The sequence below is a fragment of the Bidens hawaiensis genome, unplaced genomic scaffold (assembly GCF_021521415.1).
Source record: "Bidens hawaiensis isolate Kalapana, Puna unplaced genomic scaffold, B.hawaiensis_p1.1 tig00018483_1, whole genome shotgun sequence".
Classification (NCBI taxonomy): Eukaryota; Viridiplantae; Streptophyta; class Magnoliopsida; order Asterales; family Asteraceae; genus Bidens; species Bidens hawaiensis.
In genome coordinates this window covers 392,572-452,371 of record NW_027492791.1, presented here as the reverse complement: position 1 = coordinate 452,371, position 59,800 = coordinate 392,572, and the positions used below count along the sequence as shown (strand labels likewise).

Genomic DNA, 59,800 nt, shown 5'->3' with positions numbered 1-59,800 from the left:
GGACTCCCGTCATGTCTTCTGGGGTCCAAGCAAAGATATTGATGTTTTTGAGTAATAAGGTTTTAAGGCGCCTCGAGCGCTCCTTCTGAGATGTTTGGGCCAATGGTTATGCTTTGCTCTAGGAATTTCTTGTAGAGCACCCATCTTTCCCGCTTCTCTAATTTTGTTCGTTTTTTGCACTTTTGGCGCTTTCTTCTCCGCCATGTTGCATTCTTTGTTTGCGTGGATCATCGCTATCCCGGTCTGGGTTGGTACTCCCGACTATCCCATGTCCTGTTGACGGGGTGGCGTTGAAGTCACCAATGGCTTCTCTTCCCAAGATTATATCATATTATGGGTGAGAAGTTTCCATTACTAGGAAAATCAACCTCTTCTGTTCGGGAGTGGAGCCCATCGCTTAGCTCGACTGGGAATGTCAGCTGTCCTAGCGGGTATGCGATACTTTGGTTGAACCCTGTGATTGGGGCGTTCACTGCCGTCAACCGTCGTTTGTCTTCTTCATCTACCAGGTCGAAACACTGGCAGTACATGATACTGGACGTTGCCCTTGTGTCAACAAAGAAGCGGGGCGTCCTGTAATTACTAAGGGTGCCTTTTTGTTCGCACCTCCACTGACTCTTGGAAAGATGACTTGTACTTCCTTCCATGGCGCCCATTCGTCCTCCTTTTCTTGTTCTGAACGTTGCTCGAGATCATATTGGCGTGTAGATCTTTGATCTTCTTTTCTAGTCTTCCGCCATCTCTTGGAGGTGGGCGTCTGTACTTTCCTTGTATGTTTCTGAAAAGGTGATCCAGTTTGCCATTTTTAACACATTCCTCGATCGCTTCTTTTCAAGTTGATACACTGATTTGTCGTGTGGCCATGTTGCTCTTGAAAGTCGCAATAATTTTTCATATCTGTGCTTGGCTCTTTTTTGACTGGTGCCCGGTTTCTTCAGCTGGATCCCTTTGTTGTACATTATGTGGGTTGGGCTTCTTGTCAGCGGAGTCCACTGGGTTGTGTTCGTTTGGGGTGTACTTGGTTGGCCTCTTTGTCTTGTTCTGGATGGATCGGACATGGATTCTCTTTCGCTGTTCAACCTTGACCATACGGAAAGACATTCTTTTTCCCTGGCGAGCCCTATTAATGTCATTTCTGGCGTCATTTTTTGCCAGTTCTTTCCCTAAGCTTTTTTTCCATTCGCGCATACCTTTTGGCCGCAGTCATAACATCGTCCCATCACTGCGGCATGCCATCTTTGCCCGTGAGGTTACGTATAAGATCGTCACACTTTTACGTTTTGGCGAAAGGCTGCCCGCAGAAGTTCTTCACTTACACCGCCGATGTTTAGCCCTTCTTTGTTAAATCTTGTGATGAAGTCTTCGAGTGTCTCGTTATCTTTTCTAACGATATTCAAAATGTCCGCCGGGTCATTGATGTGTCGCCGTTGTTGGCTAAATTGTTGTGTGAAATTTTTTGTTAGATCTTCCCAGCTTGTGATTTGGCCATCTGGTAACCTTTCAAACCATGCTCTAGCGGCTCCCACGAGGGTTAGCGTAAAGATGTGGCACCATAACGGCATAGTCCATCCAGACACAAAACCCGCAGCCGTGAAGGTTTTGCGAGTGATCGTCTGGATATGAGATACCATCATATTGGCCCACCGTTGGTGGGATTTTTGGGTTTTCTGGTTGCTTCGGCTATTCTTGCTACGAACATTGATTTTCCCCGCCGATGTTGTTGGTCGGTACGGCTTGGAAAAATCAACGGCCGCTTCTGGGTGGTATTTTACCAATTTTTTGACGTCTGGCTCTTTCCAGCTCTCTTCATAGTCTGGGTCATCTAAACGTGAGTCTGCTTTTAGATTTGACCGTTGTGACTTGTCTTCTGCTTTGCTGGTTTGCTTAGCAGGAGATGTTTTAGCGAAAGGTGTTTTCCGCACGAGCTGGTGTTGAGTTCTCCTCAGATTCGTCATCTTCGTTGCTATTAGAAGCTGTATCAAACAGTGATCTAGGTTTCACAACGGATGCCATTTTTTCTTGTACTTTGTCTCTTAGTTTTTGTTGTTCAGCCTCAAGCCACGCCATGATGTCTGGCGGCATGGTTGTTTGGAACGTATCTTTGTTTTTTGTTTATCCGTGACAGTAGGGTGAATGGTGGAGGTATTCAAGAGACCTCCTCCCACCTCCTCTACGTCCAGATTTTCTATGTTTCCTTCTAGGTTGGCTTTTTGGCCAACCTCCTTCGGTGTTGTCTTGCCACTCATCTGAGTCAAGAACGGAGTAAGTTACAGTTCTAGCTATATGCACGGATGGCGTCAATGAAGAAGCACTAAACCACCCCTCAAGGTCTAACACGTTAGTCTGAGGGTTATGGTCACGTATTCTACACGGGGGATTATAAAACATTCTTGGCGCAGACAAGTGTAACCTGCAAAACAGAACACCGTGAGCTCGTTACGAGGAATGGGGGGGGGGGGAGGGAATTCTCTCGTAACCACCCTCCGGCGTGAAAATCAGTACTTGATGGTCTGAAATAGTCTAATTTGACAGTGATAGAAGGAGAAAGTGTATCCTTTACCACTTGGAGGTTCATTAGTATTTATAGCCGGAAGAGAGAGAGTGTGACCAACCACCTTGTCAGGTTCTCCACCAATAATATTCTCCATTCGTGTGATTGTGGTAGTCGGTGGAAGTTGGTGGGCATCATGGCCTTTTGACAAGAATGTGATTGTACTGTTTCTACCATCATTTATGTGTTGTCCAATCCCCATTGGTTTGGTGTTTATCCCTAAGTGGGTTACCATCTTTTTGTCCCATGCTTGTGGGACCTTTTCATTACTATTCCCGAGGTGTCAGGGAAAGTTACTTTGGACTTCTATTCTTGGCGTCATGCACTACGCCTCGCGTTAGTAGCATGCTGGCGCGCATTGTTCCTTTATACTTAGCCAAATGGTGGGTTTTCATACCCTACCTCTACACTATTCATATTAAAAGACGCAAGGACGTCTTAGATCTTGTACAGGACTCGGTCACCATCTAGGGTATGGTCTTGATAAAAGCATAAATTTTTTATTAAAATAATTATATATGAACTAAACTGAAAATGGTTGATAACAAACACTAATAAGTGTCTAAAAATCTGAACAAGTTCATCAAACATTAAACAATCTAATAAAATGTTATTGGGTCTAAGCTTAGTAATGAAGCAAATTAGTAACAGACAAATCAGTTTTATAAAAAAAATTATTAAAGGGTCATTTATTCGTCTTGGACAACTGAAATCTTGGAGACAGAAGATTCAGAATATCAGTTGATCACATATCATAGAATAAAGTAATTTAATTTTTTTGATCAATATACATGAATAAGACACTTGATCATATGTTATATCAACATAATCGAGCCAATGATTACGAAAACAAAAGTATTTGCCTCACTAGCTAGGGAGAGAGAGAGAGTGAGGGAGAGGGAGAGAGAGAGAGAGAGGTTTCGGTTGTGTAGGTCGGTTACATATTTACATGTAAAAAGTATTGATTCGCATTCATAACAAGCAGTGACCATCCATGACGCATCTTTTTGATTTCTCTACAAGTCAGGTGTTCGTTTGAGAGTTAATTGTTGGTGATAAAAGATTTAGAGAATAATCACATATAAATAAAGTGTTGTAGAACTCGCTAAACGCTACTTACGCGGTGGGTAGGGACTAGCAATTAACTAGATCGGAATTTTTATGTGAATTTTCAAATAAACATATAAATGCCAAATTTCATATATAAACTTTTCAATTTTAACCGGTTTTGACCAAACAACGATTAATCGGTGGGATATCGACTAGCGGAGATTAATGGCACATAGGCAAGATTTTTCAACCATTATACGATAGGTATCGTATGTCCCTATCATTAAAATAAAATATGCATTAATAACATGGGAGAATAATATTTATCGGTTTGGTATTCCTGGAAAATGGTAAGCGACAAGACAACTTTTTAAACGTATCCAGTAAAATTTCACCGGCTACTAGCAACGTCTGAATAGCATTTTTATATTAAAGACAACTAGGCTACCAACATCTTAAAGATGAACTAAATGTAACATCTTCAAGTGCTACTCAAACATTAAACACAAACAACAAAAATAGCCAAACACATAGTTAATAAAACAAGTAAAGAGAAGCTTAAACATGACATCTCATTTTGATATGCAGCATAAGATGTAGGCATCACACAATTATCACCATCTGAAAAAAGATGTAAAAAAAACGTTATTCGATCGAAATTACAACTTCAACATATATAGGTTATCGGTTTTCAGACAAACACACAAACTGTTTTAAAACAATAACAAGAACTTACTTCACTCCACTTTCTAAGCGAGTAAATGGTGTTTCGATCGACATCCACATGTACATGTTTTACATGGTACAATCGTCCCGTTGTGGAAAGATTTGAGAGATGAACAACAAGCAGGAGGCTTCCCAGCCAGACGTTGCGAATATGTACATATAACATCCCATGTCACTGCAAAAAAAAAAGTTTTGAGTTTAATAGTTAAATAGTGATGTGGGCCCAAGTTTAGAAGAGCGGGCCATGGTATTTCTGGAGGCCCAATATCACGTTTCAAAAGGGACTGCACGAACATGGGCATAACTTGGGCTACGGGCCTCTGTTTCAAGCGTGTTACCAGTCAAAACGACCGTTGGAACGTGGGCCACGTTGTGGTAACATGCCATAGGTGAGTTATCCCGTTTATTTTCCCGAAATAAGGCTTCTAGATACACTTTTGGGCCACTTTTGTGTTTTTCGTCTAGTTTTCGGTTTTTGTTTTGGGCTGTTGTTGGGCCTTTGGTTGTTTGTGTTGGCCCAAACCTATTTTAGATGTTCTATTAATATGTTATGAATGCTTGTGACTAATCATTGATCAATTATTGAATAAAAAACGTTTGCTTTTCAAATTCCTGACTTTTGGGTCGAATTTGGGGGTTTGGAGAAGGATCATCACGCGTATTCGTTGAATCAACGTGATTTACCTTCGTTCTCTATTAGTACGATGCATCAAATAGTGAGTTTAATATTAAGTATACTTTAATACTTACTCATAGCTTGAGTGACTCTTCTTCCATCTGGAGTAACAAACTTTGTTGATGGTTTACGTAGAGCGGGTCCACAAGTATAGCCAGGACCGGGTGCGAGTAATTTAACGTTTCTAGGAAGCTTGACCGTGCTGTTGGTGGTTCCAGCTGAACCAACACTAAGTTGAAATGAGCTAGCATAGTTTTTGGGGTCTAGGCCGCGTACGCTGATAACACCTCCTTTACAACAATTTGCAACTTGTTGGTTGTAAGGTGTTCCTGGCAATAAATCAACAATATTTGGAGTTTTCATGCAAGAATGCGGTACTGCACCTTTGAATCTTGAACAGTCTCCTTGCTCGGTGGCTTGAGCGCCGAGCATGGACCATATTATCTCTTTCTTGGACCATGTCCAAGTTAAGGTCCATCCGGGGGGTGCAATGAAGCGGTATCGTTGGAAGTTGTATATTGTAACAACGGTCTATCGATAAAATGCAGTTTGTATGATGTTATGAATAGATATTGTGGACTTAAAGGTGTTACAAAACCCTTTAAACCGGAAGGGGGGGGGGGGGATGGCCAAAATGTCCATTTGACCAGTCAAAATAAACGTTTTGTCCATAGAATCCGCCCGAGGAGGGGCTTGCGTCTGATTAACTAGTTGGTGAGGTAATAGCTTACCGAGGCGCAAAAATGTCCACCCCAAAATCCAGTCAACCTGTTTACTTAATAATCATCACTCGACTAGATTTTTCAACCAACCAAGTCACGTCACATATCAATATGCCGTCGAAACACCCTGATTCAATAATATAAAAAAACCCGTCGAACAACGAGATTTTTTAGACATCTTGACAGGATTTTTATGTGTCCCGACGATATTTGTTTGGCTCCCGACAAGATTTTGTCGTTTTTCGACGATAATTATCTCATCTTCCGACGGAATTTCATTTTAGGTTCCGCCGAAATTTTCTTGACGCGTGGCAAAATCTTGTTGGTTGAAAATCTTGAAATGTCGATTTTCATTGATGATTATTAACTAAAAGCAGGTCGATTGAATTTGGGGTGGACATTTTGAAGAAAAACTGGTCAAACGGACATTTTGTTTACTTTGCTTAATTTGACCGGTAAATGGACATTTTGATCATTTTCAAAAAAAATGAAAAAAATAATAATAATAATAATAATAATAATAATAATAATAATACAGCTAGTTAATTACCACATAACCATCAGGGGTCCAACTAATAACATCCCACTTGATTGTGATGTTTCCATGAGGATCTTGTGCATCATAGGCTTCTACAAATTAACAAACAAAAGAGTTGCTATGAACATTTATTCATTCACAAATTTATGCTATGAACATCTCATTACTAAGTCAAACTTTTATTAATGTAGACATGCTATGAACATTATGACCAAGTCAACCTTGATCAACAAAGATCTAATCTTTCTAATGTAAACAAGACATTAAACAAGATTTAAACCTGTGCAAGTGAAGCTGAATGAAGAAAGCAAGATTGCTACAAAAATGGTGGAAATTAAAAGTCTAGTGAGTGATCCAAAGCAGTAATCCATGACTTGTTCTTAAGATCTGTAGCAACTACTGCAGCTAGTGTTCTTGAGCATGTATATAATGTGAAGCTAACACAAAAGTCAAAATGTCAAATAATTAATATGGCGAAACTAGGATGAGTAACTACAGCCACAGGATCAGTCAACGATGATCCAATATTCAACATTCAACATATCTTGCCAATTATTCATGAGGAATATATTTTTTAAGTCATTTTTTGGTTTGAATCATTTATGTTAGTTTTTTAATATATATTTTAAGTTTTTTTTGTTTGAATCATTTTATGTTAGTTTTTTGGGCTTACTAATGTATATATACAATTTAGAGCCGATATTGTCGATTAAATTCGCGTCAATTCGTCACCGGAAAACGCAGATTTCTTTTTGTTGGTTTGTTGTGTTTTATTTCTTTTTGTTTAAATATTTGGGGCTAAACGAATTTATTTTTTTGTTTAATTTCTGTGTTGTAACCCAATATTGGCCAAATTCGTGACCGTTCACAGCCACACCACACAAGGGCATTTTTTTTAATATGTTAATTTGTTGTATTTGGACATTGACATGTAATTCTTTTGGTTTAGTTCTGGTATCCCGCGGATTTTACCGACAGCACATCATTTTAAATATGTTTTTTATCATAAGTTACACGGATGTCAGTAATATTCAGTGTGTTTGTTTTACCGGGTTAATTTTCGTTATCGTTACAGACCTACCCGATACCAACCAAACTCGCTAGATGAACCATCGTAACGCGGTGGTTTTTTGTTACCTAGGTAATTATTATACTACTATTAAAAATATAATATGTACTTTACAAATATAATTTAGCAAGAATTAAAACAAAACACAATCAGTGAAATTGAGTTATTTTGATTTTTTTTGGTTTGTTTACTCACTTATCTAAAGTAAACAAAATCTTATATGAGCGTTTATAGATTCTATTTCACTATATTTAGATTTGGACCTGAACGGATCGGTTGATCAGACAATGAACCACCTACATAACTGGTCAGGTTGAGTCCATTCGACGCGCTTTTAGTTGAAGTGGCCGGTTAGTTAACAGATAAACGTTACGCGATAATTAAGCAACTTTTTCTCACAATATCCACAACATAATCAAGAACTTTACTTCAAAGAATTAACCAACATTTTAAAGATGAATCAAACATGTTAACAAAACATCAAACGAAAACAAAGAAAACAGTCAAGCACATCGTTAACAAAGCAAATATAGAGAAGCCTAAACGCGATGTCACGTTTGGAAGATATTGATTTGGAGCATAAGCTTGAATTGGAGCATAAGCTGGAGGCATCACACAATTATCACTGCAGATACATATATTATACATAACATAAGTATTTGGACTTTAGACAAATACACAAAGTGTTTTAAAATATATATGAACTTACTTAACACAAGTTTCGGGTTGAGTAACATTTCGGCATCCGCATGTACATGTATTGCATGGTACAAATGTCCCGTTGTAGGACGAAAAGAGAGATGAACAACAAGCAGGAGGTTTCCCGGCTAGGAATTGTGAATGTGTACATGTAGCATTCCACGTCACTACAAAAAAATATATAAATTAAAAAAAAAAAAAGAGTTTACAAGTTGAATAGTTGGTAAGAAGTTGATCCAAATTGGGGAAACCGAGATAGAAAGTGTTTTCAACATAAAACAGACATAACTTAACTTAGGCTAGGAGTGAAGTTACAGATACTGTAAATAGTGACAAAAAGGTCTTAACAAGTCAAATCATGTGGGTATCAGCTATAGACGGTTTGGCCCGCTTGTTGAACCTAGATTCCATAATTTGGGCTCTGATTTCGTCATTAAATATTTCTTCAATTTTAGGCGTCTCTAGTTGTTTCTCTTTTTAGAGTTGATATATAAATCATTGAGTGACTTAATTTACACGTTTATTAATGTCATTAATTTAATTGTTTTAGGCACAGTTTGTAATTTTGAAAATTTGACAATGCCTACCAAATTTTTAAAAGATCCATATAAATAAGCTTGTAAATGAACCAAACGCTCAGTGAACTGTTTGTGAACCATTCGGTGGGAAGGATTTCCCCGCTGTAGATAGAACCTAGGGGTGACAAATGTGACACATGGGTTGAATGAGTTGTATTAAAATGTATATAATGAGTCAAACTAAAAAAGAAAAATGATTGAAACAGGTTAAAACATGTTGACATGTCTCGAGTTTTTTTTTAATTTTTTTATGGAATGAGAAAAGGAGAAAATGTTTATTAATTTTACTTTTTTGTGTTTTTGATTTATATTTTGAATTATGATATTTTAATGTTTGTTTTTTTGAATTTTTTAATGAGGGGTGTTTGAAATGGGTTAAAATGAGTTGATATTTGAAAAACCCTTTTTAACCCATTTCAAAAACACCTCATTAAAAAATTCAAAAATAACACTTAAAAATCAAAACTCAAAATATAAATCAAAAACTAAAAAAGAAAAATTCTAAAATGTTTCCTTCGTTTTTCTTATTCCATAAAAAAAACTCGAGAAATATCAACCCGTTTCAATCATTTTCTTTTTTAGTTTGACATATTGTGAACCATTATATACATTTTAATACGGTCACATTTGTCACCCCTAGTTAGGGGTGTTCATCGGGTCAACCCGATCGGGTTTCGGGTTAATCGGGTCGGGTTAGTCGGGTATTCTTTAAAAATATCTAACCCGCAACCCGACCTATTAAGGTTCGGGTTATTCGGGTTTCGGGTTAGTTGGGATAACCAATTTAAGTTGTTTTTTATGTTTGTAATTTATAGGTTGCAAAATTTCTCATTCCACTCAAAATTCAATTTCTTTTACAATTAATTATCTTATAATTAAATATATTATGCCTGTAAATGAACCGAACAGACATGAACAAAGGCATGTCCGTGTTTTTTCATTTAACTTTTAACCAACACGAACACTTAATCGAACATATATTCGTGTTCATGTTCGTTAGTTAAAACCTAAACATGTCTGTGTTCATTTATGTTCGTTCATTTAAAATCTAAATGAGTTCTGAAACATAAATGAACATAATTAAACAAAGATAAACGAACATGGAGGAACATATATGTACATACATTAATGAACACAAATATACATAAACAAACGCTTTTAAATAAACACAAACAAATATAAAACATATTAGGGTGACATAATTTCTAAATACGAATAATATATAATAATTTTCTATTAACATGTAAACGAACATGAACGAACGTAAACAAACTTAAAATAACGATCATAAACGAACGTTCCCGAACATAGATGAACGAGTGAAACATGTGTTCATGTTTGTTCGTTTAATTAAATGAACACAACATAAATGAACTTTCCATCGAACGGTTCTTAAATAAACAGAATCATTAACTCCTCTATAAAGCTTATTTTATTGCCTTTATAGTGTAACGCCTTGTTCTTGAGTTTTTTTTAAGTAGAAAAAGGAAAGGAAAACTAAGGATGGTTAAAAAATGAGTGTTCATGAGTTTTTTTTATGATGGAAAAGAAAGGAGTAGGAAGAGTTAGGAGGGATTAAATTGATGTTTTTTTCCAATAAATTATCCTTTCAAAAATGGGATGATTACTAAGGATAAGTTTTTTTCCCAATAAGTTATCATTTTATTTACTCAAATTTCCTTCTAACTCAAAAACACACCTATTAAAAAAAATTTCTTTCCTTCCCTTTCCTTTCTTATCCTTTCCTATCATTTCCTTTTTATTTCCTTGATTAAAAAACTCAAGAACATTAATCTTTGTATTTAAAGTTAATTATCACCACTAATTGGGTTATTTGGGTTAATTCGAAACCCGACCCTATTAACAATTCGGGTTAACCCGATTAATACTTTTTGACCCTATTAACCCGACCCGAATTTGCTTATTCGGGTTCGGGTCAGGTCGGGTTAATCAAGTTAAGATATTTTGGACACCCCTACCCCTCGTAGAACCCTCCAGAAACCTCCGATTACTATAAACCCTAACCCGACGGACAAGATCTAATCAACCCAACCGAACCATGTTCTTCTTCTTCGTTGGAGGAGTCACTCAAGAGGTTCGTAACGTCCTTAAAAAAGAAGCCAGCCGGTGCATCAACTGCCGGTCACCTGAGGACCTCGTCGACACCAACAAAGTCCTCAAACTGTTCTTCGTACCGGTCTACCGCTGGCCAGGAAAGCACCAACTCATGCATTGCAACAATTGCGGCCTCTTTTATCCTCCGTCGTCGGAAAGCCGCCGGTGACAGTTCTGTGATCGGGAGCTGGATTCTGATTTTAGGTTTTGCCCATTTTGTGGCTCTGCTCTTTGAAATAATAATAATAATAATAATAATAATAATAAGATGTTATGTAATTGTAATAATTGTATGCTTCGTTCGTTCATTTATGTTCGTGAACGTTCGTTTATGTTTGTTTATATCATTTATGTTTGTTTATTTATGTTCATTTACATATTAATAGCATGGTTGCAAAAGTCGCTAGGCGCTCCTAGGGCGGTCGACTAGGGAGTTGCGAGTACTCGGTTTAGGCGGGGTGTACTCGGATATGGTATTTTACGAAGAAATTTATTTTTCGGAGATTATATATATGTCAAATATGAAAAGTTTACTAAAATTATACGAAGCACAACTGGAAAATACGAAAACAATCAATAACACGTACATATTAGTTCAAGAACATGTCTCAGTTGATGAAATATGTACCTCAATCGAACTTAAATAAGAGCTTTGTGAGTTGAGAACTTCAAATCGGATGATAACAATGGTGGTTGCGAGTTTAGAACTGAAATCAGGTTGTGTGTTAGCGTGTAAAGGGAAAAAACAGTGGTGGGCTCTTGGAAAATTTTGATTTTTTTAATAAAAATCAAAATTTTGTTAAGACCAAGTTGGACCGCCTAGGCCGAGTAGAGCCGTCTAGGACCGAGTGGGACCGCCTAGGGCAGATTCCGAGTTTTTTGACCTTGGAGAAGAAAAGCGGTGCAGTGAAATGCCGAGGAGCGTCTAGGCACCTTACAATACTGATTAATAGAAAATAATTACATATTATCTTGAAGAGTCATCTAGTTAATAGTTTTATGTTTGTTCATTTATGTTCGTTTACATTTGTTTATATATGTTTGTGAATTGTTTGTTTAAAGTAAAATAAACGAACATAAACGAACATGTTCATTTTTAAAATAAACGAACACAAACACAAAGTATGTGTTCGGTTAAGTGTCCATGTTCGTTTTTTCTTTCCTTCGCACTATCAATAGTTTATGAACTAAATGATGTATAGTTACTCATAGCTTGAGTAACTCTTCTCCCATCTGGAGTAATAAACTTTGTAGGTGATTTACTAACAAAAGCCGGTCAACAAGTGTAGCCCGGACCGGGTGCGAAGTAAGGTGAAGTTTTTAGGAACCTTCACCGTGTCGTTGGTGTTTCCACCTTCACCAACACTAATCTGGAACGAGCTAATATAGTTGTCGGGATCTAGTCCTCGTACGCTAATAACTCCACCTTTACAACAATTTGCAACTTGCTGATTGTAAGGGAAACTTGGTGGGTCTTCTTGCAGCTATGTGGCTGTGGTGTAGTTTTATATTCTGAACAGTTTCCTTGCTCGGTCGCTTGTCCGCCGAACATGGATTGTATAACCTCTTTGTTGGACCATGTCCAACCTAAGGTCCACCCTGGGGACGAAATGTAGTGGTATTCTTGGTAGTTGTATATTGTAACAACGGCCTGTCGATAAAAGTAGTTTATACTGATAGATATTAATAACATCATCAAAGATTGACTTCGCGCATATTATTAATGTTTAATAGATGTAATAAAGCAAAATGTTATAAGAAAAACTTAATGAGCAGAATAAGCAATCAAATGCATAAAACATCATTAATTTGATACTTGAGCATAGAAATGCAACACCTAAATATGTCAACTCTATACCCCTCTTAATAATAATAATAATAATAATAATAATAATAATAATAATAATAATAATAATAATAATAATAATAATAATAATAATAATGAAAGACTATGTTTTTGATAAAGTTACAAATAAAAAAAATGGTTAAAAAATAAAATTATTACACCATCAATACAGAACCGTAAAAACCTGCCTGTCCATCCAACCTAACTGTTTTGTTAAAAAAAGTGTACTTAAAGGTTTGACCTAGACTTTTGTTAAAACCAGTTTCGACTGGCCGTAAATATCCTTAGATGCGCTAAGGTTGAGAGGTGGGCCCACCTTATTTTATTATAATATTCAATTGAGTCATTATGTTAAAAAAAGTTAGTCAAAAGGGCATTTTTGCAAAATGGTCAAACAACCATTTTGAAGATTTCCTTTTAAAAAAGTGCATGAATAATTGCAAAGAATGGACAACGTGATCGAGTTATTTTAACAAAACAAGTTATTTTAACAAAATAGACATTGACTTATAAATTACTGGATAAATCTTAGTCGACGGTTAAAAGTAGAATGGGTTGACGAATATAACCAAGCCTTAGCCGGCATCTGGAAGCGGAGGCAAAGCTTTTGCAGCCAACAAAAAATTAGTTGGTTTTATTTGATTGCCTGTTTTTTTGGACCCATAGTACTTTTCATGGTTTAGCGTGTCACCTAATTTTTAGACTCCTTAGCCAGCGAGCTTATTTTGACGTTGTTTGAATATTTGTTTCGGTAAACGCTGATTTTGCATGTTTATATTGGTAAGTTTTTTAGTAAGCTTATAAATGTTGATACTTTTTTGACAAGGTAAGAAAATAGACATATATCGTACCACATAACCATCAGGGGTCCAGCTGATAACATCCCACTTGATTGTGATATTACCATTTGGGTCTTGTGCATCAAAGGCTTCTACAAATTAACAAACAAAATAGTCGATAGATATTTATCGTCATAACTCGAAAACCAAAAGATGAAAATCGTCAAAACTTGCAAATTTAAACAAGAACATACTCGAATGTAAGCAAGATTCAAACCTGAGAAAGTGAAGCCGAATGACGAAAGAAAGATTGCTACAAAAATGGTGGAAACCGAAATTCGGGTGAGAGATTCAAAGCAGTAATCCATTGCTTGTTCTTAAGATTTACTAAATTAAACAGCAGTTTATATAATATTAAAGTCAAACATGATAGTCATATGTAGCTTATGAATATGAACTGTATTTGCATGTTGAAAATAAAATATGTTTAAAGACCATTGAAATAGAATTAAATCACATGCTCAACTTGTTTTTATATTACATGAAGTTTAAGTTTAATACAAGTGTTGCTAAGCTTCTTGTTCATTTAAAAAATGATCATGTAATTAGTCAATTAGACAGATAATCATGTAAATAGTCATGCATGTTCACATTACTAGAGTTTCATTTTATTTTTTTAACCACCAACAAAGCCCGGCCAGTCACCAATTTCAGGGAAAACCCGCCATAATTTTTTTTAAATTGAGTTTTGTGTTTGATGATGGTTTTGAAGCAAAAGTAACTTTTTGACAGAAATCGTTGTTACCAACTGCGGCAGTTTTTACCTTTTCATAGATTATTTGCAGTCATTCTCTACACGTGTTACGCACCAACACCTACAACACCAAGTCGCCAATAATAGCAATGAAGAATGCCTTAGTTCTGTATAAGGCATGATTGTATAAAGTTTATAAATGACAATTGGATTTTAACATCCAAACCATAAGCTATTAACAGTGGCGGAGCCAAGGTTTTTTTCCTATGGTTTCGGGATTTTTTGGTGCTCGATTTTTTCCGGCATCAAAGTTTCCGGGCCCGGATGGGTAGGGTCGGTCATTCAGCCAAATAAATAAAACATAATATCGGTATCATAACAAAAGTACGTCATTGTTTTCGGGCCCGAACTGGCGAAGAAGGAGGCGATAATCTGGACCTGGTTGATAGACAATAAATTTATCAACACTTGTTTTCAGCCTTTTTTATTGGATTGGGCTTATTAACCCATTCAATTAATAACTTTGAGCTTTTTTACAATATACATATATCATATATAGGTTATTATTGACCCATTCATAATGTTTATCACTAATTTTTACAGTTTTTTAAAAACTTTTTATATTTTATAAAAAGAATATTCATTACTAAAAAGTATTTAACTAAATTTTGCATAATCAATGGGTTTGAATTTTTTTTAAATGATATTGGGTTCGTTCGTCCGTTAAATCGCACCTATGTTTGACCGGGTTCGGTCAAACCCGGTATGATGTATGTGGCTCCGCCACTGCCTATTAGTCGATAATAACTTATAGTGATAAACTGATAAGACACCACAATCCTCATAGTTTTGACTTTCCTAGTTTCCTTACCATCACACACTTAACTTAATAGTAACTCCGTCTTACTTTCATTTATCTTATGAACAATTGTTCATTTACGTTTGTTTGTATCGACTTGCAAGTTTCAACCTTGATGTTTCAAATCACTCTGACGATTCTTTACGTTTCATTTTTGTTTCAATTTTCATCACTTATGGTTTTATGTAATTTAGTCTAAAGAAAACAACATATTATTAACTTATACCTAATCCAATATGGCATGTACCTTCCAACATATAATTGCATACATACATGCGTGTACAACATCACTTGTACTTTCATACCTATGTAAATCATTGTACTAGATTGCTAAACACATGATGAATGTAATGCATCTTGTGACATAAGAATTTGGCTCTAAAGTAAATATATTGAGGCAAAGGTACAACTTAGCATCTAGGGTACTTACTTTATATATTTCCAAAACAAACCATAGTCCACTAGTAAATGTTTCTTGATTTATTTCATGTCTCCCACATTCAAGATTACTACTAAAGCATTTAGTACAACCATGGTATAGTGTTGTGTTTCAAGAACATTAGAGTAAATAAACGAGTTTGCTAAATGTACCCCTCTCGTTAAGTAAAAACAGAAAGATAAAATGATTGATCTAAGGGAATTTCACGGAAAAAAACATGGAAAACGTCTATGGTGTAGAGATTACACGAAAAACAAGACAATGTTGAAGGTGGCACGTGGCTAAAAAGGCAGCTCTGTAAACATTTACATTGTTAGTTGGACACACAGCTAGACGTTTTTCAGATGTAATGTCTACCTAGCCGACTTGTGAGACGTTTTCCCTCATAAGACGCTACATTTGAAAAACACCACGTGCCAACATATTATTGGTCCAATTGTGGGTGAGTCCCACTACCAAGAGAAACATCTACAAAGTTGTCTTTTCAGGCACAGGTGCCTTCTGTATGGTCTTGTTTTTCATAAAATCTCTACTTTCCCATGTTAATTTTGACTCCCCCCCCCCCCCCCCCCGCGTATTTTCATTGTTTAATATTGTGATTTTCCCTTTATTTTGAGGGGTTAGTAAATATAATACGTCTAGCTTGACATCTTGTGAGAGGAAAATGTCTACCTAGACGTTGACGTTTTCCCCTCATAAGACGTTACATTTGAAAAATTCCACGTGTTAGCATATTATGGGTCCAACTGTGGGTGGGTCCCATTAACAAGGGAAACATCTATAGAGCTGTCTTTTTAGGCACGTGTGCCTTCTGCATGGTCTTGTATTTCATAAAGTCTCTATAGTTGAACGTTTCCTATGTTTATTTTTGACAACCCCCCCCCCCCCCCCCCCCCCCCCAACAAAAAACAACCATGTTTTCACTGTTTACTTTTTGTTTTTCCCTTGATTTAATAAAGGGTATGGTTAGCAAATATAACAGGGAGTGAGGTACGTCTAGCACAATCCAGAAACAAAAAGGTGCGATACGTTTAACAACAAAGCAATAAACATCAAAAGGAACTGAACCTAAGAGTTACATCACATGTAATAAATACATGATTAAATGAGCAACATTTAACTAAAAAAGATGAATGCAACCCTTCACAACTTTACTGCATAAAGCACAAGTCTTTGTTGCAGGATAACTTGATGAAGACTCACAACTCGGTGAAGCCATGTTAAATTACCAACTCACCCCAGAGAACAAACAATATGATGAATCCAAGAGGGTAATTTGGTCATTTTGGCAAAAAGATAAGTTTACAAACAGGCTTTAGAACATGAAGTTTCCATACATTTTACTAAACACCTGACAAACACCACATGAAAATAAAGCCAGCCTGCAGTCCCACCCTCATTATTTTGTCCACATGCAAAAGTGGAAGACTAGTGCATATATGATATATATCTCTCACACATTAATATCATACATGTTATAAATAAATATATATATTTTCCCTCTCATTCTCAAAATTTGACACACAATTCAATTCCCACAAAAAATATTCAACATTGTCTCCTTATATTCCATCATATCCTCTTCTGCAACCCTTAACAGTTTTGTCTTCAAGAATCAAAAAAGCTACAATCTTGGAGTGTTTTAATGCACACCAAATATTATAAAACATCTTATGAGTATATATGAGTATAACCCTGTAATCTTTTTATAAGTCTTGATTGATTAAACATGTCAGATAAGGAGGTTGTGCATAAGTTTAGAGGTGACAAACAGAAGCAATCAGGTTGCTTGAATGGTATTTTCCAGATCTTTGACCACCGGTATCGCCGAAATGATCATAACCACAAGAGGCTACCTCCAGGTATGAATGTTTTGGTTTAGTTTGGTCTTGTTTTGCTCATATATGATCAAATAAACAGCTTATTGTTATGTTGTAACACGCGAAGTTGCTAAACATGAGAAAACGTGTTTAGAGAATTAACACGCGTTTATCCATTTTGATTTCCTAGCCCCATAGGCTGTGGAGTTGTGAATAGAGTTCAGCGGGTCATACGTAGTATTTTTGGTTCCTAAGACCTAAAGCTTTGTTTTCAGTAGGGTTTTGCGTGTTCAACGGTCGTACATAGTAAATAATCAGCCCCTAAGGTTATGCGTAGTGGGGCGACAAAATGGAGGAACACTGACCCCCGGGCGATAATAGGGGCGATAAGAGGAGGGGGTGAAAATGGTGTGTGTTTTGTGTATACTAGAAGAGTGTCCGCGCGATGCAGCGGGAAACCGGAAACACATACTTTATAATCATATAACAAATTTTTGGGTGTTCATTATTTTGTTTAAAACTGTAAGACTGTTCACCAGTTTGGTTTCACGGTTGAAACCGGAGCTAACCATACATATTAAAATGTTAATTATTTACTTATTTAGCACTAGATATAATATATATTAGACATAGTTAAAATATAGTTAACCGAAGTTTTATTTAATACGAGCAAAATCGTCTATCACAACTTTAATTTAACCAAATTTTCAGTATGGATTTTTTATAATCTTTGTTCTTGTTATGATTTCGAATTCTATTTATTCTAATAAAGTTTATTATTCATGTCACCAAAGTTATCTTTGTTCATAGTATGATTCTCTTAATAACGTATTAGTTGATGTTTAGTTTGAAGTGAATGTATATGCAGATTTATAATTCTTATTTTAAATTTTAAACTCAAATTTTTTTATCGAAGTACAAACTATATCGGAACCTAATCGTTGGTAATGGTTCGGTTTAGTTGGGTTTTAATTAGAAACAGTTTAGTTTCGGTTTTCGACGACAACAAAAAATGGGTAAAGTTGGCTCATGGTTTAATTTAAAACCATCAAAAGCAAACCGCAAACACTTTTGCATAATTTTTTTTACTTTGAAAACTATAGCAATATCATACTCAAATTAAAGATAATAAAATGCTCGTTTTTATGATGCCATTTATTTAAAAAATATTAACGTACGAGAAAGTTATGATCGTTTTAAAATTGTGGGGGTAATTGGGTTAAAAGTGAAAATAAAATAATATATAAGTAAAAGACAAATGACCAAAGTTATCACTTTAAGGGATGAAACTTGTAACTATTTTGAAGAATTGAAAATGCCCGTGAGATTTTTATGTTACAATTACATTTTTGTCCCTAATTAGTCTTGTACATAATGCATTAATTCTTGTAAATTAGTTAAAGATGGCGTCTTAATTTGACCCTCTTTGGTGCATTATATATAGTAATGGTTATTATTATTATTATATGTATGTGCGTGTGTGATATATATATATATATATATATATGAGGCTACAATACCATTACACCTCAAAATAAAAACCCACCCTTTGCTGACCGGAGCGTCACATGGCGTAAGTCGTCCAATTTTGTAGCCCCTCCACTACACATAGCCTAAGACTCAAAGCTTTGTTTTTAGTAGGATCGGTTTTGTGGCCAGCTTGTTGCTTGTTTAACTGCCACTTTATTGTAATTGTTTGAATCGATGAATTAACGAGTATAACTCTTTTATTGAAACATAATAAACAGGTATAGAGAAAACCAGAGTTACTCCAAGAAACTCGGCTTCATCGTCTAGCTCGTCTACCGCCACGTCATCATTAGATTGTAGCAAAAGAGTTCAAACGGAAGCATCGTATTCTTCTCAAAGTGTGGTGTCTGAATCGTGTTCGTCTCCATTTTTCCACAGAAAACAGACGGATTCGTTTAGGCAGTTATCTGATATTAGAGACGTTGTAAAGGATTCGATGACAAGAGAACCGCGGGCTGTATCGGTTAAAACTGTGGCGAAAGATGAACGGGTAGGGCCCATAATGAAGCATGTTGACTCCCCGAGGCCGTTTGAGATGACACAGTACTCGTGTGATGAACGGGAATCACGGTTGAAATCTGATATGAAGATCAAAGAGCTTCCGAGGTTGTCACTGGACAGTAGGCAAGGGTATTTCGGTAATTCTGCTAGTGACCCGATAAGTAATAAGCGGGCCTCGTCGAGTGTTGTGGCCAGATTGATGGGTTTGGAAGCTTTAACACCCTCGATTGATAGAAGTAAAACCTTGAAAACAAATGGTTGTTTAAACGAAGAATTGGTCTCGAACGCAAAATCATCGAGAAAAGAGGAAGAACTAAAGGGAACCAAAGTTAGTCATGTATTGACAAAATTACCCCTGGAAACGGCTCCATGGAAGCAAGAAGGCGGTGTTCGAGGCCCACAGAAGCCACCAAGAGCCGAACGTGTTTCTCGGGCTATCTATGACAAGATAGAAAAACGGTTGACCGAACACGAGTTTGAAACAATTGGAGAGGATCTCAGAGCTCTTAAGAAGATAATAGAAGCAATACAAAAGCCAAAAAAGAGGTTAGAGAACAAAGAATATGCATTGAATCAGAGAGTTGACCGACCCGTTTCACCCATTATAATTCAACAAAAAGTCAAAAATGCAGAAGCTAGACAAGATACGGTTGCTAGGAAGCGGTTGAAAGATCCAAACGGTAACTTTCCGGAATCTTCTGGAACCGTGAGCCCAAAAATGCAGAGATCAAAGAATAGTATAAACGGGCCATCTTACGATTCGAGTAGGCCCAAGAAGCAGCCCGGTAAGCAACGATCTATATCAGGCTCAACGAGCAGACATTCAAAAACAAAATCCATGGATCCACTGCAAGACAGTAGCGAAACAAAATCAAATGATTTAAAAGTAACGGGTACTGAGTGGGCCCAAGAGGTCAATAGCACGTTTCAACCGAAAGAATGGTTGACTGAAAAGAAGTCAACTGTTGACCATGTCAAGCATACTATTGAACAGCCGAGCCCTGTTTCTGTTCTTGATGCAGTCTACACGGAAGAGACACCGTCTCCTGTAAAGAAGAAAGTTACTGCTTTTAATGGTACATAATATCATAAATCGTAATCTACTAAACTACATTCCTCGTTCCTAATTCGTTAACCTTTTCTTCACGTTATTGTTTCAGATGACGAAAACTTACGGTTTAAAGAGGCACAAGGTCAGTATTCTGAGTTCAATAAGACGAAACTAGAGAAAATAAAGAATCTAGTTCATCAAATTAAACTATTGAACACAAACACTGATGATGCTGTTAATCATACGGTAACATTTCCATGTGAGGGTGAAACCGGAGATCAAAGATATGTAGAGGAGATAATATTAGCTTCAGGATGCTTAAGAGATCTGGACCGTACCACCATAATAGCTCAGCTACATCCGGCCGTCGGTTTCATCAACCCTGAGTTGTTCAACGCTTTGGAGAAAACCAAAGCATGCACAGAGATTAAAGATGATGGAAACAACAAAAAGTTTATGAGATCCAAGACTAAGAAGAAAGTTGGTATTTGATACTGTGAACGATGTTCTCGGTCATAAATTTGTCATGTTCGATCCTTTAGGGCCACATAAAGGGAGGATTTTTAATGCAGACAAGTTACTGAAAGAAATATGGTCAGAAATTGACGGTCTGCAATATAAATCAGAAACAAGTGTATCGAATGAAGATGATGAAGTGAGTCAAGTGACACATATCATAAATGAAGATGTGAATAAAAGGTCACAAGAATGGGATGAGTATTGTTCTCATGTTCCATATCTAGTGTTGGATATAGAGCGGTTAATTTTTAAAGATTTGATATGTGAAGTTGTGAATGGTCAAGTAACCGGTCTGCAGGATTGGCCAAGGAGGCCACATTGCAGGCGATTATTTCCCGTGTAGAACCCGAATCTTGCTCGGTTTCTGTTTTCTAGCTTAAGTTTTAGTGAAAGCATGTACGGCAAATCAAATTTGTGTGTGAAGTGTGAGCACATATATATTATAATACAAAAGAAACTGCATTATGTATATCTTCTTTGCTTCAAACCTTTTCACAAAATACAGATGTTCGAGACATTGAGCGCGCATGCGTATTATTACAATGTTTGACCATTAGTGTATTGTATAAGTATCAACTATCAAGTACCAAACACAAAAAAGAGCTAAAAGGCCATCAAAAGTGAAGAATCTTGACTTTAAAAGAATCATAACTGTCTTAAACTCATTACCGAATCTAAAAACATACCTCTAAAACATGTTAATGGGAATGATTCCTTGCAATAGACATGCATCCCACAATGACTACATTAATGTTCCTAATACGCTCGACTTATATTTTCGAACGAGTCTTCCTCAATCTTCTCTTTGGTCGTTTTCTCGTCATATTCGTCAACCGCAAACCAAGACATGGATTGTGTGTTTCCAATTTTCTTATGTTTATTCCCGGTAGCTGAAGATTTCTTGCGCGTGTTAAACTTTAACCGCACTGCAGGTCTTCCTTCTAAACCAATCTCTTTGCTCCCTTCATAAGTATCAAGATCACAGCTTTCAAGCTCTTGAACTACTCGACCAAATGTCGACAATGAAGACACGTGTTTGGCCCATAAGCTATGATTCCGGAGCACATCTTCTTCCACAAATCTAGCAGGAAGAGAAACCAAAGAAACCTTCTTGTTACCATATTCGAAAGCCGATACAAGAAAAGGATTATTCACTTGCTCCTTTCCATTATTACGTCTCGGGTCGATAACAAACGGTACTTTAAGTTTAAACCTGTAGCAAGCCAAACGTTGTTCTGCTCTCGACAATGACAAGTCAACCCTCGGTTCTTGGTCAACTTTAACCTCTTTTGTTTCAGTTTGTTCTATACTACCTGAAGATAAACTAGTATACGTTTCGGGATCAGGGAAACAAGGCAACCAAGGGGGAATATTATTATCAACCGGAGGCGACTCTGCAGAATGAAAGAAGCTCGGTTTTGCTTCCCGTTCTTTAACTACTGGAAAAGAAGGAACAGTATACGCGAATCCTACTTCTTCTGACTCGCCAATATACCTAATAATCTCTTTAACAATCCCGGACTCTGACAAACACTGATCTAAATCTGAACCACCTGCGAACCCTTGTGAGAGTCCCAAATCTTCCAGCCCGTGAACTATATCAACGCGTTGCTCTCGGTTCTACCAGCTAAACTCGCATAAAAGTTGGATAACTTGCCTATATCCTGAATGTATTTGCAGGCTATATCGGATAGTGCATCAAGTGCAGACTGCTGAAACCCTTGTAATCCTACGGTTTCGCATATTTGGGCCACTGCTATCCTTGCAAGTGCCTGCGCAAATTTGGTTCCTCTTGAACTATCTCCACCTCCTCCATTGTTCATGTTATTAGCTTCATATCACTTCATTTCAACATATATAAAAATGAATAATAATGAAATCTAATTCAATCTATTGAAAGTAATCAACTAAGGGCTGTGCATGAAACAGAAAAAACCGATCCGAAACCGAAAAAGTCAAACCGAAACAAAAACGACGGTTTGGTTTTATGTTTCGTGAAAATTGAAGTTTCGGTTTTGCGTGTAACTAAAACCAAAAAAACTGAACTGAACCAAACTTATGGAATTTTATTTTAAGTTTCAGTTAGTAATTTATAATAGTTTAATATATATCAATCAATCAATCAATCATGCCCAGTAAAAATCCCACCGACAGCAAAGCTATAAGTAGGGTCTGGGGAGGGTGGGATGTAGGCACACCGTACCTCTATCCAAAGGAATAAAGAGGTGGCTTCCAGAGAGACCCTCGACTCTAAGTACATGTGTATGAAGCAAAATAAAGGAAATCAAAGTTTAACAGTTATATAAAAACTACTACTAATTATAATAATATTAATAATAAGATCACAGTTTAACAGCTATATAAAAGCTAATAATAATAATAATATATGTAAGGGAAATACCATTATGGTATGTGACCTAAATAAGTTAAGTCTAAGCCCTAAGGTATTCAATTCTCTCTAAAAATCCTTAACTTTAATTCTACTTCTCCACGAATTCCTATCCTCAACCATGTCCTCGGAGAGGTTTAGGTCTATCAAATCATGCATAATCCTCTCATCCCAAGTCAATTTCGGTCGTCCTCTACCCCTCCTCCCCTCTATAGTAATGTTTTCTACGGATCTAACAGGATTCGTCGTCTGTCTTCTCTTTACATGTCCAAACCATCTCAATCTCCACTCTCTTATCTTGTCTGCTATGTTCGCCACCCCTAATCTCTCGCGAAACACAACGTTTCTTATTCGGTCTAGCCTTGTGTGCCCACACATCCAACGTAGCATTCTCATTTCTGCTACCTCCATCTTCCGTACTTGTGCCTTCTTGATGGCCCAACAATCTGTTCCATATAGCATTGCAGGTCTAACTGCCACCCTATAGAATTTTCCCTTTAGTTTAGTCGGGAAACTCTTGTCGCACAATATACCTGTGGCTGCTTTCCATCTACACCATCCTACCTGAACTCGGTGGGTCACATCACTGTCTAATTCCCCATCGCTCTGTAGAAATGATCCTAAATACTTGAACTTCGTTACCTGCGGGACCACCTGCCCTTCAATTGTGATCTGTGCGTCTTCATTGTCGTTTATCCCACCAAAATCACAGTGGAGGTACTCCGTCTTAGATCGGCTAATCTTTAAACCTTTTGTCTCTAAGGTTGTTCGCCACTCCTCAAGCCTCATGTTTAGATCTTGTTTTTTCTCAGCAAGTAACACAATATCGTCTGCGAACATCATGCACCACGGGAGAGTCCCCTGAATCGACTTTGACAACTCATCCAAGACTACTGCAAAAAGAAACGGGCTCAACGCTGACCCCTGGTGAAGACCTACCTCTACAGGAAAGAAATCAGTATCCCCCACTGGCGCACGGACACTTGTTTCACTCCTGGTATACATATCCATAATTATCTCTATGGATATATAGTTTAATCCAAATATGTTAGCCCAAATGTGTAATAATCAATTAATTGTTAACTAACAAAAAAAATTTAAGATAAAATTCAATATTTTGACAAACTTTTTTTAGCAAAAAATTTTCAAGCCCAAATGGTAAAACCAAAACAAAAAAAAAAAAAAAAAAAAAAAAAAAAAAAAACTGAAACCAAACCGAAAATACCGTAACCGAACGGTTCTAAAAAAAACTCAAAATCCGGCATTTCGGTTTTTGGTTCAGTTTTAGCCCAAAACCAAACAGTTTTCAAAACTAAAAACGACATTTCGGCTTTTGGCTTGGTTCCAGCCTAAAACCGAAAAAACCGAAACCGTACAGTTTTCAAAAACTCAAAAGGTGACATTTCGGTTTTAGCCCAAAACCAAAACCAAACGGTTTCCAAAAACTCAAGAACCGAAATTTTTTAGCCCAAAACTGAACCAAACCAACGGTTTTCAAAAACTCAAAGGTTTTTGACTTTTTGGTTCAGTTTTAGCCCAAAACCGAACCGACCCATGCACACCCCTAGACTAATAAACTAACAAAAGCCCTAATCTATAAACAGCAGGCATAAATAATCACTTGATCATCCAACCACTCAAAATGAATGTTGAAGAAGCGTGGATCGACTCACTGGTAGACGATCTACTTTCCTCGGGTGTGATTATGCTATCTCACCGATGGTTTCTCTTGGATCTGGGTTCTTCCACCTACAAAATGAACAGCACCGTCAACTTACCCCTCAGAAAGGGACAGAGGGGTCCTCTTTGGGGTAACCCTCCGGTGTGAGAATAAGTATTTGTGAAGAAGATAATAATATCAGAGTAAGGAAATCTCTTGAGAGTATTGCTTAGTAGCTGAATACTCTGTGATTGTATGTTACTGGCTGTAACTGTCTGATTTCAATGTGATTGAATGTGATTGAATATGATTGAATGTGATATGATTGTCAATGAATGTGTGTCCCTCCTTGTGGAGTTGATGTTGTATTTATAGTGCTAGGGTTTCCACTGATTGGGCTCAGCCTTGTTGGCCTCCTCCAATTGCTCTGCGCCACGTGTCCTCTGGGACACCTGGCGCTTTCTCACTGGTTGTAATCACGTGGTAGCACATGTGTCATGCTGAGTTGTCGACCTTTCATTTGGCAGCTGTCAACATCAGCATATTCTTATTCCTTAAAAAGATACATTCTGGAAGGTTGTCTGACGTGCACAATCAGGGTTGCCCTAATCCTGATTTGGATAAGGATGAGGTTGATTATGTGCATGTGTGATACTCGCCAATCCTGAGGATGCGCGAGGTCTTCTCTTTATTCTCACGCGCAGATGTTTCATGCGCAGATGTGATATGCGCCGCGCGCATATGTGACGCCTGGGCATATGATGCCTGAGCATGTGTGGTGCCTGGGCATATGATGCCTGAGCATGTGTGGTATGCGCCATGCGCATAGGTTTTGGCTTAGCGCCTTCATAATGTCTTGATTTCAAGCCTGTTGTCTATATCTTGTGGGTTGACCCGCCTTGCTCCGTGTTGAGGCGGGTACATACCTCTTCAAGCCCCCCCAGTCTAATGTGTGTCTTGTCTCGCGCGAGCGAGGTAAGATAGATGTTTGACTAAATAGTTTGCTCTTTTAATAGGTGTTTTGTCTTTTTCTTCTTATTATTCACCGTTGCGCGAAATTCTATCCTCTTGGTTGCAAACGAATCGTCCCTGGACGTGGTTGGTTGTTGCTGACGTGGGTCAGTGATGGAGACGTGTCAGACCTTTTCGTGTGCTCGAGGTGCTACAGTTGCCTTTCGTGTCCCCTCACATGCTGTCAGGGACACGTGTCGCGCTCACGTTGGTCCGTTCCTGCGAGTGGTGGCGCGTGGACTCTGGCAGCAGCCGTCTAGTTTCCTTTCATGTCCCCTCACACAGTGTCAGGGACACGTGTCGCGCTCGCATTGGCCAAGACCTGCGAGTGGGGGCGCGTGAAGTCCGTTCAGCACCAAAATTTCTCTCTCCTGGGCCTATAAAAGCCAGCCCTTAGAGTTTTTTTTTTTATCCTTCATCTTCTTGTTTAATAATCATAGCTCTTTTCTTTCTTTCCCTGTATTTCGATTACCCTTGTTCTGCTTCCTGCTATCTGTTCTTCAGAAGTTTCCCTTGTTCGATTTTAGAGTTGTATGTCTGATAGTTCAGACAATACAATCTCCTCCATCCATTGCCGTAGAAAATCGTTAGTAATGTCTACATTGAAGAAGACCGGCAAGGGGAAGAAGGCTGCTGAGGGCTCATCGGAGGAGGTAAGGAGGACCAAGGCGGTGAAGAGGTGGAATGAAATCCCCTGCAAATTGAGGCAGGCTGATCTTGACAGCCTTATCGCCTCTCAGGGTTTTCCCACCCTGTTTGGCTGCATGTTGCCTGGGGCCGGGCAAACGGCGGCGGACCCGCCTACCGGCTATATATCCCTATATAGCCATTTTTTCACCCACTGCAACCTTCGTCTCCCGATGACAAGGTTTGTGGGTGCACTGCTTCAGTTTTATGGGATTCATATATCCCAAGTCCATCCGTTTGGACTTGTGCGCATGACTCACTTTGAGTTCATGTGCAAATCCCAGCGCGAGGAGCCCACCCCTCGGCGCTTTCAGTTTTTTTACAAGCCCAAGATCCAAGACAATTGGTTCTCTTTTATTCCTCGCAGTCAGAAGGTGAAGTGCTCCAGTGTTTCATTCAAGAGCCTTCATGACTGGTCTGAGAGGTTTTTTTATATAAGGGCTGGTGTGATCCCCATCCGTATGACCATGCGCTCTATTTCTTCTGCGCCTGCGGATGTGGGTGTCCTCAAGAACCCAACTGGCGCCTGGGTTAATAAGCTGACCGCTGAACCATCCCCCGCCAAGAACATTTGTGAGGAGGCGCTGGTGGGGGTTGGTATGAGCAAGAGGTGGGCGGACAGCGCGCTTGAGCCCGTTATCCAAGTCGACGGGTTATGTAAGTTTTATCTCCTTGCTTTACTTCTGCGCGAATATAATTCTTTTTTGCTGAACTCCTTTGACTTGTTTTGTGCAGTCACCAAGGAGTATATCCATGCTGCCTATGATGAGCACATGGAGGGTGGCTCCGTCGAGCTTGGCGCTGGGGAGGTTGGTTTCCCTGATCGCTTTGATGACATGTTCATCCCTGTTGATCTGGGATTTGTCTTCGACAGCGATGCGCCTGGTAAGCCTTTGTACTTATGCATTTTCCTTTATAATACCAAATTTTGCTAACACTTCTGTTGCATGTATTGTAGATGCGCTGGAGAACTACGAGCTGGAGCTCGCGGAAGAGGAGGAGGAGGAGGAGGCGCCCCAACTAAAGCGTAAAGCTAAGGGGAAAACTGGCGCAGGGGCCAGTAAGAAACAGAAGAAAGATGTTGCCCCTGTTGTTCAGGATCCTTCTACTCGGGCGGGAGGATTTGGGAAAACCCAGGAGTTTACCACCAAGGTTTCCTTGTCTTCCCTGCCTCAAAAAGTGGGCAGACCTCCTGTCCACCTGAGGCATGGTGCCACTACCTCCTCCGTTCGCGCGGCTGAAACGCCCGCGACAGGTAAACTTTGCTTATCCTTTATGTTTCTACGAGCGCGATCCTTATAGGATTACTAATGAATCTTGTCTTACTCAAATGTTTGTAGAGCCGGCGACAGCGCAACAAGATGCCGAGGCTGCGCCGGAGGTCGCTTCGAAGTCCCCCGTTTTACCCTCAAAGAAGGGTAGAATGGACTTCATGGCGATGTTTGCTGCGCGAACGGAGTTGCGCCAAGGTACGTATTGCGCTCTTATTTTCTGACTCTTTTAGATCAAGTCCTGAACCATTTGTTGTTGTTGATTTTTTCATAGAAGCCGTAGCTGGTGCACAAGCTTCTGGCGGCACTCCTGGCGCCGTTCCCAGCGCCGTTGGCTCTGCTCCTGCTCCTGCAAGCGATGAATCTCCCCTCATCGGCATTACTAAGGAGCAGGAGGCCGTTTTGCGCGCTGACTTGGCGGCGTCGAGACCTCCCTCACCTCCTCCTGCGCACAGCCCTCCCCGCGAGACCGATTTTGATTCTAGGTCGCAGGAGAAGAGGCCTATTTCAGAGGAGGGTGAGGAGTTTGAAGTTGAAGACTCCGCGGGCGCCCGCGCCAGCCCTGCTGCGCCACGAGGTTTCGCGGCGGAGCCTTCTCGTAGGGCTGGCGATGACTTTTCTGCTTCATCCCCGCAGGTATAGGTTATTTTTTGTTCCGCTGCGCGGACTTCCATCTTAGTTTTTTGATAACTTAGATAATTACTTTGCTTTTGCAGGAATCCGATCACATTTACCGCCCGAGATGGAATATAACTGAAGACAGCACCTTTCAGTCCATGGGTGTGTGTGCGGAATTCTGGGCTCATGCTGTGCCTCCAACTGAAAGGAGGTTCCAGGAGGACCGCGCTCGCGATGACCTGCTTAACGACCATATGTTTGCTGGGTCGGCCTTCTTTGCTGCCTCCCAAGAGCTTCGCTCTGATTACGTAAAAGTACGTGATGCTCTTGTGGAAGCCAAGCAAGAGGCTAAGGTGTCTGCTTGGCATCTTTCTGATGCTCGCGAGAGAGCTGAGAAGCTCCAAGCCGAGCTCAGTGAGAACAGAGCCAGCGCCAACAGCGCATTCGTGAAGCGCGGTCATGAGCTTCAGGCTGCGCGGGAGAAGCTGCAGGCGGCGGAGGCGGACGCGACCAAATACTCGCGCCGAGCGCGCGAGTTGGAGCTTGAGGCTGAGGCGCGTGACCAAGCTCTTGTCCAGTCCATAACTGAAAAATCATCACTGGAGAGTGAGGTTGCGCGCCTGAAGAGGGAGCTGGCGGCCGCGCAGGCCGATAAAGATGAAGCCCTGGCGACGGCAGCGTCTAGCCAGGAAGCACTTGATGCTGCGCGGGTGGAAAAAGAAGAAATCCTGGCGGCAGCAGCGTCCGACAAAGAGGAGCTAATAAAGGCTAAGGAAACTGTTGAGTTATTAAACTCTCAGGTTCCTGCCCTCGAGACGTCTGTTGCTGGCCTCGCGCAGGATCGCCAATGGCTGATCTCACAGGGCATGACTCGTTGCGCTTACGCGATGAAATACTCAAACGAGTTTCAGGCCCTGGTGATGGATTGCAACGCTGCCGCGCGCTTGGTGGGCCGAGCTGAAGGGTTCACGGATGGTTATGAATATGGTATGTTGAAGAAGAACCCATCCGAGTACCCTTATCAGAGCAAAGCTGCCTGCGCGGAAATGATCGCGATGGGGGAGAAGTACATGAATACTCCCATTCCCATCCTTGCGCAGGTATTTTAACCTTAATGAGATTACCTTGACTTATTTTCTAAGTCTTTTTGTACTCATATTTTTTGCTTATGATTTGCAGATATCAGCGCTTGCTGACCAGCCCGACCTCGGCGCGCTAAAGAAATTACTTGACTAGTGCGAAGGGGCTGGCGGCGACGATGGCGCGGCGAAAGCTGGCGTTGCTAGCGGCTCTGGCGTGGCCAAAGGATCCGCTCCTGACACTGTCATGGTAGAAGACTCCATTCAAGATGAAGAACTTGACTATGGTCAGTTTGGAGATGAAGAGGAGCAGGCTGCGCCAGATGCCGAGGGCGATGATGAGGATGATGAAGAGGCTAATGTCAACGTGGAGACTTGAGAAGCCCTTCATGTTTTTATTTTTATTTGTAATTTGTATCTCATCTTGTAAACTTGTAAATTTCAATGCTTCTGAATGAAATTCTGTTTTTCCCTTCTTCGCATCTTGCGCATTCCCATTCATCTCTTTATATCGCATGTTTGCTTGTTGAATATAAGATATGCTTGCACGTTGGAATAAGAACAAGGTTGTAAGGAATTTATTATACTTAATCCTTGTCATATTGTAAGTGATATTTCCATATCTTGTTTGTGTTGACACGTGTCTTGGCGCTTTCATTATTCCTCTTTTGCGCGACGTTATCGCGCGTGGAATTATGAATTTTTTAGCCTTTACGTGTCAATATGTGTTACTCAGATATCCATTACAACTTCATGCGCAACCTCGACCTGAGACCTTTACAACTATGTTTTGGCATTTGCTTTGCCTTAGTTGTGTTTAGGTATTTTTATGGTCAGAGCGCGCAGTATGTAGGATGGATGTTGTGAGTGTTTTGAGCTAAGGCTCACATTATTGGGCTAAGGCCCTGACGTTTTAGAGTTAAGACTCGCTAACGCGTTTGAGCTTGAAGCTCGCGCATGTATGTTTTACTTCGTTTTATTTCATTTTGATGTCAATACAATGTTGTCATATTGCTCAAAATTAATAAAGGGAAGTGTGAAACATGTATGCAAAAGGTAATAGAATTGGGCTAAGGCCCTGGCGTTTTAGAGTTAAGACTCGTTAACGCGTTTGAGCTTGAAGCTCGCGCATGTATGTTTTACTTCGTTTTATTTCATTTTGATGTCAATACAATGTTGTCATATTGCTCAAAACTAATAAAGGGAAGTGTGAAACATGTATGCAAAAGGTAATAGAATCCACATTAAGAGAAGATAGCGCGTATCATTATTCATAATGGCTTAAAAAGCCTTGATTACAAACTTGATATTTTTTACATGAAACATTTTCTAAGTTGTGCCGCGGTCCATGTGCGCGGGATCTTCTTTCCATTCAAATCTTTTAAAGCATATGCGCTTTTCCCCAATTCTTCTGATATTTGATACGGTCCCTCCCAATTGGGTGACATTTTTCCTGGGGGTATCGCGCGGCTAGCTTCATTATTTCGAAGGACAAAATCATTTTTCTTGAAGTGGCATTCTTTCACACGCTGGTTGTAATATTTTTCCAGTTTTTTCTTGTATTTGGCTTCACTGATGATAGCTGCCTCTCTGCGCCCTTCAAGCAAGTTGAGATCCAACCTTCTTTCGCGCTCGTTATCAATTTTGCTCATCATGAGCACTCTATGGGATGGGCATCCAATTTCCGCTGGAATCATTGCCTCTGTTCCATAGGTTAGGCTGAACGGGGATTCGCCATTGCTGGTTTTGCTTAATGTCCTGTGTGCCCACAGGACATTAGGTAGCTCTTCGACCCAAGAATGGGATTCTCCCTCCAACCTTCTCTTCAGCCCATTTAACAAGCTTTGGTTCGCGCGTTCCACTTGTCCATTCCCCTGAGGGTGATACACTGAAGTGAAAATTTGGCTGATGCGCAATTCCTTGAGCCAGCTGGATATCTTCTTGTCAGTGAATTGCTTGCCATTATCGCTCACAATTTCCATGGGCAAGCCAAAACGGCATATGATGTGGCTCCAGATAAACTGTTTCATCGCTTCAACTGTGATTTTTGCTAGTGGCTTGGCTTCAACCCATTTTGTGAAATAGTCTACTGCCACTACCAAAAATTTTACTCGCCCAGGCGCTTGCGGTAGGGGACCCACAATGTCGATTGCCCATTTGTGGAAAGGCCATGCGGAGGTCACCGGAATCAAGTTGTTCTTTGGCCGCATGGTGTTTGGCGCATAGCTCTGACATGCTTTGCATTTTTGTATCTCTTTTAGAGCGTCCAAGTACATGCCAGGCCAATAGTAACCTGCGCTCATTGCCTTGGCAACCACCATGCGCGGGCCAGCATGTATTCCACAGATTCCTTCATGTATATCTCTGATCACATAGCTTGCTTCCTCAGCATCTAGGCATTTCATGAGCGGCCCAAGATAAGAGCGTCGATATAATGTACCATCAAGCAGTTCGTAGTTCTGCGCCTTGTGTCTTATCTTCCTCGCTTGCGCGCGATCATCTGGTACCTTTCCCTCCTTCAAGAATTCCATTATTGGAGTTATCCATGATGAAAGGGTTGTATGAGTTACCAGGACAGACTTCGCTACCACCGACGGGTTGCTCAGTACTTCTACCCTGACATCTTTGCCAAAGTGATCAAAACTGGTTGATGCCATCTTACTCAGCGCGTCTGCAGATTTGTTTTCACTGCGCGGAATATGAATGATTCTGAAGCTGTCAAATTACTCGACGAGCTTTTTCGCCTGCTCTAGATATAGAGGCATGGTATTCTCCTTGGCATCATAAAGGCCATTGACCTGTGCTGCTACCAAGTATGAATCAACATGGGCCTCTAGCTTTTTAACCCCGAATTTGTGCGCGATGCGCAGGCCAGCCAGCAGGGCTTCATACTCAGCCTCATTGTTGGTGCTTTTGAAGTCCAACCTGATGGCGTAAGTATATTCATGATTCTCTGGGTCGACCAGTTTTAGGCCTGCGCCGGACCCTTCGTTGTTTGAAGCTCCGTCAGTGAACAATCTCCAAACATTTTCTTCATCGCTGGCTCGCGGAGGGTCTACCTCGCGCTGAGCCTCTTTAATTTTTCCTTCAGGGACCTCGGCAATGAAATCAGCCAAGATTTGTCCCTTTATTGCTGGACGGGGCTTATAGGCGATCGTGTGCTCGCCTAATTCCAGCGCCCACTTTGTCAGCCTTCCTGAGAGCGCGGGACGCCGCAAGACTTGCTGGATGTTGTAACCAGTCAGAACTTCAATGGGATGACCATTGAAATATCTATAAAGCTTGCGCGACGCGTGTGTTAGTGATAAAACTAATTTTTCCATGATGGAATAGCGCGTCTCAGGATCTGTCAGCACCCGACTCACATAGTATATTGGCGTTTGGATTCCCTTGCGATCCACCAATAATACTGCGCCGATGGCGCGCTCTCCTGCTGATAGATATAATGTCAAAGTTTCACCAGGAAGTGGAGCCGTGAGCGCGGGCAGATTTATCAAACATTCTTTAATCTCACTGAAAGCTTGCTCGGCTTCAGGAGTCCATTTGAACTGACTTTTCTTTAAGCAGTTTCTCAATGTATTGACAAATGGGGTAGATTTGGTTGCATGGTTCGCTAGGAACCTGTTGATTGATACCAATCTACCATTCAGCTTCTGAACTTCTTTCATGGTGGATGGCGAGGGCATGTCAAGGATGGCTTCCACCTTCTCAGGGTTCACCTTGAAACCATCCTTGGTAACCATTACCCCTAGAAATTTTCCCTCTAGTACGCCGAAAGTACATTTGCTCGGATTGAGCTTCATGTTAACTTCCTTTAGGCGCCCAAGGGTTTCTTCGATGTCCTTGAGCATTTGCTTTTCCTCCCTGCTCTTGATCACCAGATCATCCACATAGACTTCTAGGTTTCTCCAGATTTGCTCGCTGAAAACGGCATCCATAAGTCTTTGGTATGTGGCCCCCGCATTCTTCAAACCAAAGGGCATTTTTGTGTAGCAAAAAACACCCTTGTCGGTTCTGAAGGCGGTCTTGTCCTCATCTTGTGGTGCCATTTGAATCTGGTGATAGCCTTTGTAGGCATCCAGGAAACATTTTAGCTTGAATGGCGCCACGGAGTCCACCTTTGCGTCGATGTTTGGGAGGGGGTAACAATCCTTTGGACACGCTTTGTTGAGGTCCTTGAAGTCAATGCACATCCTCCACGACCCTCTTCTTTTGAGCAATTGGCTCTACAGACTTGAACGTGTTGAGGGAATGTTGTGCCAGGTCTCGCGGAACCCCAGTCATATCAGAGTGTTGCCACGCGAAGACTGACATATATGCTGTGAGCAATCTTTTCATTCTCACCCTCGTGTCGTCTGATATCGTTGCGCCAATTGTGATCTTCTGCTCCGGGAACTTTGGGTTGAGAATCCATTCCTCTGGCGCGTTTTCTGCCACAGGAGTTTTCATTCTCCCCTCCCGCGGAGTACTTGTCACTGCGCACAAATGATCCCGGTATACAAAAGTTACACCTGTTGGTGTTGGGAACCCCAACGCTCCGTGCGCTGGCGACGGTATGGCGTTGAATTGGGCAATTGTTTCCCTACCCAGGATCATATTGTGGCATGAAGTGGTGGGCAAGACCAAGAAGTTAACAACTTCAGCTCGCTTGTGTTTCTCATCCCCCATAGTTAGCTCAAATTGTATTTGACCTAGGGGATGAATGATTTCATTTGAAACACCAGAGATTGGTGCATTCACAATTTCAAGCCTTGCTTGATCTGCCGGATCCAGTTTCCTGAAACATTGCTCATACATGATGTCTGACTCGCTGCCAGTGTCCACCAGGACTTTCGACACCTCATAATGAGCAATGTGTGTAGTGATGACCAGAGGACTGCTAATTGAAGGGCCTCCCCTGATTCTTGGGAAGATTACTTGTTGCTCGCGCCAATCTCCTTGGATTTGCGCGCTTCTTTTTCTTGATGTTTGCCCTTGCCTTCCTCCTTCAGCTACATAGATTCTTTTGTACTTTTTGCTGGCAGAGGCTCCTTCTGGTTGTTCATTGTCTGTTCTTGAGTTTTTCACCAGGTGAGCCAGCTTGCCTGATTTCACGTCCTTTTCAATTGCATCCTTCAAGTGGTGGCATGCATCAGTGTTGTGCCCTGTGGACTTGTGAAATTCACAGTACTTGCCACTGTCTGATGGTCCCTTGTAGTGTAGTGGCTTGGGGCTTTTGAATTGGACATTCTCCGTGCTTAACACCTGTGAAGGCGTTTTGGTGAGGGGAGTCCATATTCTTGGCAGAGGTCTGCTAGGATCTCTGCCGCCCTCCCTCTTGTCACTCTCCCCGCGATTACGAACATCTTTTTGGGGCTGGGGTGAGCTTGGTTGCGCCTGCTTTTCTGCGGAAGAAAAACTGGTTGGTTGCAACCTGGACCATACAGAGTTCTGTTTGCCCCTCTTTTCTTTGCTGCGCGGTGACTCAGCTTGATGCGCTCTTTCTCTTGCCCTATCTTGGGCAATTTGTTTTTCGTTCCTCGCGAAAACTCGCGATGCTTCCATTAACTTGGCCCACGTGATGGGCATGCCATCTCTGCTTACGAGAGCCCGGCGGAGTTGATCACTGCGCGTGCCTTGTATAAAGGCCACGCTCAGGAGTTGCTCAGTTATACCTCCGATTGCCAGAGACTCCTGATTGAAACGAGTGATGTAGTCTTCAATCGTTTCATCATTCCTGCGCACGCAGTGCATGATGTCATCAGGATCGCGCGTGTGTCTGCGCTGCTGTACGAAGTGGGCTTGGAACTTTTCCAATAGTTCCTCGAACCCATCAATTTGCCCAGTCGGCAAGCTCTCGAACCAGACACGCGCCGCGCCCGTGAGGCAGCGAGCAAACATGTGACACCATGTTGGCATCGTCCAGCTCTCTAGGTTTCCCGTGTTGTAAAAACCTTGCAAGAAATCGTCTGGATCTGTTGTGCCGTCATATTTACCCAAACCACTTGGCATCTTGGTTTTGTGCTGGATGGGAGCCTTCGCGATGCGCTCAGTGAACTTTGAATGTTTCACCAAGATGGCTGGTCTATATGGTGTGGTTACGTCCACTTGCCCTCTAACTGGTGGGCTGTACGGCATGTGCAGATCCAGATTGGCTCTGGCTCCAGGCGCCATGTTCACAGGCGCGCGGAGCTGTGAGCCTCCTGCATGAGTGTCTCGTGTCTTCCTCATGCTGTGCACTTCTTCATCACTGAACTCAGTGTGTGCAGTGTGAACAGAATGTCCTTCTTCCGGCGCGCGCGGCCTTTTTGTTCCATGAACAGTTTGCTTATCAAGCGCTTGCCTTTGTGTTAAGTCGGCTAGATTTTTCTGTTTGACCATCTCATTATACTTGTCCATTAGACGCCGCTGCTCGTTTATGAGCCATTTGTTAGGATCATTTGTTTCATCTTTTGGACCCATTGGTCCTTTTTGTTTCGCGCCGGCAAGATTTTGTAACGTAAGATCGTCTGGAGGAGTTTCAGTCTGGCCATGAGGAGTTGTGATGAAAGGACGGTTACTGGTGGCGCGCGTAGAATCACGCTGCGCCCTCAGAAACTGTTGTCCCTCATTAACATCCTCACGTTCAATATCCTCCAGAGCTTGATCAACGTTACGAACGCCAGAAACCATGGTGATTTTTTTTTATATATAGATCTGATAAGATCTGATTGCCGTTGTAACAGTGGATGGCGCCAATGAAGAAGCGTGGATCGACTCACTGGTAGACGATCTACTTTCCTCGGGTGTGATTATGCTATCTCACCGATGGTTTCTCTTGGATCTGGGTTCTTCCACCTACAAAATGAACAGCACCGTCAACTTACCCCTCAGAAAGGGACAGAGGGGTCCTCTTTGGGGTAACCCTCCGGTGTGAGAATAAGTATTTGTGGAGAAGATAATAATATCAGAGTAAGGAAATCTCTTGAGAGTATTGCTTTGTAGCTGAATACTCTGTGATTGTATGTTACTGGCTGTAACTGTCTGATTTCAATGTGATTGAATGTGATTGAATATGATTGAATGTGATATGATTGTCAATGAATGTGTGTCCCTCCTTGTGGAGTTGATGCTGTATTTATAGTGCTAGGGTTTCCACTGATTGGGCTCAGCCTTGTTGGCCTCCTCCAATTGCTCTGCGCCACGTGTCCTCTGGGACACCTGGCGCTTTCTCACTGGTTGTAATCACGTGGTAGCACATGTGTCATGCTGAGTTGTCGACCTTTCATTTGGCAGCTGTCAACATCAGCATATTCTTATTCCTTAAAAAGATACCTTCTGGAAGGTTGTCTGACGCGCACAATCAGGGTTGCCCTAATCCTGATTTGGATAAGGATGAGGTTGATTATGTGCATGTGTGATACTCGCCAATCCTGAGGATGCGCGAGGTCTTCTCTTTATTCTCACGCGCAGATGTTTCATGCGCAGATGTGATATGCGCCGCGCGCTGAGGCGCCGCGCGCATATGTGACGTCTGGGCATATGATGCCTGAGCATATGTGGTGCCTGGGCATATGATGCCTGAGCATGTGTGGTGCCTGGGCATATGATGCCTGAGCATGTGTGGTATGCGCCATGCGCATAGGTTTTGGCTTAGCGCCTTCATAATGTCTTGATTTCAAGCCTGTTGTCTATATCTTGTGGGTTGACCCGCCTTGCTCCGTGTTGAGGCGGGTACATACCTCTTCAAATGTAATTGTATATGAAGCTCAATTATGATGAACATAACAAATGTATATAATATAATCATAATAATTAAGCATTCGATATATCCTAAGCTTGAATTGAACTTACCAGCTGTACACATACGTTATTAGGGTTTCCAAAATCAACCAACACAATTGATTGAATTGAAAGGAAATCAAACATCAATTGGTGGTTTATGTCAAATTAGTAAAACCCAGGATCCGAATCAAGACCCGAGTTTGATTTCTTTTAATATTATTTTAGTGAACTCGATAAAGTATAACCGGAGATCTATATTTAACCGAAAAACTTATATACTGTAACCAAATTTAAAACGGACATATTTTAGCTTCGAAACTTTATAATTGGGCTTGCGACATGGAAAAAACATTAAAAAATACATTGGATAATTAACCGAACTTAACGGAAACCAAGTATATGATTAAAGTATATGATGACACATGCATTTGGATTCTTGGAAATGTAATAAAGGAGGGAACAAACTCCTGAAACACCTTCAGTAACACTCTCTTATTATTTTACTTTTCTAGTTTATATTTATGGGTGGTTTTTGCTTTCTAGTTTAATTAAAATATTAACTTGATCAGCCTTAATATTTCGATATAAAAATGTTTTTTCAATTTAAATTATAGTTAACGCCGATGGTTATTTTGATAATAAAGGAATGAATCATCTCGCATTTTAGTTTTATCCAAGCGTTTGCTGCGACATGTCTAGCTTCGAGTAACACCAAACGATTTGCAATCCCGTATCACGTCAACATGACTTCTTAAACCATAAAATACAGTAGGAATATATAAACCAATGTGAACTTATGAAGGCCTATGATTTTTACACGTGTTTGGTGACAAAAGAGAAAGTTAGTACAAAGGATGAAATTTGTGGCTGAGATTTAGTTATTATTATTTGACGAACAGTTGATTTATTGAGAGGAGGAAAACTTGGTTTTTAATATATATATATATATATATATATATATATATAAATATATATAATATCCCCCAAAAGAAACAAACAATGTGGAGGAAATCTCTAAATATCACAAGGGTGTTTGTGACATTAGGGTTAATTAGTATTGTAAACGTGAATGGAATGAGATTCGAAATCAAAACCGGAGCGACAAAATGCATAATGGATGATCTTAAAGCGATTTCGTTATCTGTGGGGACGTACAACATCATCAGTAATGACGTGCCTCTACCTGAATCCCATCGCATCACTCTTAGGGTACGTGTATCATCGTCACTAATATATCTTATATATGAGTCTTAGGATGCATGTAGATGCATGATTAGCATTAGGTCATTTCACTCAATTTTGGATTTGCGTTTATTAGTGACGATGATTAGCATGATTAACGCTAGATTATAGTTATGTTAATTAGGGGCCTCTGATAGAAATGCCACGCACACTAACGTCCCAGTCACATCGTATGAGCTAGTCGTATGATCATGTCAAATCAACTCTCACACGAAAGCTTGTCACATTATATGCGGGCTGTATGATAGGCTGAAAAATCCGCATGACTTTGTTGGTGATCACTTGAGTAATTTCTTTGTTAGTCTAAAACATCATAAAAAGCCATATGACTTTGTTGGTGGTCACAACAGTTATTTTTTGTTAGTCAAGAACAATACAAGACGTATGATTTGCCCCTCATACCACTCATACGGCCATTTTCTCCCTGTTATACGACCCATATGATCATTTTCTCTACAATATGAGACATAGTCTCCACTCGGTTGCATATTAACTTGTTATATATGATGTGTGCTTATATAGATAACATCGCCACTCGGGAACAACTGTCACTTTGCAGATCAAAAAGAATCCGGTACTTTTGCATTCACTGCACATGAGGATGGGGATTACATGGCATGTTTCTGGGTTGCTAAACACGATCCACCGACAACGTTGGCTGTTGACTTTGAATGGAGATCTGGTCTTGCAGCAAAAGATTGGTCTCAAGTAGCTAAAAGAGGCCAACTTGAGGTGACTTTCAACTTTCAATTATCCTTGTTATATATGTTACTTTTATATATATACTCTTATGGAACTTGTAATTTGTTTGGACAGATGATGGAACTTGACTTGAATAAACTATTTGATACCATTTCCAATATCCATTTTGAAATGTATTATCTTCGCGAGAGGTAAGCGTTATAAAGTCGATCAATTGGTGCATTTCGTCACATCAACTGTTATACTTGTAAACTAAAATGGAATGTTGCAGGGAGGAATCAATGCAAATTCTAATTAGAGCAACCAATGCAAAAATGGCCACGTTTAGCTTCTTCTCGCTCATCGTTTGCTTAGCAGTGGTCTCTATGCAACTCTGGCATTTAAAGAGATTCTTCGAGAAGAAGAAGCTTATCTAGTTTTGTCGTTCCCTGATCGAGTTGATTACATTCAGATTTGCATTCTTTTTGACTTTATTATATCAATTCATATGTAACACGTCTACATTCATATTTTTTGTTTATTTAACTTTATATATGCGTTTATGTGTAACGCCTCTAAACGAATGTGAAAATGATCACATTATCTAAAAGTTAAAGAAGGATTCAATATAGGTTTATGACATGTTTATGCAATTATACGTATATAAAACTTTATATATGCGTTTATGACACGTCTAAGAATGAATTTCAAATACTAATGCTGACCGGTTAACAAATGAAAGTTGCAAACAACAAAATCTGGCTTGTTACCCTGCCATTTGCAGTCGGACCCGATAATCCAAGATATGGAAAAAAAAACGCCACCCTGAATCGTGAATCTTACCCGTGGCTCATATCACCATTATGGTTGCAACATAGAAATGTAAATCGAAAACACTACAAGTACAACTCACATAAATCTTTTTATCTTTTTAACTATATAAGTTCATGAGTAATGCTTACATAACATCTATACATTCGTTCGTATAACAAATCCAATCCATGAACCAATCTTTGTATCCACTTACTATCAGAATGTATATTGTATGAATGGGTATACATATGCCCACGTATGATTCCTCCTCGTTTTCTTAGTACCGTTAAAAAAGCTAGATAAACACCAGGACCAATTAATAGAGTGAGCCGTATCTGTACCTTAGCTTCTCGTTGACTAGCGACCTTACTTGATCAATTCAATCGGACCACTATCAATCTTCTCACTAATGGTGTAGTCATCATTGCTGAAGCATCAACAACACATTGGAAAACATGAGAAGCAATGGAACCATTGGTTACCACCAGCTTTAGGGACTGTGGAGGCAGCTTTAGGTGTAGTTTGTGCCGCATCTGCTGGCGGTGTTGATGGTGCGGCCTCTGCTGGCGGTGTTGATGGTGCAGCCTCAGGTTTTTCAGCCTCCGCCTTTGTTCGACTTGGACTGCCTTCTGCAAGACTGAAAGTACCAAACATGGTTCATTATTATTTCCATTACATTAATATTATATAAATTTGTAATTAAGTAAAAGTTAGCTTACACAGGGAATGCAAATGAGCTAGTGCTTTGACAACTCGCATCAGAAAGGCGAGAATTTTTTGCAGAGTTAGCAGAACCAATCGGTGACACGTTTTGGGTATCGGTAACTTCTTCTTTCTCTCCCGATTCGTTCTCTGCTGACGTGTCGATCACTGTTGGCAGGGTAGGTGACATGCAAGACTTGTTACCATCCGGTGTTGAGCATGAATGATCATCAATCCAGTTAAATTCTCCTGATTTACTTATAAAATAACCATTATCCAAAGTGAAACTATTATTCCCTGTATGAATACTAAACAAAGATTCACCGGATGATAGACTCCAGTCTGAATTACTTCTATGCTTTAAACCAAACAACGGTGATGGAGACCGATTAAAACCATCGCTCGTGGGTTGCCCCATCACTTGAACCGGAGGAGATTGTTTTGGAGATCCATTTAATGTATTAAAATCATAAGTTTGAGGCAACGTAATCATCATGCTTGGTGATTCGGCAAGTTCAAGAAACGCTGCATCGTTTTCACGTATATCTACTTCAAAATGATTTGAACCCGACGATGAAGAAGAAGAGTCCTCATCTATAATACTGCTACTTCCCCCGTTATTATGTTCCATTACATTCTGTTCAACCGATCGTTGCAATGCGAATATCAAACCGCAATTAAAGTGCACCAGTAAACAGTGATACAACAAGTCCAAGTATGACCTAAAACCGTAATCTCGCAAACTTTAGGGTTTCAATATCAACAAATCACAGCAATAATTTACAGTTCTTAACATCACAATTCTAACAAACCGTTATCGTAAAGGCCATAAGTCGCTGCTAAAATCGTTGACCTCTACTAATTTTTTTTTCTGTTCAACGAATCGTTGCCAAATGCAAATAAACAGTAATACAGCCAGTTGCAGTATGACCTAAAACTGTGATCTCACAGCTTCAATATGCATCCGAATCGTCTCTCGGAAGCCTTAGGGTTTCAAAACCGACGAATCGCACCGAAAACTAACAAACTATGTTTCCGCGCCAATAATTTACAGTTCTTAGCATCACAATGACGCAATTCTAACAAACCATTGTCGTAAACGCCATAAGCCTCTGCTAAAACCGTTGAATCCTACTAATTCTGTTTCACTCAACCGATCGTCACGAAATGTGTACACCAATTAACAGTGATCCAACCACTTCCAGTATGACCTAAAACCGCAATCTCACAGCTTCAATATGCACCCGAACCGTGTCTCAGAAAAACAAACAAATAGTTGTCGTAAACGCCACAATTTGCTCAATTCGCTGCTAAAACTGTCGAATTCAACTAAACTAACGTTTCGTTCAGTATGACCTAAAACTACAATTTCACGGCTTCAATACGCACCCGAACCGTGCCTCGCAATCCTTGGGGTTTCAAAATCAACGAATCGCACCAAAAACAAACAAATCGTTGTCGTAAACGCCTCAATTCGCTGCTAAAACCATCAAATTCAACTAAATTATTACGCTTAATCCACGAGACTCAGGCATCGTTCCAGTACGACCTAAAACAATGACCTCAACACGAAACTGAAATTCAAACTATCCGAAACGTGTCTCGGAAGCCTTAGGGTTTCAAAATCAACAAATCGCACCATAAGGCAATAATATTAATAATTAGCAGTTATAACATCGCAATTACGCGCCAATTCGATTGTTCAAATTAGAAGAAACTGAACTTACGTTATAAATCGAATCGTAAGGATTCCGATCACCAGCGGGACGAATGTCTGCCGGAATTTGACAATTAAACCTCGAGCCGTTGACGAATTTGAAGGAAACAGAGAATTAGGGTTAGGGTTTGATCGGTTGGTTTGATAATTGATTGATTGAATAATTAATAATAACAGAAGGCTAAGCGTGGTTATAGGTGTAACGCTTTATATATAGACGCGGGAAGATTATTATTATTATTATTATTATTATTATTATTATTATTATTATTATTATTATTATTTGACAGGTAAGTTTGTTTGGGGGTGGGTTTGGGAGTATGGTGAAAGATGAGGGGGTGAAATGAAATATATATAAAGCAATGATAAATGATGTATGTATATGTATATGTATATGTATATGTATATGTATATGTATATGTATATGTATATCGATTATTATGGTTGTTCACCATTCAAAGGGATTTTGCTTATCCATGGAAACAAAACAGCTTTTGAGACATGGGGCTCCATTTTTTAAAGGTAAGTTTTAATAATATAGTCTTTACAGCAAAAGTTTTGTTTTAGCTTTATCATTGATATATGCACCGATCAGTCGGTGTCTCGATGGTTGAGTGTTATGTGTTATCAAGTCGGGTCTCAGTGGAAGCAACATCTCTACTCTTACAGGGTAGAGGTAAGGTTGTCCATATTTTACCATTCTCTGATTGTCCCGTGAAACAATTAATTTGGATGATTGAATTTCATATAAAACAATTAACTTGGCCAACATGCAATGGGGTGAAGGCACAGGAGGGGTTGTTCCCTTGCGGGATTGGAAGGCCGGTGCTTGGCGTGAAACTCCTTGGTGGTGCTGTAAGCCAGGATGCGGGGTTTATCAGCAGTTTGGCTATGAAAAGGGCATCTAGCGCTGTGGAACTGATGAGCTGTTTCCCAAGACTTCGGGATCCTCAATGCGAGCTTCTTTTGCTTCGCTCATGTATGGGAGTCGCCAAGCTTTTGTTCGGTTTGAGAACATGCCAACCTATGTATGTGGGGGAAGCTGTTTCTATATTTGACAATGGTCTTCGAAAGGCGATTGAGGACATCGTGGTTTGTGGAGGTCCGTTCTTTGGGGATCTCCAATGGAGGTTGGCATTACTTCCGATCCGTTATAGGGGGTTGGGTCTCTGTTCGGCCGAGGATGTATCTACATATGCTTTTGTGGCTTCGAGAGCACAGTCGTGGTGTTTGCAAGACCATATTCTTCGGGGTTGTGATATTTGTGGGTTGGACTCTGATTATGGGTGTGCGATGGATAGTTTACGTACTTCACTTCCAGATTTTGATCTTAGCGGGTTCTCTAAAAAGGACACCGCCCCCCCTAAAGCCCAACATGTTGTGGCGAGTGCCTTATTTAGTGGAATCGTCAAAAGTTTAGAAGTGAAGTTTGATCTATCCCCTCGCCAAAATGCGGTGTTTGAATGCCTTCGGGCTCCTCGGGCTCAGGATTTTCTAACAGCCATCCCCATTGAAGGATTAGGCCAACGTATGTCGGGTTTGGAGTATCGGGCTATCCTTAAGTACCGGTTAATGATCTCTATGTTCTCGACGGATGAACCTTGCCCAATTTGTCGCAAGGTCTGTTTGGATTCTTTTGGTGACCATGCGGTGCATTGCAAAGAATTGTATGGCTTTAAATACAGACATGATCTAGTTAGGGATGTTCTGTGTGATGTTCTTAAACGGGCAGGGATTTCTACTAAAAAAGAGACCCCTGTTAACTTTCTCACGGATCCTATTGAAGGGAGGTCTACTTTACGACCATCTGATATTCTTGTGTTCGGGTGGGCAGGGGGAAACACGCCTGTGTGGATCTTACAGGAGTGTCTCCTCTTGTTGGGCTCAGGGACCGTGGGTTTGTTGTGGGTCAGGCTGCGTTGAAGGCTGAATCGGGCAAAGTTGTTAAACACGAGAAAGCTTGTTTAGATAATCAACATGTCTTTCTACCATTTGCCTTTGATACATTTGGTTTTCTGGCTCCAGAGGCTGTGAAATTTTTGAGTAGGGTTCAGCGCGTCGTACACGGAACCTCTTCAGCTTCTAGGTCCCAAAGCTTCGTTTTTAGCAGGATTGGCTTTGCTGTTCAAAAGGGGGTTGCGGCGCAGCTTGTTGCCCGTTTGCCTGCCACTTTATTGTAATCGTTTTATAGTAAATTATATAAAACTTCGATTGTGATGGATTCAGAAAGAAAAAAAAACTTATTAGTTTATTACCGTGTGTCAGTGTCGGGTTTGAAGAAGGGCAGGGTGGTTGACAACCCTCAGCCTGGTTACCTGGTAGGCCCGAACTTTTTTTTTAAATGTAAATATATATTTTTATGAAAAAAAATATATGTAATTTAATGTTTAAACTCAATTACTCAACTCATTTAAGCCAATTTTGATAAAAAAAAATTTGCATAACCCAAATCATATCCAAGTAAGCTCATTTAAAATTTAATTAGTTTGTTGAATTAGGATCAATCTGAATTTAACTTAGTTTGTTGTTTTCAGTTTGGATTTTGGGTTTGTGTTTATTAGTTGGTTACTTAGAGCCTAATTGAACCAAATATATTTAGAATATTTTTCTAATAAGCTTTAACTTTAACTCCTTGAAGTCTATCTACACAACACAAGTGACATTTTGTATGATCTTGTTGATTAGCACGGTATTCATGAATTTCTGTTAATTTACCGATAACAGGTTCTCATTGTAATAAAAAAAAATTGGCTATGGAACCTTTAACTAATTGGTAGCACTTCATTTTCAGAAAACAATACATCAAAAAACCACAATCATACACCATCATATGTCCACCACAAGTCAAGTTTTACAACTCAATGTTTGAGTTACTCAAGTTATTCTTGTCCCAAATTCACCATTGTGGAAAGACAACATAGGAATATAACAAAGGCAAGGTTTTACACTTTCTTAGGTGCGCGAAAAGGATAAGTTATTTACGAATTTTTATAGCATGTAAACAGATTTATGCAAGGAGAAGAAGATCAAACTTGGAAACAGACACTTATGTACTAATGGAGCCCGGTAAAGCCGAAGAATTTGTGAATGAGGAAGAACTAAGAGATAGATTGAAGGGATGGCTCGAAAATTGGCCAGCCGGATCACTGCCTCCTGACCTTGCAAGATATGAGTCCATTGATGATGCTGTTTCGTTTCTTGTTAAGTCGGTTTGTGAACTTGAGATCGATGGAGATGTTGGCTCGGTTCAGTGGTATGAAGTTAGTTTGGAGTGAAAGTTATATTGATTTTTACTACGGTTATGTTGTTAATTTGTTATCGTTGGTGCGTGTAATTGTGACCCGCAGGCGAATATTCGAACACAATGAGATTAGGATAACCAAGATTTTTATGTGTCATAAGCTTTAAATCATCTAATGGTAAAATATTCAATCAAACAAAACAAGATTCTAACCAGGGCCGTCTTGGATGGGGAGGCAGTGAGGTTGACCGCCTTTGGCCCCCGATCATCCCATAGGCCCGAATTTTTTTTTTTTTTTAAATTATATGTATTTATATTTTATTAAAAACTGTATTAAACAATACCGAATAAGTTAGGCCTAAAATCCAAATCATATACAATACTCAATTACTTTTTATATATGAGTTATTGACTTTATATTTAACTTAGGCTCAAATTTATACTCGCATTCGACCCAAAATCTTTTAGCGATTCTTGGAGACGGCCCTGATTGTAACTTTTTAATAATATATAATAAAACCCATGTGAGCAAATCAAGATTTCAACTTCTTAAGCATTAAATCATCTGGAAATTGATAAAAGATTCAATCAAACTAAACAACATTCTAAATTTATAAAAACATATAATCAAACCCATATGAGAAATATTCATCAAGTTTTAAGAGCACCCAGATCTTGAAACCTGGAACCTTGCCCCTTATGCTCTTGATTTCGAGCAGCCGATGGCGGTAACCGAGCCGATGATTTCATGGACTTGGTTTTAGCAAGAAGTCCTTTGGAAACAGGGGACATGATTTGATCAGTTGGGCTTTTGTACCTACACAAAGAGGTTAAAGATTCAAACTTTAGTATCAAGAAAGATATACAGTTTCAAATCAAGAATTACCAACAAAAAAGTTAAAAAAATTCAAACTTTATTACCTGAAAAGATTTAATTTATCAAATCAAGAATTACCCAAAAAAGATTGTAAATTCAAGAATTACCCGCAAAAAAGTTAAAAATCAAATTTTATTACCAAGAAAGATTAAAATTATCAAATCAAGAATTAGTGAATTACCCACAAAAAAGTTAAAAATTCAAACTTTATTACCAAGAAAGATTTTATTTATCAAATCAAGAATTACCCACAAAAAGGTTAAAAATTCAAAATTTGTTACCAAGAAAGACTTAAATTATCAAATCAAGAATTACCCACATAAAGGTTAAAAATTCAAACTTTATTACCAAGAAAGATTTAAATTATCAAATCAAGAACTACCCACAAAAAAGTTAAAAATTCACACTTTATTACCAAGAAAGATTTCTATTTACAAATCAAGGTTAAAAGTTTGCTACTTTGCCAAGTCTAACATGTCATGCTTAGTAATGTTACGACTGACTCCAAAATCTATCAATGTATTTTTTCAAAAGATTGAGTTCTGCATTTCAAAAGGGGCTTGCGGCACACCTTATTGCATGTTATATGTCTTGATGTAAACATTATATTTTATTAAGAAGTGAAGTATTTAAAAAAAAATACCCACAAAACTTGACTTACATTTCTGGAATGCTTTCGGACCGTAAGACGAATAGGGGTCCCGATTTTAGCCGAACCATAAGCCGGAGTCGAAGAATTCATCATAAGTGGTTGAGGTGGTGTTGGTGGTGAAGGTGTTGATGGAGATCTTTGATCCATGGTTAAGAGTTAGTATAAGATTGTGTGTGAGATTGAATATGGAAAGATGTGGGTTTTAAGGTTGAAGTTAGTGGGAATAAAATGCTAAGTTTTGATTTATTTGGAGGGTTTTATTGGTGTATGTGTGGAAAAAGATACAATAAGGGCATAAAAGTATTAATATATTTAAATGACCGTTGGTGGAATATTGTAGTGGGTAACGGTTCAATTTGGTGTGTTTGACTATTGTTTTATATGATAACTCTTGATTTATATATGATCAACTATTTTAACTATTGTTCTAGTTTCTGAAAACCAAATAGCTTGATCTTAGTAATCTTAGTATTGTTCCATGCAGTGGCGAAGTTTGGATGAAGATGTCAAGGGAGCGGGACGAAAATATGCATTAAAAAAACTGTAAACATAGGGGGCTGGGATTAAATTTTCGATTGAAAACGGGTAAATTTGCACTACGTATAAAAAATGTTGACGAAAACGGGTAAATTTACACTACTACGCAAGAAAACGGAGGGGGCGGGGCACCCCTGGCCCCAACTATCATTCGCCTCTGTCTCCATGTACAATATATTTAGCTGTTCAAAAATAAATAAAAAAAACATTCACCAAAATAGCTTGGATTTATTTTTTTTTATATCATTTTTTAAGTTAAACAACTATCCTTGGTGAACACTAACACGTTTTTCGCTTTCTGTATGAACCAAGGCCAGTCGTGGGGCATGGTGGGTGACGGTTACAGACTCGGTCTCCCATTGAAACTTCGTAATTTTAAAAAAATTGTTTTATATATAAAAAAGTTGTATATAACCAACGATCACAAATTCAAATCACAACTCACTAATTCATTCAAGCTCAATGGCCCACTTTAGAAAAAAACAACTTTCATGGTGAAACCTTAGTCGCGATTCTTAACGATTATTCACTTTTAATATAAGAGTTTTTAGGGTTTATATTTTACTTATGAGCTCATTTTTATGCTCACCCCTAGCTCACAAAAAATCTTAGTGCTTCTTGGAGACGACCCTGGTATGAACTAAAAAACAACGTACAAGATAGACCTACTAAGTAAATATTTTAGATTAATCTAAACAACTAAACCATTTTACAGCATCCACAACGCGAAAACTCACATATTTTCAAACTTTATGTCACCTTATATAATCTCTCTTGTTTTCTCTACTCTCTTTTAGACTTTTATGTAAGTCATTTGATGACATACGTAAAACTTGGATATAAATGACCTTGAATTTTCTAGTTTTTAAAGCTTGACTTTTATTTTTGAAAACTCAGCAACCAAATTACAAAGTGCTGTTTCAACACCTTGCAATACGGTTTTTCAACACCATGGCCCGAGATTTACTAACGGTCCAAGCTTCCACGGTAGCTTCGGAAAGTGCTTTTTCTATAAGTGGTAGGGTGATTTCGATAAGGAGGACTCGATTAACACCAAAGGCGGTTGAGATGTCGATTTGCTTGAAAGATTACTTGGATGCGGCGGAGAGATGTCAACACATACGCTCACTCGAGGGAGAATTGGATTACGAAGCCGAAGTGTACCAGGACGAGGTTGAAGCCGGATTGACTACCCCAATGACCGAAGAAGAAGCCGAACTAGATGAACTCCTACGCGATAGTTCTAGTTCGGGTTCGGGTTTGGGTTCGGGCTCGGACGAAGAAGATTAAACGCAGCTCATCAAGACATATATTAGTCATATTTAAATAAAATATAACCTAGTGGGCGTTTGTATTTAATCAGCTACGTATGTAACCGTTTGTTTCAAGACTTAATCGTATGATGTTATTATTATTATTATTATTATTATTATTATTATTATTATTATTTTTCTTCCAGTTATGTACAGGGCATGTTATCATAACAGATTGTTATGGGCCATTTATTATGGTTATTATCATGAAACAGATTGCTTTACACAGGGGCAGACTACCTTAAATATGCATATAGATGCTACTAGTGTAAATTTCAGCAGGGGCAAAAAGGTAATTAATTGTGCTGGTTCATTAAGGTAATGGTGTAAATGCAAGGGCAAAAAGGCAAGTCCTCCAACGATGATGAACATATTTGTGCTATCTCATTAAGGAAACAGTTCATGAACGGAACAAATGAACTTTCTTGTGTTCACTCATTTATTAAACGAACGAACATAAACGAAGTTTCCACCGAACGTTCGTTTTGTTTAAAGTCCTATTTCCAATATGCAGGCTGGTTTTAAATTCCTTGTTCACGTTCGTTCATTTATTTCATAAACGAACTTTCCACCGAACGTTCGTTTTTTGGAATTTAAAGTCCTATTCTGCAGACCGGTTTTATAGTCCTATTTTGCAGACCTGTTTAAAAAATCAGTTTTAATAACCTGTTTTTCTAAAACAAGTTTAAAAAATCAGTTTTACTAACCGGTTTTTTTAAAACCAGTTACAAGACCAGTTTTAGAAACCGGTTCGGTTTTTTTAAAACCAGTTACCAGACCAGTTTTAGAAACCGGTTTTAATAACCGTTTCTTTTTAAACCAGTTACCAGACCAGTTCTAACCGGTTAGTAACGGTTAGGGTTTTTTTACTGCTGAAACCGGTTTAAACCGGTCACGGTTAAAAAAAACCGGTTTTTTTTGTTACATAAAAACCGAACCGGTTAAAAACCGGAACCGGTTTTCAAAAATAACTGATTTGTACACCTCTAGCCTCTCGCATGCAAAGCGAGCACCCTACCATTTGAGCTACATCCCCGACTTGTTTACATTTTAACAAGCTAAAATAGTAATACGTTCCAGACACATTCATGTAGTATTTTTTTGAGTTATGCTGAAATTATTACCTACACCAATTATTTCCTTACTGTCAATAATAACTCACCGAATCTAATTATTCATCTGGATAGTTTGATCAAAGGCATTATCAGTATTGAGAAATAGGGCTGTTAATTGTGTTGGGTTGGCGGATTAATGGGTTATTGGGTTTCGGATTTGTTTGTTGAGATTCTTCGACCCTAGCCCAATCCATATATATATTTGTTTTGACCCATTTAAATTCGTGTCGTCTTCGATTTGTGTATCGAACACAAATATGAGTTAGGGACTTAACAATTTAAACAATTACTTATTCTTATTTATATAAAACATTTTAGTAATTTATGATATATTTTTAATTGTATTTGTGTATCTATCTTTCATTCTCAACTACCAAACTTTATTTACCTATTTAGTTCAAGACAGAAACAGTAGAATGATAATAGTTAGAGAATAGACATTTAGTTTTAGTAAAATAAAAACGTTGGAAATGAAAAGTAGATAAAAGTAATTTAAAAAATTTAGGTTTACTTATAGAAATGAATAGACATATGAAAAAATAAAAATCAAAGTGTATAACTTTAGAATTTAGCAACTCTTGTCTCTAAAATTAAAATATTAACTTTTTTAAAATTCTTAAACAAGTTAACAGGTCAACCTACTTTTTACCAGGTCAGGTTGACTTGTTTTTTAAGCAGGTTGGATTTGGGTTGACTCATTAAAAAACAGGACGTGTCAGCCGACCTAAAACCTTTTTCTAAATTCAAATTGAGGGTAATAATAATAATAATAATAATAATAATAATGGACACACTTTATCAAAAAAGATGACACTTTGATGACAGAAATAGCTGAGCCAAAGCTGAATAAAATAACCATGTGAATATTTCAGGTTTTATTTATACCACACACCATGCTCACGAGTCACACACTAATGCCACTTTCATTTTCAAGTTATTACTTTCATGCTACAAAATTCACTGTTGAGTAACACACTATTACAGTTTTTTTATTTAGAATAATATAGGAATTTGTTCACAGCACATAAAAAAATCATTAGATTATATTAGTGTAATCTTGTGTTAGTACGGGAGGTTAATTGTCGTACTTATAAAACTAAGATTTTTTTTGAGTTATTTTTCTTTTAGTTTGAGTCTGACAAGAAATTGTATAAGTTAAAGTTTATAGGATTATAAATAGGAGTTGGTTGCAATCCAAGTTAATCACCACCATCAATAATACAAACGAGAATTAGATTCATAATCTCCGATTACCACTTTTAGATTAACCATCACTTATAATACGGTTTTTTTTTTAAATAAAAATTTTGAATTAAACTTGCACCAACATTCTACATCAAGATGTTCATTACTTGGTTAAAAACTAATCGAGCCAAAATCAATCGAAACCGAACCAAATAAAGTTTTCAGATTCGTTTTCACAAAATCTTGTTTCAGTTAAAACCAAATAACAAATAATAGCAATTTTTGTGATTTGTCATTTAAGTATTTAACACCAATTCAATTACAGTTTTAGTGAAATCTCATTTAGCCTAACACCATGGTAAAAAGTTATCAGGTTTAAATAGTCGTAAGCAAAAAACAAACCTATTGGACTTAATTTTCGTCCTCGAGTCAATGAGGCGGGTTGTTGGGCCGACTCATCGAGCCTATGATGAGTTCGTGTGTTGTTTATCAAGTTGAGCACGTGACTTGGTTTACATGGAATAAATTACTTGGTGAGCAAGTCAAGCAAATGACTTGGACAACAAGGAATTATTTATTAATTATTATTTAAATATGTTTTTTCTAATTAGTATTTGAGTACGATAAAGAGTTTGTATTCTAGTCTAATTAGGTTTTCATGTTTAAACTAGTATATATATCCGAGCTTGTAGATTATATCATTAAGTGAGTTAAAAGAGTTTAAGAATTGTAATTTTCGAGCTAATGAGAATTACAAAGATCAAGCTTATGATCTAAACTATTGTTTTGTGTTTATCGATCCTGGCCACCAAACTTCAAAACCGAACCCAAATCCAACATTCTTATTCGGTTTTGCCAAAAAAAAAATGGTTTTATTCATGTCAAATAGGGGTGTAAACGAACCGAGCCTTAGCTTGTTTAGACTCGAGTTTGTGAGTAGTTCTTCAAGCTCGAGCTCGATTAAAGCTCGACTCATTTATTGTTTATTAATTATTTTCCTAATATTTATACATAACTTTTCATACTTTTATATAGTAACATTATACATATTTGTTACTTATTTTATCACAAATATTGATATAATAAGAACGGTTATAAAAGTACATGTTTATTATATTAAATAGAAATTAGATACATGATATTCTTGTTTAGGCTTACGAGCCGACTAGAGCTCTACAAGCGAAGCTCAGACTCATTTATTAAACCACCTTATTTTTAAGCACGGGCTCATTTAAACTCAACCAGATTCAAGTTTTAATGAGCCGATTTCAAGTAGTTAACAAGTAACTCGTCTCATTTACACTCTGGTTTCAAACCGAACCAAACAAATTAAAACCGAAACCAATTGAATTTAACATTATATAAAATAATATAGAGTTTTCACTAAGTCTGTATCACACTATTTGTGTCCCAAACATTTCTCTTATGATCAATTCAAGATTTTAAGACAACCAACACACTAACTTTAATATCAACCGTTGGATCTTTCTCAATATCCACATCAATGGCTACAAGCACCACGTGGACAGCATAAACAACAACACAACCGACATGTCTTTCCACCAAGCCTCAGCCTTGGAACCAAACCAAACTCAGAACAATAAGTTTGTTACATGTTAAATGTTTAACAGCTTTTTATAAAATACATTGCCCACACAGTTACAGTGTGCATAAACAAGGTGCATTCATCTGGTCCTGTTTGCATTTGCAAACAAACTGTTGATCTTGATCTTCATAAGTAAGAAACTCATATTATTATTATTATTATTATTATTATTATTATTATTATTATTATTACATCATTTTCATGGCAATAGTTTCAAGATTTTGTGTTCTTGATGCAAAAGTTTTAATTTTTACTTGGTTTCTTGATTTCCATAAGTAAGAAATTTATATTATATTATTTTCAACAAACCAATCAAAAAGTTAAAAAAATTTATAAACCCCTTTTAGTTATTTCTTGAATTGTAGCTTCTACACACCATTTTCATGCAAATGTTTTCAAGAATGTGTGTTATTGATGCAAAAGTTTTAATTTTTACTTGATTTCTTGAACTCCATATGTAAGATATTTATATTATTTTAATAAGCCCACCTAAAAGTTGCAATTTTTTAAGCACCCTTTTAATTATTTTTCAATACTAGCTTCACTTTAGCTCCAACACACCATTTTCATGCAAATGTTTTCAAGATTGTGTGTTCTTGATGCAGAAAGTTTTAAATTTTACTAGTTTGAGTTGCCCCAAATTGACAATTTGTGTTCTTTATTTTCAATTTCTTTAGTTTTAATTAGGGTTTTCTTGATCATAATGTTTGTGTATGACCAAAGGGAATTTGGTTCAATGGTATCTGGTGGTGTAATAGGTGCTAGGGTTCAAATCCTGCATTAGACGGGCTAGGTGGATTTAGGAGTAGAATATTAGCTTTTCAAAAAAGAAAAAAAATATGTTTTGTGTTTGACTTTTTAATTGTTAATTACTTAATTGAGGTTTTTCTTGATCCTAATGTTTGTGTTTGAACTTGTTAATTGATAGTTAGGGTTTTTCTTGATCATAATATTTGTGTTTGAACTTGTTAGTTGATAAATTGATCATAATGTTTTTGTTTGATAAATCGAGCCGAGGGTCTCATCGGAAGCAGCCTCTCTATCCTCATGGGGTAGAGGTAAGTCTGTCTACATCTTACCCTCCTCAGACCCTACCGTAGCTTTGCTATTGGTGGGATATACTGAGTACGATGATGATGATGATGATGATGATGTTTTTGTTTGATAATTAAGTTTTTTTTTTCTTTTAATGTTTTGTGTTTGAAGTTTGAATCTCTTAACTAATTAGGGATGGCTCAAAATGGATTTGGAAACAATGGCATACGTGTTCGTGATCCATCTCAAATGTTCGTGTTTGGTGACACGAATTGGGGTCGCCGGTTTTCAAAACGAGTGAAAGATTCTCAAGAATCTGATGGTTTGTTGACCAAGAACAAAAGTCAACAAGTTGGGAACTTTAGTAAACCCTTCATAGTCAACCAACCTAAAAAGTCTGACAATAAGAATTTGCGCAATAAAGATGATAACTTGTTTGCAAGAACAGAGAATTCGCACAATTTTATTTCGTTTGCGGTTGCAGAAGCTTCTAGCAGTGACGAAAACCAGCCTTATTTCGGCTCAAGTTCGACTAGTCAAAGTGAAAGACCAACTGTAAACACCATTGACCAGCTTCGGATCACTCGACAAATGGTAACTCAGTATATCATATACATAATTACATACAGAACCACAGAACCATTCGAATTATTAACGCCACGTTGACGTGAATATTTGCAGGGTCATTTCAAGAAACCATCTCAAAGTCCCAAATGTGTAAATAGTCAGCTTCCGAATCGAGTTACAGTCAAGAAAGAAGATGGTCAACAATGGTCAACAGGGCCAGCAAACATATGGTTTGGTTCACATGTGCAACCGAATGAACTGATTATTACTGTTACCGAATCTTGTGAGCTTCCTAGTACCTCATACGCATCGAATAGAAGAATTCGAAAACGTTCCAGTTCCAATACTCGTTCTTTAAGTTCAAAGAAAAGAAGTACCCGAATTACAAAACGTTCTGATGCGCGTTCTTTAAACTCAAAGAAACGAAAGCTTTCAGCTTTTGGACATTGTCCGTGGCGTAAAGAAGTGACTGAAGGATCATTAAAGCTGCATAATATCAGGTGTATAATGTTTCATATTTTATAAATAAAGTAGTTAAAATGATTCATAAATCTTAAATGTTCATGTATTTGCAGCACTGCTGAAGTTGAGTGGGCGCGTTGTGTGGCTCGGGTGCCCGGAAAGGTATGATTTTTAAATTTTACCGGCTTATATGAAATTATGAATGATATAATCGTGTATTATACTAAACTCTTTAATATCTAACCGCAGTTGAAAGAATTGGGTGCGGTGACAACCGACCCGTGTTCGATAATTCACCATAAAAGAAGACTTAGTTTAACAACACATCTTATGCAAATGTTATTTCAACCTCCACCAGCTAATGTTGTTGCAGAAGATGCTATTACACATTGTGATGTTGTGGCATATTATGGTTGTAAATTAGCACTAGGTGGCGCGTGTGGTTTATGCGCGTAAGTAGTGTTATAATCATTTTAACTTGTTTTGTAGATGTTAGTTTAATTTATTTATTTTTTCTTGAGTTTCTTTACAGTTCAGCAGGGAAAAATATGGCTTCTAAAAGCAGAAGTGATCAGGATCTTTTTAAAGTTATTGAAGGATTCATGGAAAGATCAAAGAGGCTGGAAGATGATTTTTTAAGGTAAAAAATAAACCTTTAGCGCGCACACACATAAATATACAGTACCGTCTCCGAGAATCTTTATTTTTTTTTGGGCCGAAGGAGAAAAAAAATTTGGGCCTTAAGTAAAAGGGCTTTTTTGCTAGGTCTAAACAATTAAAATATTTAAATGGTTAAATGAGCTTACTTGGTTATGATTTGGGTTGTGTAAAAATTTTTTTATATAAAAATAGACTTAAATGAGTTTAGTAATTGAGTTTGAACATTAAAAATACATAATATTTTCATAAAAATATATATAAATTTGAAATAAAAAATCGGGCCTAGTGGGGTGACTAGGCCGTGGACCGCCTACCACCCTGCCCTCCTATCAAATTCGGTCATGCACATATATAATGAGTTGATTGTGGAACCACGCGTTTTACATGTAACAAAATCATTTAAAACTCATTTGTACATAATAGTTTTTGGAACCTTTTTATGTGTTTTAAGTCGTTTTAATAAAGAAAAAATTTAAAAATAAAAAAAGTTTATTTATTTTTTACAAAAATGGATTTTTTTTTATTAGAACGCCTTCTAAATGTGTTTATATGCAAAAACTCAAAAAAAATAAATTAAAAATGAACTTTTTACATGTGAAAATGAGTTTTTTATGAATATTTTACATGTAAAACACACTATTCCTCAGGCCCTCACTTTTTTGCCCTCTATATAATATGTGTGTGTATATATATATACATATATATATATTCATTGTAATATTAAAATTTTGATGAAGGTTGGAGAAAAAAAGGTCATTCATACTTGATGTAATAATGGGTTTACAACATTTGGAAAGATCTTCGTTCCTCAACCGTTTCGCTAAGTACCATACTCGAAAACCAACGGTTAGAGGTTGCACGTCATCATCGGCTATGCCAAAACTATATCCTCAACGAGACGTCAAAGCGATTTCAATGCCAACGACCTTACCAGAAGCGCAAGACTGTCTTTTTCTATGATATCTAGGGGGGGATATGGTCTTATCTAACTGTATGTACTTTTCTTGCTAGTTTTAATGTTTGTAACTAAATCAAGTGTGACAAAAGTAGATAATGGTTTTTGTACATATTAACCAATTTTGGCAGGTGTTATCAAGAAATGTGGTTCTAAAAAGATTCTTGATATTGGGAATCTTGTGTTTTGTCATCTCAAGTCACATGTTTTGGTTTTGGTTTTGGTTTTGGTTTTTGTGTGATAATGGAAGCATGTGAAGTAACAAGATTGGAGAAAGTGTTAGTGTGATTCCTTGTCAATTCAATGCTCATTGTCGTGTTCATTCATTAACTTTAACAACAAACGATCAATTATGAACACAATTAAATGAATGGATTTTCTTGTTATTCGTTAGTTAAGAAAATTAGCGTGTTTTCGTTTATGTTTGTTCGTGAATAGTATAAACAAACCGTTAACGAATCTAAACAAATATAGATGAACATAAATAAAATAATGTTTTTAAAATATATTTTTGAAAAACTCGAAGTAAAATTAAAAACTGAAAATATATAAAATGTTTCATTATAATGTAATTTGTTAAATAATGTTTTCATCATTTCATTCAATTATAACAAGGAATTAAGATGTTAAAAAGAGCCTTAACGATAAAAACAATTGTACGTTGGTTTTTTATGTGCAAAATATTGCATAAGGACTATTACAAGATATAACCGAACTTATGTTGTTTTTTGTGTTCACAAAACTTTTTATGAGACTTCTATAAAAAAACGTAAAGTATCTTAATTTTTTTGTAGTATATGCCCATAATTGTATCAACTCGAGTGAGTTCGTTTATAGGCGGACAGGTTGCCTAAATTAATCAAAAATTCTTAATCTGGGATAAACAATAATATCTAATAGATTTAAGATAATTTTTATAACGAATAACATCAAATGATTACTTAGCGAATGTAACTAAACGAAAAATAAACTAACATAAATGAATGAACATAATTACATAAACATATTGTACTATTTTATGTCAAGTTATTCTAATTAAGTCAATTGAAATATTAAGATTCATTAAAGTTTAAATCATTGTTTTCCCAACACATATGTTCAAGAGACGAGTGGGACATGTGTCCATTCTAGTTAATCTATACTATATATAATGCACCACCCATTGGCAAATTAAGACACCCAATTTTAAGTAATTTACAATTTTTCAAACACGTTGTACAACCTAAAATAGGGGCATACTACACTAAATTTAACGTTTCTTTCATATTCTTTTAAATTATTTATAACAATGCCCCCTCAACTTTAATCAACATTTGGAAATTTAAAGAATAGTTACCACTTTAATCCCCCATCTTTTAACTATATATTATTTATAATTTCACTTTTAACCCAAATTCTCCCACGATTTTTAAACGGTCATAATTTTTTCATACGTTAATATTGTTTTAAAAAAATTGCACCATAAAAACGGGCATTTAATTCTCTTTAATTTGAGTATGATATTGTCATAATTTATTTTCAGTTAAAAAAATAACTTCTTACGTATAGTCGTTTGTGGTCCGGTTTTGATGGTTTTAAACTAAGTCGTGAGCCAGGCCGTTTTTTGTCATCGAAAACTGAAACCAAACCGTTGAAAATTATAACCCAACAAAAACAAACGATTAATAATGGTTAGATTTCGGTTTCATTTGTACTTCGCTACTAAATTTAGTTTAAAATAAGAATTCTTAATCCACGGTTTAAATGGAACGATGAGCACCCAAAAATCTATTATGTGATTATTAAGGCCTGTAGTTCCCGCTGCATCGCGCGGACACCCGTCTAGTTTAATTAAATGAAAAACAAATTTTGTTCATGTTAGTTGGTTTATTAAAGGCCCACTTTTCTCTTGGGCCATGAAGTCTCCATTTGAAGCCTAATGTTGGTGTAGAGGTGCACAAAATACTTGGTTCTTGACTTGACCCGGACCCGGTTTCTACCCATACATGACCTGTGACTCTATGAGTACGATTTGATATTGGGTTTCTCCTCTAATCTGTACCTGACCCGGTGGAACTAGTTTCACCTTTACCCGGTCAAAACCTGACCCGGCCCTACCCGAAACATGAAAAAATCATGGGCGTAGCTACTAAGAAGGGAGGGGTGTCCCCCGTCCCCTGTGAAATTTTTTTTAGTGTTAATATACCGAAAAATTCCCGGCCGACCCCTATAAAATTTTGACACCGACCCCTGTGAAACTTTGAAGTCGTACCCTGTATAATTTCGAGACGACCCCCATGAGATTTTGAGACTAACCCTAACAAAAAATACAATGACAATTTTATAAATATAATTACATACACGTTATATAAACAATTTTTCCTATTAAATTTGACTTTAATATTAACAAGTCTATTAGTCCAATATTCAATCTAATTTTTAAGCCCAAAACCAAATTCAAACCCTACTCAATTTTTAGCCCAAAACTCAATCACATTCTAACTTCTAAAATTTATTTTTTTGACCGCCTCTGCTGCCTCACTTCGTCCTTTCATCTCACCAGTTACCGCCTCACCGGAATCCGAAATTCCGACCAATCTAACGTCGTCCTTGACACCTTATCTTCTCACACAATCTCACGTCCACTACTACACTACAAATTGTTTCCAAGTTTTCAACATGCAACAACCCTCACGTCCACTAAAATTGTTTCCAGCCTTCCAGGTATAACATAATACATTAAATTTATGTCTAATTTAGTTTGACTTTTAGATTTTTAGGGTTATGATATTTAGACTATGTAAAAAAATGGGGGGAACTCGCGACATACATCGATAATTTGAAAGGAGATAAACGATTTAAAAACTTAAATGGTTTAGCAAGTCTTGTTCAATTAATGGTTCAAACAAAGAAACACCATTCCTTTGCATTGGTGTATCGTTTATTAAAGTTTGCTCTCGTATTACCCGTCGCAACCGCAACCGTTGAAAGATCCTTTTCGGCGATGAAATATGTGAAGTCCGATTTGCGTAATCGAATGGGTGATGAAAATTTAAGCGGCAATTGTATTTGTTACATTGAGAAAGACTTGCTTGTCAATGTTAAAGTAGATGATGTAATTGTTAGATTTCAAAAAATGAAAACTCGTAGAGAACAACTATAATATATTTGTTATCTAATA

At 38.2% G+C, this 59,800-nt stretch overlaps 5 protein-coding genes and 4 pseudogenes across 9 annotated transcripts; 5 read left to right on the top strand and 4 right to left on the bottom strand.

Moving 5' to 3' along the window:
- Positions 1-4,068: 4,068 nt before the first annotated feature.
- LOC143556164 (protein COBRA-like) lies at positions 4,069-6,693 on the bottom strand. Its single transcript, XM_077045570.1, has 4 exons — positions 6,544-6,693; positions 6,276-6,355; positions 5,078-5,534; positions 4,069-4,502 (listed from the first exon to the last, which is right to left on the bottom strand). Exons 1-4 carry the CDS (start codon positions 6,632-6,634, stop codon positions 4,351-4,353), a joined length of 780 nt encoding a protein of 259 aa, XP_076901685.1. The 5' UTR covers positions 6,635-6,693; the 3' UTR covers positions 4,069-4,350.
- A 3,903-nt stretch (positions 6,694-10,596) lies between these two features.
- Positions 10,597-10,959, top strand: LOC143556163 (uncharacterized; annotated as a pseudogene).
- A 945-nt stretch (positions 10,960-11,904) lies between these two features.
- On the bottom strand, positions 11,905-13,717 carry LOC143556145 (protein COBRA pseudogene; annotated as a pseudogene). The gene is made up of 3 exons (XR_013139328.1): positions 13,627-13,717; positions 13,422-13,501; positions 11,905-12,375 (listed from the first exon to the last, which is right to left on the bottom strand). The product of XR_013139328.1 is annotated as a protein COBRA pseudogene (transcript).
- A 2,677-nt stretch (positions 13,718-16,394) lies between these two features.
- On the top strand, positions 16,395-21,296 carry LOC143556186 (protein LONGIFOLIA 2-like; annotated as a pseudogene). Its single transcript, XR_013139337.1, has 3 exons — positions 16,395-17,263; positions 18,970-20,328; positions 20,413-21,296. The product of XR_013139337.1 is annotated as a protein LONGIFOLIA 2-like (transcript).
- A 128-nt stretch (positions 21,297-21,424) lies between these two features.
- On the bottom strand, positions 21,425-37,421 carry LOC143556187 (transcription initiation factor TFIID subunit 8-like; annotated as a pseudogene). The gene is made up of 3 exons (XR_013139338.1): positions 37,350-37,421; positions 21,586-22,663; positions 21,425-21,536 (listed from the first exon to the last, which is right to left on the bottom strand). The product of XR_013139338.1 is annotated as a transcription initiation factor TFIID subunit 8-like (transcript).
- Positions 37,422-38,279: 858 nt separating this feature from the next.
- On the top strand, positions 38,280-39,867 carry LOC143556185 (transmembrane emp24 domain-containing protein p24delta9-like). Its single transcript, XM_077045587.1, has 4 exons — positions 38,280-38,489; positions 39,045-39,254; positions 39,339-39,415; positions 39,496-39,867. The coding sequence occupies exons 1-4, from the start codon at positions 38,280-38,282 to the stop codon at positions 39,638-39,640; spliced, it is 642 nt and encodes a 213-aa protein (XP_076901702.1). The 3' UTR covers positions 39,641-39,867.
- LOC143556184 (uncharacterized) lies at positions 39,867-42,686 on the bottom strand. 2 transcript variants are annotated; one of them, XM_077045586.1, is made up of 4 exons: positions 42,437-42,686; positions 41,668-41,737; positions 40,736-41,576; positions 39,867-40,653 (listed from the first exon to the last, which is right to left on the bottom strand). In XM_077045586.1, exons 3-4 carry the CDS (start codon positions 41,347-41,349, stop codon positions 40,452-40,454), a joined length of 816 nt encoding a protein of 271 aa, XP_076901701.1. In that variant the 5' UTR covers positions 41,350-41,576; positions 41,668-41,737; positions 42,437-42,686; the 3' UTR covers positions 39,867-40,451. The 2 variants fall into 2 exon arrangements, with proteins under 2 accessions (XP_076901701.1, XP_076901700.1); XM_077045585.1 differs by lacking the exon at positions 42,437-42,686 and having other exon boundaries at positions 41,668-41,970.
- Positions 42,687-42,877: 191 nt separating this feature from the next.
- On the top strand, positions 42,878-45,828 carry LOC143556162 (protein CHLORORESPIRATORY REDUCTION 7, chloroplastic-like). The gene is made up of 3 exons (XM_077045568.1): positions 42,878-42,957; positions 45,227-45,369; positions 45,441-45,828. The coding sequence occupies exons 1-3, from the start codon at positions 42,912-42,914 to the stop codon at positions 45,708-45,710; spliced, it is 459 nt and encodes a 152-aa protein (XP_076901683.1). The 5' UTR covers positions 42,878-42,911; the 3' UTR covers positions 45,711-45,828.
- A 7,160-nt stretch (positions 45,829-52,988) lies between these two features.
- On the top strand, positions 52,989-56,803 carry LOC143556183 (uncharacterized). Its single transcript, XM_077045584.1, has 7 exons — positions 52,989-53,093; positions 54,190-54,590; positions 54,678-55,063; positions 55,139-55,187; positions 55,275-55,477; positions 55,558-55,665; positions 56,423-56,803. Exons 2-7 carry the CDS (start codon positions 54,192-54,194, stop codon positions 56,643-56,645), a joined length of 1,368 nt encoding a protein of 455 aa, XP_076901699.1. The 5' UTR covers positions 52,989-53,093; positions 54,190-54,191; the 3' UTR covers positions 56,646-56,803.
- Positions 56,804-59,800: the final 2,997 nt, after the last annotated feature.

What these genes read in the sequence shown, in the direction of transcription:
- LOC143556164 (XM_077045570.1), bottom strand. Translation starts at nt 6,634, where the DNA reads ATGGATTACTGCTTTGGATCACTCACTAGACTTTTAATTTCCACCATT. An exon ending in ATTCAGCTTCACTTGCACAG is followed by an intron (nt 6,356 to 6,543) that starts GTTTAAATCTTG and finishes GTTAATTTGTAG; the next exon opens with AAGCCTATGATGCACAAGAT. An exon ending in GGACCCCTGATGGTTATGTG is followed by an intron (nt 5,535 to 6,275) that starts GTAATTAACTAG and finishes TTTTATCGATAG; the next exon opens with ACCGTTGTTACAATATACAA.
- LOC143556184 (XM_077045586.1), bottom strand. Translation starts at nt 41,349, where the DNA reads ATGGAACATAATAACGGGGGAAGTAGCAGTATTATAGATGAGGACTCT. An exon ending in AGCTCATTTGCATTCCCTGT is followed by an intron (nt 40,654 to 40,735) that starts GTAAGCTAACTT and finishes TGGTACTTTCAG; the next exon opens with TCTTGCAGAAGGCAGTCCAA.
- LOC143556183 (XM_077045584.1), top strand. Translation starts at nt 54,192, where the DNA reads ATGGCTCAAAATGGATTTGGAAACAATGGCATACGTGTTCGTGATCCA. An exon ending in TTAAAGCTGCATAATATCAG is followed by an intron (nt 55,064 to 55,138) that starts GTGTATAATGTT and finishes ATGTATTTGCAG; the next exon opens with CACTGCTGAAGTTGAGTGGG. An exon ending in CTGGAAGATGATTTTTTAAG is followed by an intron (nt 55,666 to 56,422) that starts GTAAAAAATAAA and finishes ATTTTGATGAAG; the next exon opens with GTTGGAGAAAAAAAGGTCAT.
- LOC143556185 (XM_077045587.1), top strand. Translation starts at nt 38,280, where the DNA reads ATGTGGAGGAAATCTCTAAATATCACAAGGGTGTTTGTGACATTAGGG. An exon ending in CCCATCGCATCACTCTTAGG is followed by an intron (nt 38,490 to 39,044) that starts GTACGTGTATCA and finishes GTGCTTATATAG; the next exon opens with ATAACATCGCCACTCGGGAA. An exon ending in ATGTATTATCTTCGCGAGAG is followed by an intron (nt 39,416 to 39,495) that starts GTAAGCGTTATA and finishes GGAATGTTGCAG; the next exon opens with GGAGGAATCAATGCAAATTC.
- LOC143556162 (XM_077045568.1), top strand. Translation starts at nt 42,912, where the DNA reads ATGGAAACAAAACAGCTTTTGAGACATGGGGCTCCATTTTTTAAAG. An exon ending in TGGGGCTCCATTTTTTAAAG is followed by an intron (nt 42,958 to 45,226) that starts GTAAGTTTTAAT and finishes CTTCATTTTCAG; the next exon opens with AAAACAATACATCAAAAAAC. An exon ending in AACATAGGAATATAACAAAG is followed by an intron (nt 45,370 to 45,440) that starts GCAAGGTTTTAC and finishes GCATGTAAACAG; the next exon opens with ATTTATGCAAGGAGAAGAAG.